General features: G+C 50.4%; 2 protein-coding genes across 3 annotated transcripts in view; both read right to left on the bottom strand.

Moving 5' to 3' along the window:
- The window catches only part of C5H1orf167 (chromosome 5 C1orf167 homolog), a 23272-nt gene extending 8713 nt beyond the window's left edge, over positions 1–14559 (bottom strand). Inside the window, 12 exon segments of the mRNA XM_065937140.1 lie at positions 531–685; positions 770–947; positions 2596–2782; positions 3260–3435; positions 6715–6797; positions 6799–6902; positions 7427–7482; positions 10081–10217; positions 11326–11533; positions 11980–12023; positions 12227–13464; positions 14490–14559. Of these exon segments, the coding sequence (XP_065793212.1) occupies positions 531–685; positions 770–947; positions 2596–2782; positions 3260–3435; positions 6715–6797; positions 6799–6902; positions 7427–7482; positions 10081–10217; positions 11326–11533; positions 11980–12023; positions 12227–13464; positions 14490–14559 (2636 nt within the window).
- Positions 14560–31657: 17098 nt separating this feature from the next.
- On the bottom strand, positions 31658–50636 carry AGTRAP (angiotensin II receptor associated protein). 2 transcript variants are annotated; one of them, XM_065936790.1, is made up of 5 exons: positions 50495–50636; positions 38662–38696; positions 36047–36152; positions 35024–35198; positions 31658–33510 (listed from the first exon to the last, which is right to left on the bottom strand). In XM_065936790.1, the coding sequence occupies exons 1-5, from the start codon at positions 50519–50521 to the stop codon at positions 33407–33409; spliced, it is 447 nt and encodes a 148-aa protein (XP_065792862.1). In that variant the 5' UTR covers positions 50522–50636; the 3' UTR covers positions 31658–33406. The 2 variants fall into 2 exon arrangements, with proteins under 2 accessions (XP_065792862.1, XP_065792861.1); XM_065936789.1 differs by having other exon boundaries at positions 35003–35198.
- Between the last annotated feature and the right edge of the window lie 10312 nt (positions 50637–60948).

The raw sequence follows: 60948 nt of genomic DNA on the forward strand, positions 1-60948 counted from the left end.
GGGGGCTGGAGGGCTTCAACGCTACCCTGAGGGTCATACTGACTGGTAGTCAGGATACAATGGGACCCCAAGCCCCCAATGCCAACTGCTGTGATGAACAATGCTGTGAACTGAGTGTTTACTAATGCCAGGCGCTGTGCTTGCTAGGGGATGTGCGTGCCCCTACCTCATTGAGTCCCACCAGTGCAAGCCCTAGTATGAGCCCCATACAAATGGGGAGACAGAGGCACAGAGAGGTTAAGCAACTTGCCCGAGATCACACAGCTGGTGTGGAGCAGAGCTGAGATGACCACAGCCATGAAACTTCTGGGAGAAATGAATACCCTGCCTCACGTGGTCCCCACCCTCACCCCCACGGTTTGCAGCAGGGCAGGGTAGGAGGGCAGTACCAGAGCCTGGGGAGTGAGGTGGGGCTCTCTGGGATGCAGACCCCAAGGGGATGCAGATGGAAAGGCAAGGATTTCTGGGAAACAGTTAATCCACAGAGGAGGTGGCCAGCATGGCTCCCCTGTCCTGGGAGGGGTCCCTACCGCCTCTGAAGCTTGCTCTGGTGCCACCTCACTGCATCCCGGGACTGCTGGGCCCGTGCCCGCCAGAGCAGAAGGCATTGCCCCTGCTGTCGCCGACCCGCTGCCCACAGAAAGCTCAACTGGAGCATCTCCAGGAGGGCGGGGGCCCTGGAAGCCTGGGGAAGGAGGTGTGGGGTCCTGGGTGCCCTGGTCTCCCACCGTCTCCTCCCCCATCTTCCTCCCCACCCTCTGCCCCTCACCTTGTCCCAGGAGCTTCTCCGGTGTGTACTGTGGCCTGGAGGGGCCTCCCCTCCCAGGGCACCGCCCAGCGGATCTGGGGCTGAGGCGATCCTGGCGCTGCCCGCATCTCGTGCTCTCAGGCGCCAGCCCCTCAGGATGTGCCGCAGTGCCCGCCACTGCATGCCCTCGAAGAAGGAGCTACAGGAGGGGGCAGGGGAGTGCTGGGGTCGCTGGAAGGGCACAGAGCTGGGCACCACCAGACTGGCTGCATACTGGGACCACCCGGGGCTCTAAGAGATACCGATGTCCACTGGGGTCCTCTGCGGCCCCACCCCTGAAGATTCTGCTTTAATGGTCTGGGTGCTGCCTGGGCTTCCCCAAGTCCCAGGGTGACCTTCATGAGCAGCTGAGGCCTAGAGCACGGCTCTACCTGCCATGATCACCTGCTTGATTCTCACCACACTCCCCAGGTGGGGAGTGGGGGCGCATGCAGTTGATGGGGGGTGGAGCCGGGCCCAGGCCCACAGACCCAAGACTCAAGAGCCCACACCAGTATTTCTGCCTCCACTTGGTTACAAAGGTAGGGAAAAGGAGGCGTGAGGAAAGGTCATTTCCTCAAACTTCAAACAGTGGCAGACCTGGGATCCTAGCACTGGTCTCAGGTTACGGGGACCCCGGACATGTTGCTGGGAGATATGGACTGTGCCCTGGTACACAAATGCCAGAGGGTAGCCTGGCAGAGGGAGGTTTGCATTCTGAAGAATCATGGTGAATTGAGTTTCCCTGGAGTTCCAGCATTAAAAGAGACTGAGGGTTCAAGTGGACCAAGTGGGTGTGGGGCTGATGGATGCCAGGTGTATAGCTTTTAAGGACAGAATTCTTAACCCTGCAGCTGCTAGTTTTCATTCTTCCTGACATCCCATTAGTGAAGCTGACCCCTCCTGACCTCCACCAGCCCCCTCACCCATAACCATCAGCCTGGGCCCTGAATCCCAGCATCCTGTCTTGTATAAAAGCATCATTAAGGTCTCACTATAGGGCCTTTCTTGCTAAAGATTCACAGTGTAATTTAGAGCACGGTGCTAAACCCCTCTGAGCCTCAGTCTCTCTAGCTGTGTAATAGGGCGATTGTGTTGTGTGTTGGTTGCTCAGTCATGTCCAACTCGTTTTGACCCCATGGGCTGTAGCCCACCAGGTTCCTCTGTCCATGGGAATCTCCAGGCAAGAGTACTGCAGTGAGTTGCCATTTTCTACTTTAGGGGATCTTCCCAACCCAGGGATCAAATCTGCATCTCCTGCATTGGCAGGCAGATTCTTAACCACTGAGCCACCAGGGAAGCCCCAGTAAGGCAACTGGGGGCAGGGAAAAGTGGCTCGCTTCTATTCATTTAGAGTATCTACCCTGTGCACACAGGCGGTCCAGGTACCTGCAAAATACTGGGAGGCATTGGTGAGGAGACAGACATGGTTTCCCACTTAACCAGGAGATGGGTGAGAGGTGGGTTCAGGTTCTGAGGAGGGAGTTGAGCATTAAACCAACCTCCCATCAGGTTCTGGCCATCCTGGTAGGATTCCATGTCTGTGCCCCTGGCGCGCCGTGCCCACCCTCCCCACCCCCCGCCACCAGCTCTCTGCTCAGTCACTGTCGCAGCGTCCCTGAGCCACCTCCCACAGCCCCACACCCACTGGGCACCGCGGGGTGCCAGGCCCCAGGCTGAGACCACAGGGAGGAGCAGGATGCCCCCTGTTCCTTATGGAATGCTCCATCCTGTGCTGAGCACTGCTCACACGCCCACCCTAGGTTCCCCCCGACCCTACCCCAGGTCACAAGCTTGTGGTCACCTACTCTGCCCGCTGGCGCTGGGACAGCCGTGTCCTCCAGAGCAGCAGCGCCCGCTGGAGGGCCAGCCTCCGGCAGGCTTCCTGCAGGGAGCCCCGGCCTTGCTCCTGGGGCAGCACCCGCGCCGTGGCCATCAGCCTCAGCTCATGCACTGTGGCCCCTTCAGGGACTGAGCTGAAGAGGGTCATGTTCCCTGAGAAGTAGACAAGAGATGAATCAGTGACCTCTCTCTGCACAAAGTCATTGGTGGTCACTGCCTCAGCCCCTTAGGACCTCTCTCCTCATGGGCACTGCCTCCTCCCACCACCTCCAAACCCTCTCCCATCAGGACACCTCAAAGATCCTATTTGGTCTCAGGTGCAGGGGCTGTGCATCCCCCTTAGATTCGAAGCTTCCCAGGAGTAGGGGCTATATACTCCTTCCAGGTGGAGGATGGCACGTGTCTCTTGCCTAGAGGAGCTCATGACAGTGGCCAGGATGGGGCCAACCAAGGCCTGCTGCTCCAGGGACCCTCCCAGGTCTGCCAGGCTGCGCCCTTGAGAAAGCTCCCAGTCTCATCTCCTCCCATCCCGAGAATCCATAAGTCAACCAGGTCAACTGCAGAAGGAGCTGAAGTGGCGCTGTTTGCTGGGTGGGGGAGGGGAAACTCTTTGGCCAGTCGCTCACTCACCTGCCTTCCGCAGACAAAGAGACAGCTGGGCCACCTTCGCTCTGTCTGATGCCTGGAGCTGCTTCACCCGCACCCACTGCTGCAAGCACGTCCTCAGGGTCCCTGCCTGGCGGTTGGCCACGTGGGCCCGGTACCGGGTCCCTCTTTGCACGAAACGCTGCCAGGCCCCAAAGCACCTGGACAGTCAAGAGAAAGTGCTGGTGTTCGTCATAATGACAGCAGCTTCGGCTACCTGCCATGTGCCAGACACACCACTGAGGCCCTGGGCGAGCCACTCACCCTCACTGAGTCTCAGCTTTCTCATCTGTAAAATGGGACTGCTGTAAGGACAATGCGGCATGCCATTTACTCAGGCCATACCAGCATCACTTCTGGGTGCCTGGCAGTTCCTTGCTGCCTCCTACCTGGCCTCCCGCATCCACTGCTGCCCCCACCCCTCTGGTCAGTGTCTACACCATAACCAGAGTAAGATTTTTCTTTCTTTTTTAAAAAATTGTATTTTTATTTTTTGGCCATTCCTCAAGGCTTGTGGGATCTTAGTTCCCCGACCAGGGATCAAACCCATGCCTCCTGCAGTGAAAGTGTGCAGCCCTAACCACTGGACCCCCAGGCAAGCCCCTAGAGAAATATTTTTCAAGTGTTTGTCGCTCTATTGTGTCTGACTCTTTGTGACCCTGATAGACTATAGCCCACCAGGCTCCTCAGTCCATGGGATTTCCCAGGCAAGAATACTGGAGTGGGTAGCCATTCCCTTCTCCAGAAGATCTTCCCGACCCAGGGATGGAACCTGGGTCTTCTGCATTGCAGGCATCTTACTCTCTTGCTAAAATCCTCCAGCAGTAGTCTTCTTGCACTGATGAAAATTTCAACTGCTCCCCACTGCCAACAAGGCCCTCTCTGATGATTTGCCCCCCAAACACCACTGCACCCCTTTCCAACTTCATCTCAGACCACCCTGGCCTCCAACCCTGTACTAACAGGGTTCCAAATTGACTGTCCTTCTTTGAATTTTCCATGTTCTCCTGTCAGAGGCCTTAGAACATGCTGTTCCCTCTGTCTGGCGCTCTAGTCTTCTCTCCCTCTACCAGTCAACCATGCATCCTTCCCATCTCTGCTGAACTCCGGTCAAGTTCAGCTCCCTTTGTTAGATGCTCTCACAGAGAAATTCCCTAGTGGTCCAGTGGTTAAGAATCCACTTGCCAATGCTGGGGACACGGGTTCAATGCCTGGTCTGGGAAGATCCCACATGCCATAGGGCAACTAAGCCCCTGCGCCACCACTACTGAGTCCGTGACCTCTAGACTCAGTGTTCAGCAACAGGAGAAGCCACTGGAGTGAGAAACCTGCACACCGCAACTGGAGTGTAGCCCCCGCTCACCGCAACTAGAGAAAGCCCTTGCAGCAACGAAGACTCATGCAGCCAAAAGAAAGTTGTCACAGAAACCTCTATCACAGGATGCAATCAGCAAAATGCAGACAGTGCGAAACTATCAGACAAGCAACCTGGTTTCTTCAGCAGATAATTGCGAGGAAGAAACAACAAAAAACTCAGAGGGAATGCCATAGACTAAAAAGACTTGGATGATTCCTCAACCAATGACAGCACATGGGCCTTATTTAGATCCTGATTCAAACAAATGATAACAACATATAGTAGAAGTGGAAATTTGAATGGCGACCAACTATTTCTTGGTGTTAAGGAATTATTCATATTTTAGGTGTGATCATGGTACGGTGGTGCACACGTGTTCAGTGGCTTCAGTCCTGTCTGACCCCATGGGCTGTAGCCCACCAGGCTCCTCTGTCCATGGGATTCTCCAGGCAAGAGTACTGGAGTGAGTTGCCATTTCCTCCTCCAGGGGATCTTCCCAACCCAGGGACTGAACCGGTGTCTCTTGTGTCTCCTGCATTGGCAGGAGGGTTCTTCACCATTAGTATGACCTGGGAAGCCCATGGTTTGGTGGTTCTGTTGTTTAAAAGACTCTGTTTTAGAGATGCTGAGGAAATATTTACATATGAAATGATAGGATGCCTGGGGTTTTTGTGGGGGAAGTAGCTAGGGTACAGATGAAACAAGTTTTCTCAGGAGGTGATTTTCTTGATGGATACATTGAAGTTTATTCTGTTTTCCCTACTTTTGTGTAAGATAAAAATGTCCCATAATAAAACAGTTAACAGGGAAAAAAATCTTCATGTAGATCTGTGTTCCATCCCTTCACAACACTTAACTTGGGTGGTATTCATGCACACACACACCCTTTGTGATTGTTAATTTCCTTCCTATCTGTCCCTGTACTGAGTCATAGGTTCCATGGGCTTTAAGCTCTGCTTAAAATTGAGTCCCTGGCTTCCCAGGTGGCTCAGTGGTAAAGAATTCATGGTACATATACACAATGGAATAGTACTCAGCTATAAAAAGGGATGCATTTGAGTCAGTTCTAACAAGGTGCATGAACCTGGAGCCTATTATACAGAGTGAAGTAAGTCAGAAAGAGAAAGTCAAATGCTGTATATTAATGCATATATATGGAATTTAGAAAGACAGTACTGATGATCCTACATGCAGGGCAGCAAAGGAGACACAGATGTAAAGAATAGACTTGTGGACTCAGTGGGAGAAGGCGAGGCTGGAATGATTCAAGAGAATAGCATTGAAACTTGTACATTGTCATATGTAAAACAGATGACCAGGGCAAGTTCAATGCATGAGGCAGGGTACCCAAAGCCGGTGCTCTGGGACAACCTGGAGAGATGGGGTGAGGAGGGAGGTGGGAGGGGGGTTAGAATGAGGGAAACACATGTATACTTGTGGCCGATTCATACTGATGCATGGCAAAAACCATCACAGTATTGTAAAGTAATTATCCTCCAATTAAAAAAAAAAGAATCCACCTGCTAATGCAGGAGACACAGGAGATGTGGTTCGATCCCTGAGTCAGGAAGATCCCCTGGAGGAGGAAACGGCAACCCACTCCAGTATTCTTGCCTGGAAAATCCCATGGACAGAGGAGCCTGATGAGCTGTAGTTCATGGGGTCACAAAGAGTAAGACAGGATTTAGCAACTGCGTACGCATACATAACTAAATTCCAGCCCCTGGGTGGTGTCTGGCAGGTCTTAGTGTCTCAGTAAATGGTGGATGTATTCATTTCTTATTTTCATTGTTCTCTCAACACTAGGAGTCAAGAATTGACTTAAGATCTTGTTTCCTTGGTGGTCCAGTGGTTAAGACTCCACACTCCCATGCAGGGGCCTGGGTTTAATCCCTGATCAGGAAACTAGATCCTACATGCTGCAACTAAAGATCCTGCTTGCCGCAACTAAGACCCAGTGAAGCCATTTATTTATTAAAAAATAAATAAATATTTTTTAAAAAATCGACTTAAAGGGCATTTCACCAGCTGCATCCCACCCTTTGCCTCAGGGAAGGTGGTCCCCATTCTCTCTTCCCCCTACCTGCAGAGACAGGCTCTCCGATGCTGAGGGTCCAGTAGGGCCACCCAGGCTGCACCTGCAGCAGGAGAGAGCCAGGTGTGGGGGGGGCCTTCCTATCCTCTGAGTCCTCAGAGTGGCCTGGGAGGCCTCTCCCTGGACCCCCTTCTCCTGCCTGGCCCATTCCTTCTGATGGCACCACAGGAGGAAGAAGGAGGGACAAGAGAGTGAGTGGAGGGGAGCAACAGGGCCAGGAGGGACCACTAAGTCCTGGGACGCTAGGCTGAGTGGCCTCAGACCAGTCAGTCACTCTCCATCTCTGGGCCTCAGTTTCCCCATGAGTGAGTCATGTCTAATGACTTCCCAGTTCTAATATACAAGCTTCTCTCTGGCCTGTATCCATCTTCCACAGCACACAAATGCAGGATGTGTCCCTCTCATACTGTGTGTCCTTGAGCTGGTCCCTTAATTCCCCTGTGCCTCAGTTCCCCATCAGTAAAGTGGGCACAATGCCTTGCCAAGGTCACCATGAGACTTAAATGAGATCTTGTCTGGGAAGTTGCCAGGGTAGATACTCAGTAAACACTCACTCACTCACTGAGGAGCCCCTGACCCCCCGCCCTGCCCAGTGTGGGGGCGTGGGCCGATCCTGCTGGCTCCGTCTGCCCAGTGTAGGGACTCGGGCCCTGCCCTGCCTCGATCCATCTCCCCGCTTCCCCAGAACCCCGTGTCTCACCAGCCAGCTGGTGCAGAGCCTGCAGGATCAGGACTCGCCTATCTCCTCCATCTGGCCTCGGCCCAGAGCACAATGGGATCGGCTGGGCTCCCGCCTCCTCTCTCAGACTCCCTGGACTGAGAGTGAAGTTGCCCAGAGAGAAACTGATGCCCTCCCCGGCCTAGGGAGGGCACCCAGTCGCAACCCATCCACCCCAGTCCTGAAGGACCATTTGCCGGCAGGAACAAAGGTGCGCTGAGCCACCCCCCTGTTCTATTCCAGACAGTACATTCTGTTCCTGATTATGCAAGTAATTTGGGGGAGGGTTCTGCTCTTTCTGTATTCTGTTTACTACTGTTTGGGTTTTTTACAACCAACATGCATTAAAATAAATACTACTTAAATCTTTTAAACACAACTGTTTAAAAATAAGAATGGGACTTCCCTGATGGTCTGTCCAGTGGTTAAGAATGCACCTGCCCACAGGGCACATGAGTTTAATTCCTGGTCTGGGAAGCTCCCATGAGCCATGAGGCAACTAAGCCTGTGCACCACGACTACTAAGCCTGTGCTCTAGAGCCCGAGAGCCGCAACTACTAAAGCCCATGAGCCTAGAGCCTGCGCTCCACAACAAGAGAAGCCACTACAATCAGAGGCCTGAGCACCACACAAAGTGTAGCCCCCACTCACTGCAACTAGAGGCAGCCAGCAAGCAGCAACAAAGACCCAGCAGAGCCAAAAATAAGTAAATAAAATTTTAAAAATTAAAAAATGAAAATAAGAGCAAAAACAATACATTGTTGGAATGGAAAACTGAGGAACTGAAAATAACCATCTTTAACCTCACTGCTCCAGAAATGACCATTATTTCCATTTTAGCATTTTTGGAGGGATAGGGGGAAATAAGATTTATTTACTTATATTTATTTTTAACAGTGGTAAAATACACATAAAATCTACCATCTTAACCATTTTAAATAAATATTTTAAACACAATAACCATTTTAAGTGAACAGTTCAGTGATGTTAAGTAATTCACATTGTTATGCAACATTTTAATATTTTTCCTTCTGGTCTTTTTTCTATGCACTATTTTTCATTCATAGAAAACAATATCTTGGGTACTGAAGTGAAGTGAAAGTCACTCAGTTGTGTCTGACTCTTTGCAACCCCATGGACTATACAGTCCGTGGAATTCTCCAGGCCAGAATACTGGAGTGGGCAGCCTTTCTCTTCTCCAGGGGATCTTCCCAACCCAGCGATCAAACCCAGGTCTCTCGCATTGCAGGTGGATTCTTTACCAGCTGAGCCACAAGGAAAGCCCAAAAATACTGGAGTGGGTAGCCTATCCCTTCTCCAGCAGATCTTCCCAACCCAGGAATCGAGCCAGGGTCTCCTGTATTGCAGGTGGATTCTTTACCAACTGAGCCATCAGGGAAGCCCATCTTGGGTACTATTTTTTCTTTTGGCCACACAGTTTGTGGAATCCTATTTCCCCAACCAGGGACTGAACCCACGCCCTTAGTGGTGAAAATACAGAGTCCTGCAGCAAATTCTCACTGGCTGGCTACATATAGTGATGTTTGTGTTTCAGTTTGCTATATGATGCAGGGAGCTCAAACCTGGTACTCTGTGACAACCTAGAGGGGTGGGGTGGGGAGGGAGACTCAAGAGGGAAGAGACATATACCTATGGCTGATTCACGTTGACGTAGGGCAGAAACCAACACAATATTGTAAAGCAATTATCCTCCAATTAAAAATAAATAAAAAATTTGTTTTTAAAAAGTGCAGAATCCTAGCCACTGGACTGACAGGGAATTCCTTCTTAGGTACTATTTTGATGGGGGGGAGCTGTGCTGGGGCTTCATTGCTGCACGGGCTCTTTTCTAGTTCTGGCAAGTGGGGACTACTCTCTAGTTGCATTTGAGCGGGCTTCTCATTGCAGTGGCTTCTCTTGTGGAGCACGGGCTCTAGAGCACACAGGCGTCAATGTTGTGGCATATGGGCTCAGTAGTTGTGATTCCCCGGGTTCTAGAGAGGAGGCTCAGTACCTGTGGCACACAGGCTTAGTTGCTCCACAGCAGGTGGGATCTTCCCAGACCAGGGATCGAACCCGTGTCTCCTGCATTGCAGGTGGATTCTTCACCACTGAGCCACCAGGGAAGCCCATTAGGTACTGTTTTTTACCCTCTTTTCTTTTTCCCCCAGCATTAAAAAATACCCATATGCAAATACCCATAAAGCTACTTCTAGGAAAGGATAAGATACATAAGGAGGGAGATGAAACTTTTGAATTAATTGAAATACTTGCAACTATCTTGAATGTTTTTTCAAATCAAGCATGCATTCCTATTATGATTATTATAATAGGAAAGAACACCAATAAAGATATGGAAACAAAACATAAAAAAAGAGTGGGGAGGAATTTTTAAAGTTTTGATAAACATCATATTGAACAGTTGCCAAATGTTTATCACGTGGTTAAATGACAATTTTCTCACTTGATATTGGATAGTTAGGCTGTTTTGAAGTTTTCATAGGTATAAATAACGCCATGATGGACATCCTTTTGCATAAATCCTTGTCCACATTTGAGGGGAAGTGGGGGACAAGGAGGGAAGGCCACAAGCACTGTCCAGGTCACACTGACCAACCTGGGGTGTCCCAGACTACCTGCTTCTCCAGGCGCCATCCACCGCCGGCTTCCTTCCTGAGGGGCCTTGGTCCTGGTCTCCCCCGGAGGACAGGGGTCTTGGCCCAGCCTGGACATGGGGCTGCCCTTGTTTGTGCTGCTGAATCAAGTGTCTCCACTAGGTCAAGAGAGAAGGGGAAGAAGGATGTTGGCCGATGCCTCAAAAGTGCCCTGAGCGGGAAGGGCAGAGACAAAGTCAGACACTGTGGTCTTAACCAATTAGATGCCCCAGCCTCTTTGGGAATGAATGGATGGATGGATGGATGGATGGAGAAATGGAGCCCAAGAGGCAGGGTTTTCCTTGGGAGACAAAACCTGGAACTAGGCCCTCCCAAAGCACTTTTCCTAAGGAGGGACGAACACAGAAATGCCCTCCCAGTCCTGGCTAGCAAACCTCTAGTAAAATCGCTAAGTTGTGTCCGACTCTTTGCTTAATCGCTAAGTTGTGTCCGACTCTTTGGACAGCATGGACTGTAGCCCACCAGGCTCCTCTATCCATGGGATTTCCCAGGCAAAAATACTGGAGTGGGTTGCCATTTCCTTCTCCAAGGGATCTTCCTGACCCAGGGATAGAAACTGCATCTCCTGCATTGGCAGGCAGATTCTTTACTGCTGAGCCACCAGGGAAGCCCCTAGTTTAAAAAAGAAAAACAAAAAGCAACCACTTAAATAGCAGAGGGCTTGCTATGTGCTAGGCAGGATTCTGAGTTCCTTATATTTATTAATTTAACCTCACAAAGGGGCTTCCCTGGTAGCTCAGCTGGTGAATCCACCTCCAATGTAGGAGGCCTGAGTTCCATCCCTGGGTTGGGAAGATCTACTGGAGGAGGGCATGGCAACCCACTCCAGTATTCTTGCCTGGAGAATTCCCATGGACAGAGGGATTGCAAAGAGTCGGACATGACTGAGTGAATAAACACAGCACAACCTCACAACAACTTTGAGAAGTATGTACTATTGTGAGTGCATTTCAGAGCTAAAGAGACTAAGGCGCAGAGAGGTCAAGTAACTTCTCCCAAGATCACACAATGAGAAAATGTGGGGGAAAGGAAAGTGGTGGAAATAGGATTTAAACTTGAGCAGAGTTCAGTCATGTGCCTGGGCTGATGTCTGCCCCCTCTGCTGCTAATCACTCAGGGGGAACAACCTGTGCTCCAAGAGCGCCTCCTCCCCAGACACACAGGTGTTTCATCACCTCTCCATGCCCCAATCTGGAGGTTCCTAACCTTCTGGAAGGTCCGGGCCAGCAGGGCCTGTGTGTGTCGCCCCCACGCCGCCTCCAGCTGGGCCTCCCGGAGCCACAGTGCCCACCGCAGCGCCCGCAGACCCCTGCGTAACAGCTGCCGCCGGCCCAGGGCCACAGCCGCTGCCACTGCCCGCCGCCGATGTGCCCAGCGCCACCATGCTCTGAAACATCTGGACAGCCACTGCCAGCTGGGGACAGACAGGACTGACCAGGGGTGGGCCTGGCCCCCAGCCCCAGGGAGCAGCTGGGGGCTCAGCACCACCCACATTGCCTTTCCAGCACGAAGGGTGATGCTCCATCCACCCTGAGGCAAGAGGGCTGGCTGGACACTGGGAGGACTTTCCTCTACAGAGGGCTAGCCTTGGAAATCCCATAAAAAAAGGGCTCCTGGAGGCAGGGGAATGCCCTGTTTGACTGCCAAGAGTGCAGGGCAGCTTAACAAGTTTCAGATCCCAGGAAGCAGCAGCCCCCACCTTCCTGTCCTTAGGAGCCTGGGAGGTTCCCTCCCCCTTAAATTCTGCAAGGATCTGCCAGCCCGGCCTTATCGCCATCAGGCCCGAATCTGCAGGCAAGTGGGAGAGGAGCTGTTCCCAGAGTGTGGCCTTGGTCCCCACGCCACAGCACATAACCTCACCGGCCTAACTCAGGCTCCAGGTTCACCGTGTTTCTGGCTTTGCTCTTGGAAAATAAAAGAACACAACATGCTCTCAGGCTGAGAAGCAAGCAGGACTAGACACCCCCTTCTAAGCCTGCCTGCCCAAGGCCTCCCTTTTGAGGGAGGGCGACAGGGTAGTGACAGCCAGCTTGGAGTGAGAATTCCTGGGAGGGAGGGCAACCCCCAACCCAGAGTCCCCAAACTCCCAGACCCCTCTGGCCCCTACCTGCAGGGCATTCCTGGAAGCTGGCCTTTCTTTCTCCCTGCTGATCCGCTCCCTTGGGGTCCCATCCCCTCCTTCCCGCCCAGGGAGGATGCCCTGGGCTGAACTGGACGAGGCTGAAGAGCAGAGTCTGGCCTCCCTGCTGTCCACACCTGGAGGGCACAGGGGGTCCCCCCTCTGCCCCCAGCCGTGTGTAGTCCCCGGGGAGCCCTGCTCTCCTTGCCTTAGGGGGCAGGCAGAAAGGACCACCTGCTCAGGGTCAAGGGCATCCCCAGGCAGCATCGCCAGAGTGGTCCCCAGAGATGCATGCTTGCTGCTTGCCTGAGAGTCTGAGAGAACCTCCTGGGGCCCCGGTGTCTCTGGGAAACTGGTAGTTTCCCTGAGGCCTCGGGAGTGTCTCCTCCTCTCATCCCAGGAATCAAGAACAGGCTGGCTGAGCTGGGGGCGGACAGGGAGTGTCTGGTCAGCTCTGGTCCAGGGCTCCTGCCGCACAGGGCCTGGGAATTCCCGGGATACCTGGCACCTGAGCCGCACTGCCTGGCACTCCAGGCGTTGAATGCAGACCAGCAGCTGGTGAATGGCAGCTTGGGATGGGGCCCGAGATGGGCTCTGGGCAGGGACAGCCAGGTCTTTCAGGGTCAGGGGTTCCCCTATGAGCCTGGAGGTCCAGCCCCCCAGGCCACACCGGGATCTGGGGTCTGACCATGTGGGCCCATTGAGTGGGGCCAGCCCAGTAGCAAGCCCGATGTCTGGGCAAGAGGTATCTGTGGCCAGCAGCCAGGACTGCCTCAGATTGGAGGATGGGCGAGCCAGTGGCCCTCGGGGTAGGGGGCTTCCCTGCGGCATCAGGTGAGGCCGGAAGCTCTCCTGAGGCTCTGACCAGAGCTGGGGGCTGGTGAGACGTCCACACTCAGCCGTGTGGGTCTCCCTAGCACACAAGTTACTTTGCTGGATGGCAAAGTCTTGGACTCTCCCTTGGGGTCTCCCAACCAAGGGCTGCAGGTTGTCCTGCTGCCGGAAGCTTGAGTTGGTCAGCCGGCCGGTCATGTCCCTCAGGACGAGGCCCAAGCTGGGGCTGGGGCTGGCCAGGTTGCTCTGGACTCGGCAAGGCTCCTGGCGCAGCGCTGTCCCCAGGCACGGTGTGGCAGCAGGCCCTCCCCTCTCAGCCGGGCCCACATGCACCCACCGGCCACGTCTACTGGCCAGGCAGACACCCAGGCTCTTCCGGAGTCTCCGTGACTCTAAAGAAAGGACAGACAGTTATGCGCTGGGGGAGGACTCTCGTCAGTGCTCCAGAGGGACGGGGGAGGGAGCCACAGAGTCCAGCTGGCCTCTGTGTCAGCTATTGTCCCGGGTGGACTGATGGATGTACCCCAAGCGCAGCGACCTGGCGTCAGTACAGGGACTCAGAGTGGGGAGGGGGCAGTGGCTTGGAGGAGGGCAGCAGGAGGCAGGGAGAGAGGGGGGAGGCTGCTGAGGGGGGTCCCAGGTGAGAGGTGATGGGGCTGGGATGGGGGCAGTAGGAGGGTGGAGAGGAGGCAGATCAGATCTGCTGAGAAGGTGAAGGTGTAAAAGAGGGTGAAGCATCAAGGACGACTCCCTGGTGTCCAGCTTGAGCAGAGGTGCTGGGTGAGAGGGTGGCTCACAGCTGGAGTGAAAGCAAGACCCAACACATTACAGTTAAAAGGGAGCTGCTCTGGGAACCAAGGGCATGAGGCTTAGAGCCCTCCACTTCCCAGCCACCACCGCCCCCAGTCTCCCCAGCCTGCCTCCCTTCTACTGGCCTCTTGGGTGCTGGTGAGATGACTGGGAGGGCCTGGCAGGTAGAGTGGGCCATGAAAGTTTGCAGACAGGAGCTAAAGTTCAGAGAGGTTAAGAGCCTTGCCCTATGGTCACACAGCTAAGAACACAGAGAAACTGACGTGTTAATTGGAATCTGAACTGGTTCTTGGGTTGCTCCCACGCTTGGCTGTACAGCTCTGTGGCCTTCTGGAAGCCCCAGGCACCTGAGCAGAGGTGTTCCCCAGCCCACCACTGCAGAGATCGAGCTCTGGGGCTCCTGTTTCCTCCTTCCTCACCTCACGTCCTGACTTCCTAATCCTCCCTTGGGCCCTGGACTGGAAGACTTTGTCCTGGTCCAGTTGGCCTCAAACAGCAATCTCAGGAATCAACAAGGCCCTGGGCTGTCTGCGAAAGGGGCTCTGGGCTGCTACCCCAGGGGACCCTGCTCCTGCCACCTCTGACCCAGACCCACTGAACCTCTTGCCTGGCCTCAGGGAGGTTGCCGGCCTGGGGGGCACATTCTCCTTGTGGCTGGCATCAGGTCTCAGCTCCATGTGCTCCAGGGCAAAGCCGGGGGGCGGGGGCAGTGATCTTGTTCCACACCACAGCTGGCAGTCCTATTTGATTAGAGGGGCTCAGAGGGGTGAGGACAGGGTGCTCAGTTCCTACCTAGCCATGCCCATCCCTGGTCCCCAACCCCACCCTTCACCAGCATCCCTGGCTGCCCTGAGGTCCAGCCTGGCTGTCCTGTTCAGGGCCCCTTCGAGTGTCCTCTCCCCAGCCCCTACCACACCTTTCCCTTGTCATTTTCTCATGTCTTCCGCACCCACTCCTAACACTGATGACAGGTTCCTGTGGACTGCGCTTCCCCAGCAGCCCTCTCAGGTAGGGGCTCTTTCTTTCAGACCTCCAGGCAGGATGGGGTGCCCCTCTTTGATTCCTGTGGCCACTTCCCAACCATTCGCCCTCCCTCTTCTCTAGAATGCTCTGGCTCTAAGCTCCAGGTGAGCCAGCAAGGAAGTCTTGATTATTTATTTATTGAATGTGTCAGCTTTGGCTCACTGTCACTTTGTCCAACACACACCTAAGTTCTGGGTGGTTTTATCCTCCATATGGATGATCCCTCTAACTCCTGGTCTGCGAGTCCTTGACCTTCTTGCCTCCCACCATCTTGTCCTTCACCCAACCTCAGCCTCTGGTGCCCAGGGTCCCCCCAGACTTTGTCATCCTAAATAACTGCACCCCTCTCTAATTTCTGTTTCAGAGACCACACCCATCTTTCCAGCTCCCTCCTGTGGACCTTGCGTAAGACCTGGTCCTCTATTCTCATCACCCTTCATCCTTTGATCCTTGATGTCTCTCTCCCACCTCCTGCAGCTTAACCATCCAGTGTTCTAACCACCCCTTATGCACACTCCCAGTTCCTCCTCTCTGCCACTCACTCAGAAAAATGACAACACAGGTTAAAGTGACTAAAGGAAACCCTATAGCTGCACTGGTGGCCTTGCTCAGAAAGTACCACCTTCAGTCTCAAGCAGGGCCCCCAAGGCAGCTGGAGAATCAAACTCTAGTCCCCTCCTCCTAACCCTCCCAGATGCTAACTCATACTTTCTCTGATGTCCTCAGGCCTCTGCCACCTCTTCTCCACTCACCCCCTACAGCAGAACTTGTTCCTATTTTACCCATCAAATAGGGACATCAGAAGAGAAATGTTGGCACTTCCTAGCAGTCCAGAGGCTAAGGTGCCATGCTCCCAATGCAGGGGGCCTGGGTTCAGTCCCTGGTCAGGAAATTAGATCCCACCTGAAGGTCCTGATGCTGGGGAAGATTGAAGGCAAAGGAGAATGAGAGGTTGAATTGAGCAAGGATGAGCAGAGGATGAGATGGTTGGATGGCATCACCGACTCAATGGACATGAATTTTGAGTAAACTCCAGGGGACAATGGAGGACAGAGGAACCTGGCATGATGCAATTCATGGGGTCACAAAGCGACAGGCATGACTTAGTGGCTGAACAACAACAAAAGCTGCAACTAAAGATCCCGCGTGCTACAACTAAGACACAGTGCAGCCAACTAATAAATAAACAAAAATAAATATATATATTAAAAAAGAGAGATGCTGTTAAGTGTCCCCACTTGCCCCCTTTGTATCCATAGTCTCTCCCAGCCCCTCCGCCATCCTGTGTGGTCCCCCCACCTGCCTGACCCTCCTCTGTGCTCCATCCTGTCTGCCCTGCCCAAAGCCAACACACGGGGCCACCGCCGGCCTCTGAGGTCTCATTCTGTGACTCAGAAAGAGCACCTTCGGTCCCCATAGCCTCACAGCTGATTCAGCCCCCCACCCCATCAGGACACAGAGCTGGGGGGCAGGACGCAGGCTATGGTGTGTCAGGGCCTTGTCCCCACTCCCTAAGTCACTTCCCCCATCATCAACACTTCCCCTTTCTTGACTGATTCATTCCCATCAGCACTTAAACGGTGGTTATTTTTTTCCATCTTTAAAAACAAAAACACCAAACAACAGCAATATTCTCCTTTTGAGCCTCCAGAAGGACCCAGTCTCCCCTTCTCATCACCCCCAAATCCCCGTTCCTTCCCCACCTTCACCTCTGTTGACCTCACTGCACTTGGGCTCCCCTCACCCCAAAACTCCTTTCCTCTAGGTGACCTCTGAGGTGCTACACCCCTGGCCAGTTCTCAGGCCCCAGCTTGCAGGATCTTAGCTCCCTGTTGTTGTTCAGTCGCTAAGTCATGTCCAACTCTTTGCCCCATGAACTGCGGCATGCCAGGCTTCCCTGTCCATCACCAACTCCCAGAGCTTGCTCAAACTCATGTCTATCAAGTCAGTGATGCCATCCAACCATCTCATCTTCTGTCGTCCCCTTCTCCTCCTGTCTTCAATCTTTCCCAGCATCAGGGTCTTTTCCAATGAGTCAGTTCTTTGCATCAGGTGGTCAAAGTGTTGGAGTTTCAGCTTCAGCATCAGTCCTTCCAATGAATATTCAGGACTGATTTCCTTTAGGATGGACTGGTTGGATCTCCTTGCTGTCCAAGGGACTCTCAGAGTATTTTCCAACACTACAGTTTAAAGGCATCAATTCTTCGGTGCTCTGCCTTTTTTATTGCCCAACTCTCATATCCTTACATGACTACTGAAAAAACATTGCTTTAACTATATGGACCTTTGTTGATAAAGTAATGCCTCTGCTTTTTAATACGCTGTCTAGGTTTGTCATAGCTTCCCTTCCAAGGAGCATCAAACCCAGTGAAATTGCGGAGTTCTAACCACCAGACCGCCAGGGAATTTCCAGCCCTCTGTATTCTGAAGGCAGGACACTGATTATTCGGTCTCCTCAGAGTCCCTGTCTCCCTGACTCCAGGTTGCCCCCTCTCAGTTTCCCTCTCTCCCTCCTGCCTGTTTTTCAGTCTCTTCTGCTGGTTCCTCCTCCTCTCCATGTTCAATCCCAGCCCACACCCCCACTCCCCTGATGCTCACACCCCAGGTGACCTCAGCCTCGGACATTTCTCACCCAGACTCCCATCCCGCTCTTCTTCCCGAAGGACGGCTCCATCAGGACATCCTGACTCCTCACTCCCTCACCTCACATGCAATCTATCAGCTAACCCCATCTGTCCTGCCTTCCAAAGACACCCAGAATCTGCTGCTGCTTCCCACCTCCATTCTCACCTCCCTGGGTCAAGTCACCTCCCTTCTTGCCTCCTAACTGGTCTCCCCTCTTCTGCCCTTGTCCCTATACCCAGAGCCTCCTTCCCATGGAGGGCAGAGTGACCTGTGAACACTGAGATCCAAGTCTGCCCTGACTCAACTCAAAGACTGCCAAAGTTTCCCCAACCCACTCAGTCCTCAACCAAGTCTTCGAAGCCCTACCATAGGGACCTTGTTTATTATGTACAAAGTGACGATGGAACACAGCCCCACTCTCTGGTTATGTTTGTCTATGGCTGCATACGTTTACTCTCTGACCCCTGCCGTAAGCTCTCTGCTTCCCACGCTTAGCTTACCCCACCTCCCCCAACCCCCACACCCTCCCCTTGTTCTCTCTGCTCTGAACACATCAGCTTCCTCCAATGTTCTTCCAAAATGCTGTGCATGTTCCCACCTCAAGGCCTTTGCACTTGCTGTCCCTTCTGCTCAGAACTCTCTCTCCCTCCCACCCTCCCTCATTCTTTCAAATCCTGCTCAGACTTCACAGGGAGTCCTTCCCTGACCACTCCCCCGCCCCTTTCCTACTCCCTCTTTTCACCCTGCCTGATTTTTCTCCATGACTTTTCCCGGCCTAACAGACTGAAGAAATTGCTCTTCTCCCTTCAGTGGACTGAAGCCACCGTCTCTTCTGCTGTATTCACAGCACATAGAATAAACAGTATCTGGCACATAGCAGGGGCCTGTACATTGTGTTAAAGGAGTGACCGGCTGGTACTCAGCATCATGCAGCCTTTAGGATGCTTCCTGTCATTTAATCTGCTCTGCAGCCCTAAGAAGTAGTTCCTTGTTTTAGATGTGAGTTTAAAGCCTGCCCAGCCCAGAGGTTAAAGTAGATCAGCAGCTGCAGAAGGGCTATGTTGGGGGGGGGGGGGGGGAGGGGTTCAACCCCACAGTGCATGCTCCTAACCAGGACCACCTCGACCCTTACCTCTTTTCAAAGGAGAGTTGAGACAGCTCAATCCACAATATCCTTTCCTACCTCCAACTCCCCTGGTCCCATGTCTGGACTCACCTGCCCATCTACCTTCTCCTCACACCCCACCCTGTCGGCCCCCCACCCCGCAGGCACTCCATCCTTGGCCGGTTAAGGTGATCACAGCATCTCTTCTCTTCCCACCAGAATTGTTTTCCTGCCTTCCTGGACCTGCCCTCCCGCGCGTCGGTCTTCCTCTGGTCCACCTTCACCTTCCGTCCGCCTTCACCTTCCGTCCGCCTTCACCTTCCGTCCACCTTCACTGGAGGGGGTCTCAGGCCAGACAGCTAACGACCCAGGTAACGGGGATGTGTGTTGGGAGACGTCAGAGAGCGCGCCTGCCCAGCGTTCAGCGGCTGCCTGTGGAGGGTGCACGCGGCGCCTGCGCGGGAGCCCTGAGCCCGACGACTGGTGTCTGCGCGTGCGCGGGCTCGAGGGCGCTGGAAGGGACGGTCCTCCGCGCTAGGGTACTGGCAAGGTAGGTGGCCTCGTGCAAACTTGTTGCGCAAAGCTTTGTGAAGTGAAGTCGCTCAGTCGTGTCCGACTCTTTGCGACCCCATGGACTGTAGCCTACTACACTCCTCCGGCCGTGGGCTTTTCCAGGCAAGAGTACTGGAGTGGGTTGCCATTTCCTTCCCCAGAGGATCTTCCCAACCCAGGGATCGAACCCGGGTCTCCCGCATGGTAGGCAGACACTTTACCATCTGAGCCACTAGGCCAAAGCCCGGGGTCCCTTCAAAACTGGCTGGAATCTACCCTACCCACTCCCCTCCACGGTGTGTTGGGGCAAGTTCGGCGCAATTTTACTTTTTTCCAGGCATTTTCTCCCTGCCAAACCTCATTTGCCTCTTTCCCCCACCCAGCCCAGCCCTGCTCTTTCCGATTTTCTCCTTTCTAAACACGGAGAGCGTGGAGCGTGGAGTCAGAGGACTTGTGATCAATATTGATTCCGCTGCTGTCTGACCTTAGGCAGAAGTGTCTAACTTTTCTAAACCGCAGGCTCCTCATCTGTGAAAGAGGAGTGATGAGACTTACTCGACTCTCTCACGGTTTTGATGTGAGTTAGCTGTTTAGCAAGGTGAGGCCAAAGAGCCTTTAAATTAAAGCAATTCTTGAAGGAGGATGTGGTTATTACTTCAAGTCCTCTTTTATCTCTAGTAATACTTTTTGCCTTAAAGTCAAATCAGTCTGGTAATTACATTTACCAACTCTATTATTTGCCTGGTTTAACTTTTTCATCCATTTACTTTCAGCCTTCCTGTGTCTGTATATTTTAGGCATGGTTCTTAAAACACAGTGTGGCTGGAATTTTTTTAAAAGTCGTTTACAAATGTATGACTCTATATAAACTATCTAATTTGGTGCTTGCTAATGGTCACATTTCATGCTTTTTTTTTTTTCCTCCTTTCTTGCCTTTTTAATTTATTTTTAAAATTTTATTTATTTATTTGGCTGTGCTAGGTCTTGGTTGCGGCACATGGGATCTTTGATCTTTCTTGAGGTATGCAGAATCTTTGGCTGCGACATTCGAACTCTTAGTTGCAGCATGTGGCCTCTAGTTCCCTGATCAGGATTCGAACCTGGGCCCCCTGCATTGGGAGCAAGGAATCTTAGCCACTGGACCACCAGGGACTCTCCCTTTCTTGTCTTTTTCCTCATATTTTCCCCCACCACTGTTTTGGAAATTACACATTTTTTCTTCTTCAGTGCTTCTCCAAAACATTTAAATATGTGTATTTATTTAACAAAGTCTAAAGTTAATCCAGTATTTACCTTCCCTTCAGACCCCAAATGGACTTGGTAACACTGTACCTAGTCCACTCCTCCTGACATATAGTATTATTGTCTTGAACACTAAACCACATGTTTACTATTAATATTTCCTTCATGGGTGTAAGATCTACCTTATGGAAAAATTTCCTTCTTCCACAAAAAGGTTCTTCAGATGCCTCTGTAGGGAATGTCTCTTGGTGAGCATCTCCACTGGTGTTCCTCTGAATATGTATTTCATTCTGACAGATACCTCACTAGACATCAGCTGACAGTATAATTTTATGAAAGAAAAAATGTTGCTGCCATATCAGTAAACAGGATGCTGCAGTTGTCAAGCTACCACATAAGAGTGGCCCCTGAGGTGCCCCCTGAGGACACTCAGAATGAGAAAGCACAGGATACTGGCCCCAGGTAACTGAGATGCATATCAAAGGAATGACGTCAAGGAGCCCAGACTTTTGCATCTTTGCATACCTAGAAAATTGCTACATGCATCTACCTGAAATGTCTGGTTTTCTTTAATTAACCGTTTGATGTTCTGATTAGCTGGTCTTTGTTGCAAAAACTCCTATATACCTTGGTTACCTCTTTGGAGCTGTTTTCCAGAGCTTTCTGAGAGGCTGTGTCCCTGGCTTAAATCCTAAGTTTTGTCCACCAAATAAAACATAATTTTCCACCTTTAGGCTGTGCATTTTTTTCAGTTGACAATTGTCATTCCTTTTTAGGACAATATCTTTTCTATCTAACTGCTTTTGGGATCTTAATGTTTGTCCTTGATGTTCTGCTGTTTTCATTCATCCATTCATTCCATAATTTTTTTTTTTTTAACTGGCCTCACTGGGTCTTTGTTGCTGTGCACAGGCTTTCTCTAGTTGCAGTGAGCAGGGCTGCTCTCTTGTTGGAGAGCATGGACTCTAGGGCACCAGCTTAGTAGTTATGATACATGGACTTAGTTGCCCTGGCAGCATGTGGGATGTTCCCAGACCAGGGATTAAACCGGTGTCCTTGCATTGCAAGATAGATTCTTAACCACTGGACCACCAGGGAAGCCCCCATTCCATAACTTTTATTATAAAGGACTTACTGGGAGCCAGCACTGTTCTTGGTGCTGAAGATACATCCGTGAGTGAACGAAGTTCCATTATGTTGATAAATGTGGATTTCCTCTTACTAATTCTGTTTGGAGATTGTTTGGCTCTCTGGATCTTGGGTTTGGTGTCTTTCCATTTTGGAAAACTCCCCACTGTTGTTTCTTTGGATGTTACCTGTCTCTCGTACTATCTCCCTCAGAAGCCCTGACGATATTTTTATTAGACCTTCTGACTCTGTCTTTTGTTTAACTTCTGTTTTCTGCCGTGTCCTTCATCTCTAATCTTCAAGGCTACTGATTCTTTTCTCTGGTGAATCTCTTCTATGAATTAACCTATCCATTGAATTTTTAACTTCAGTCACTTTGTTTTTCATAGGTAGAAGTTATATTTCTTTCCAATTTTTTATTTGGCCATGGCATGCAGCATGTCATTCGAGATCTTAGTTCCCCAGCAATGGAACACATGCCCCCTGAATTGGGAGCCCAGAGTCTTAAACACTGGACCATCAGTGAAAGTGTTGGTTGCTCAGTCGTGTCCGAGCAACTCCATGCAGACTTCATGGACTGTAGCCTGCCAGGCTCCTCTGTCCATGGAATTCTCTAGGCAAGAATACTGGAGTGGGTTGCCATTCCCTTCTTCAGGGGATCTTCCTGACCTAGGGATGGAACCCAGGTCTCCCTCACTGCAGGTAGATTCTTTATCATCTAAGCCACCAGAGAAGCCCCTGGACCACCAGAGAAATCCCCTGTTTCTTTCCTTTTAAATTCTATCTGGCAAAATAAATAAATAAATTCTATCTGGCATCCCATTTTGCACAGTCACAATCTGACTCTAAAATCAAGAAGTTTCCATGTGCTCTTGTCTGAGTCTCCTCTTCCTGGGCTGTGTCCCCAGTTGTGGAACAAGGAGGATCCAGGGGCCCAGTTTTCATATTGTGCTCAGAGGCCCTACCTTAGTGTGGCACTGGTGATGAGAGCTTGGGATGTGCTCTGTCAGACCATCTCTATTCCATATACTAGATAAGATTTCTTTTGAACAAAGCGTTTGAAATAAAAGAGACTTTTCAAACTGCTGGGTTAGGGGAGCTCTAAGCTCTCTTCAAGTTCAAATCTATGATTCTGAGTTTAGATCTCTGATATAATGTTTTAGTCACCCAGAGCCAGACATTCCGGAGTGCAAAGTCAAGTGGGCCTTAAGAAGCACTGCTGTTAATAAAGCTAGTGGATTTGATGAAAATTTCAGCAGAACTATTCAAATCCCTAAAGGGGGATGCCATCAAGGTTTTGCATTCACTATGTCAGCAAATCTGGAAGACCCAGCAGTGGCCACAGGACTGGAAAAGGTCAGTCCTCATCCTAATTCCCAAAAAGGGCAGTATCAAAGAATGTGCTAACCATTCAGCAATTGCACTCATCTCCCATGCTAGTAAGGTCATGCTTAAAATCTTGCATGCTAAGCTTCAGCTTTATGCAAACCAGGAACTTCCAAATGTCCAAGCTGGTTTTGAAAAGGAAGAGGAACTACAGGTCAAATTGCTAACATTCACTGGATTATAGAGAAAGCAAGGGAATTTCAGAAAAACATCTATCTCTGTTTCATTAACTACACTAAAGCCTTTGACTGTGTGGACCATGACAAACTGTGGAAAGCTCTTAGAGAGATGGGAATACCAGACCATCTTACCTGTCTCCTGAGAAACCTGTATGCAGGTCAAGAAGCAACAGTTAGAACCCTGTATGGAACAACTGATTGGTTCAAGATCGAGAAAGGAATACAAGAGTGTTGCCTGCTGTCATCCTGTTTGTTTAACCTATATGCTGAGCACATCATGAGAAATACCAGGCTGGATGAGTTACAAGCCGGAATCAAGATAGGTGCCTCTTCTTGGGCTCCAAAATCACTGCAGATGATGACTGCAGCCATGAAATCAGCAGACGATTGCTTCTTGGCAGGAAAGCGATGACAAACCTAGGCAGTGTGTTGAAAAGCAGAGACATCACTCTGCCGGACAAAGGTCCATATAGTCAAGGCTATGATCTTCCCAGTAGTCAATACGGTTGTGAAAGCTGAATCATAAAGAAGGCAGAACGCCAAAGAATTGATGTCTTTGAACTGTGGTGCTGGAGAAGACTCCTGAAAGTCCCTTCAACAGCAAGGAGATCAAACCAGTCATCTGAAGGGAGATCAACCCTGAATATTCACTAGAAGGACTGATGCTGAAGCTGAAGCTCTAGTATTTTGGTCATCTGATGCACAGAGATGACTCACTGGAAGAGTCCCTGATACTGGAAAAGATTGAGGGCAGAACGAGAAGAGGGCATCAGGGGAGAAGATGGCCAGACAGCATCAGCGATGAAATGAACATGGACTTAGGCAAAGTCCATGAGATGGTGTGGGACAGGGAGCCCTGGTGTGCTGCAGCCCATGGGGTTGCAAAGACACCACTGGGTGAGTGAACAACAATAATGTTTTATAAAACCTGTTGACCTGTTTCCTGACAGCTTTTTCAATTTTTTGAAAATTTGTAGAATGCACTCAATAAATGTTTATGGAATTAATAATAAATGGATAGATAAATGGGTGGTCAGACTGGTGATGGGGTTCAGGACATGCTATCCCCAAATATGGCACTTTGGCAGATCGAATATTTTAAACTCTGTTGTTGTTCAGTCACTAAGTCTGCAACCCCATGGACTGCAGCACTCCTCTATCCCTCACTGTCTTCTGGAGTTTGTTCAGATTCATGTCCATTGAGTCAATGATGCTATCAAACTATCTCATCTTCTGTTGCCCCCTTCTCCTTTTGCCTTCAGTCTTTTCCAGCATCAGGTCTTTTCCAGTAGTCAGCTTTTCCCATCAGGAGGCCAAACTATTGGCCCTTCAGCATCAGTCCTTCCAGTAAATATTCAGGGTTGATTTCCTTTCGGATTGACTGGTTTGATCTCCTTGCTGTCCAAGAAACCCTCAAGAGACTTCTCCAGCACCACAATTCAAAAGCATCAATTCTTTGATGCTCAGCCTTCTTTATGGTCCAACTCTCACATCTCTACATAACTTACTGGAAAAACCATAGCTTTGACTAAACAGACCTTTGTCAGCAAAGTGATGTCTCTGCTTCTCAATACGCTGTCTAGGTTTGTAGTAGTTTTTCTTCCAAGGAGCAAGCGTCTTTTAATTTCAAGGGGATTTTAAGCTACAGGAGTTTTTGAGAAAACAGCAGAAGCAGGAAGGTCCCTCTGACCTTTCCCCAACCCTCCTGCCCTTCTTCCCTGAAACAGGTCATGAGACGCCCGTATGCAAGGTACGCTTGCTGTTCCAGGAGAAAAGAAGACATTTATCACCAGAGACAGGGGATTCTGATCAAGAAATCTGTATGAACAAACCCTTATCTGTTAAACCCTTATCAGCTGTTAAACCTTTATCTTTCTAGTTACTTCTTTACTATTTACAACCCCAGGTTCCCAAACCTTTGTCTTGTTAATGCTTCACAGATTTCTTGTTTCTCTTGTCTAAAAGCTTCCTACTCCAGCCACTTCTTTGGGTCTCCATTCTCTTGCATACATAAAAGTTCGAAAAAGCTTATATGCTTTTCTCCTTTTAATCTCTGTCAGTTTAGGAAATTCCCTGGTGGTCCAGTGGTTAGGACTCTGAGCTTTCTTTGCCAAGAGTGTGGGTTCAATTCCTGGTTGGGGAACTAAGGTCCTGCAAGCCAAAAAAAAAAAAATAATAATAATTTCTGTCAGTTTAATTTCAGACCTATCCAGAGGCCCGGGGAGGATTGAGAAAAACTTTCCTTCCTACATTGGTCATCCCTCCCTCTGAAAAATTAATGCACATTTATCTAACTGAGATGTCCTATTTATCTAACTGAGGCTCAGTGAAGTCTAGGGACCATCCAGTCTCTTACAGCCCGTCACAGGCAGCAGTTGGGATTAAAACGAAGACTCACTGGCTCCAGAGCTGGTTTGGAGACTCCGAGGATAGGCCTGTTAGGTAGTTAGAATAGGGAAAAGGAGTCCAAAATGGCGGTGGCTAAAAGACAAGGAAGGGAAAAGCCCGCGAAAATAGAACAGAGGAAGGTCAAAGGAAGGTCCAAGGACCGGAGTGAGAACTTCAGGTAGAATAGCATTTCTGGCCAAGCCCAATTTGCATAGGGCAGGCCCAGGGGGAAGGAAAAAAACATCTAAAAAGAGGAGTCAAAGGGCTCTCTCTTTCTCCCACGCATGCATACCCTCTTTCTCTCTCTACTCCCCACCTCCCCACCACCCCGCATGCTGGCACGCTCCTCCACTCTCTTCTCTTCTTCGAGGATGGATTCTCCTGCTATCTTCTAAATAAAATAGAGCTGTAACACTGATTTGTCTAAGAGCTATAACATGGTCTGTCCAAGACCCAACAGCTGTGACACGCCGACGGCTTTAATGTCCGTCACTCCAAATCTTTGTTGTGACAAGACAAAGAACCGAGGATTATACACTTGCCTGACAGGCCTGATGCAAAGGAAGGATAGTGTTTCCTGCTCTGGTCCAGTTTTGACAATAGGAAAAGACACTGGCCCTCCCAGGGCAGTTTCTCTGGTTCCTAAATCTGGAAGGCTCAGTTTTGTGAAGACAAGAAACAGAGGATTTGTAGACAAGATAGGTGACTTGAGCTCTCGCCAGCAGGGAACCAGAGGCAAGAGGAATTTGCTCCCTGTGGTTGACAGTTTCTAGAATGTCGATAACACTATAGACAAAAAGAGCGGCTCTCAGGCTTCTCTGGTGGTCTAGTGGTTAAGAATCTGCCTGCCAATGCGGGGCACATGGGCTTGGTCTCTAGTTCAGGAAGATCCCACATACTGTGGGGCATCTAAGCCCGTGTGCCACAACTGAGCCTGCGCCCTAGAGTCGGTGCTCAGCAACAAGAGAAGCCACCGCAATGAGAAGTCTGCACACCGCAATGAAGAGTAGCACCGGCTCCCTGCAACTAGATAAAGCCCACGCGCAGCAACGAAGACCCAGTGCAGTCAAAAATAAATAAGTTAAAAATATATAGTCTCTTTTTCTGTTTTGCATATAGGGTTATCATTACCATCTTTCTAAATTCCATATATATGTGTTAGTATACTGTATTGGTCTTTATCTTTCTGGCTTACTTCACTCTGTATGATGGGCTCCAGTTTCATCCATCTCATTAGAACTGATTCAAATGAATTCTTTTTAACGGCTGAGTAATATTCCATGGTGTATATGTACCACAGCTTCCTTATCCATTCATCTGCTGATGGGCATCTAGGTTGCTTCCATGTCCTGGCTATTATAAATAGTGCTGCGATGAACATTGGGGTGGACGTGTCTCTTTCAGATCTGGTTTCCTTGGTGTGTATGCCCAGGAGTGGGATTGCTGGGTCATATGGCAGTTCTATTTCCAGTTTTTTAAGAAATCTCCACACTGTTCTCCATAGCGGCTGTATTAGTTTGCATTCCCACCAACAGTGTAAGAGAGATGTACAGAACAGAATTTCGGACTCTGTGGGAGAAGGCAAGGGTGGGATGTTTTGAGAGAACAGCATCAAAACATGTATATTATCTAGGGTGAAACAGATCACCAGCCCAGGTTGGATGCATGAGACAAATGCTCGGGCCTGGTGCACTGGGAAGACTCAGAGGAATCAGGTGGAGAGGGAGGTGGGAGGGGGGATCAGGATGGGGAATACATGTAAATCCATGGCTGATTCATGTCAATGGATGACAAAAACCACTACAATATTGTAAAGTAATTAGCCTCCAACTAATTAAAAAAAAAAAAAAGCACAAACCAAAATATATATATATATAGTCTCTTTCCAAATCCCTATTCCCTGGGCGGGGAGGGCATGGAATCCAGTGGTTAAGACTCAGCACTTTCACTGTTCCCCTAGTTGGGGAACTAAGATCCCACAAGCTGCAAGGTGCTCAAAAAAAAAAAAAAAAAAGGAGTAGAAAGACCACAGTAGTGAGAATGTCTGGCTTGAAAGCCCCATTACCTCAAGCATGACCCACTGGATACTGGGCTCTGGCCTTGTTGATGCCGAAAACTCAGCCTCTTGGCACCAGGGCCTACTCGAATCTCAGAGAGAGGTTTGGGTGAAATAGAAGAGAACAACTTTATTGCCTTGCAGACAAAGGGAGATACAGCAGACTCCTGCCCCATAAAACTATGTGTCCCCCTTTGACTGGCAAAGCAATAAACCTATTCTTTTCTACTTCACCCAAAACTCTGTCTCCAAGATTCAGTTTGGCCCTGGTGCACAGGGGCCGAGTTTTGGGCATCATTGCCCTGAACCTGGCCTCCTTGCCTCCTCCTGGGGAGTGGTAGCTCCAGCTGATGGAGCCGCAAACCTTGCCATGTTGATCTCCTCTTTTCTCTTTTTCTCCTATATCCAGTCCATGAGTGAAACCTGCTGCTCTGCCTTCAGAACAGACCCCAGAGCTTCCAGGTTTGGAGAGGTAATCTCTGCGGTGTGGTCCTTCCAATGAGTGTTCAGGACTAATTTCTTTTAGGATTGACTGATTTCTTTTAGGATTGACTTGGACTTAAGTGACTCTCAAGAGTCTTCTCCAGCACTGCAGTTCGAAAGCATCAGTTCTTTGGTGCTCAGTCTTCTTCACGGTCCAACCTTCACATTCATACATGACTACTGGAAAAACCATAGCTTTGACTATACAGACCTTTATTGGCAAAGTGATGACCACTACTGATGCTGTTCATGCAGTTTCTTCTCGGCATGAGCCCAGCACTGTCCATCAGTGCTTGAGTGCCTGATGTTTTCCTTGGTGCCTCCAATACCAAGTTGCTGTGGGCGTGAAACCATTCACCTCAGATTGGGACTTGAACCCAGCCAAAACCCACAGTCTTCCAACTAAGATCACACACCTGGTTTCAGGACTTAATGAAGCTCAGGTTCTTTGTCTCTCGGCACAGAAGGCATTCAGCAAGAGGCAAAGTGATAGGCAAGAAGCAAATTTATTAACATAGGATGCTGGTAAGAGATGCAGGTGGGCAGGTGAGGGAGCTCTGCCCCAGGATTAAGTAGACTACAATTTTATTGTCAAAGGAAAAGGGGAGGGGAAAAGACTACCTTCTTCCAGAAGATGTGAGGCTTACATCGTGAGCTTCTCTTTCCTATCAGTCAGGAGAGTGTCCGACCTGAGGTCAAACTAGGGATTGTTCTTTTTGTTCAGTTGTTGTGTCTGACTCTTTTTGACCCCATTAATTACAGCAGGTCAGACTTCCCTGGCCTTCACTATTTCCTGGAGTTTGTTCAAATTCACATCCATTGAGTCTCTGATGCTATCTAACCATCTCATCCTCTGTCATCCCCTTCTCCTCCTGCCTTCAATCTTTCCGGTATCAGAGTCTTTTCCAATGAGTCAGGTCTTCGCATCAGGTAGCCAAAGTATTGGAGCTTCAGCATCAGTCCTTATGAATATTCAGGGTTTATTTCCTTCAGGATTGACTGGTTTGATCTCCTTGCTGTCCAAGGGACTCTCAAGAGTCTTCTCAACCACAGTTTGAAAGTATCAATTCTTAGGCACTCAGCCTTCTTTATGGTCCAACTCTCACATCTGTACATGACTACTGGAAAAATCATAGCTTTGACTATACAGACATTTGGTGGCAGAGTGAAGTCTCTGCTTTTTAATAAGCTGTCTAGGTTTGTCATAGCTTTTCTTCCAAAAGCAAGCATCTTTTAATTTCATGGTTGCAGTGATTTTGGAGCCCAAGAAAATAAAATCTGCCACTGTTTCCATTTTTTCCCCATCTATTGGCCATGAAGTGATGAGACTGGATGCCATGATCTTAAGTTTTTGAATGTTCAGTTTTAAACCAGCTTTTTCACTCTCCTCTTTCATCTTCATTAAGAGACTCTTTAGTTCCTCTTCACTTTCTGCCATTAGAGTAGTATCATCTGTATATCTGAGGTTGTTGATATTTCTCCTGGTAGCCTTCATTCCAGCTTGTGCTTCATTCAGCCAGGCATTTTGCATATAAGTTAAATAAGCGGAGTGACAGTATAGAACCTTGATGTACTCCTTTCCCAATTTTCGAACCAGTCCATTGTTCCATGTCTGGTTCTAGCTGTTGCTTCTTGACCTGCATACAGGTTTTGCAGGAGGCAGGTGGCTTAATATTCCCATCTCTGGAAGAATTTCCCACAGTTTATTGTGATCCACACAGTCAAAGGCTTCAGCATAGTCAACAAAGCAGATGTTTTTCTGAAATTCTCTTGCTTTTTCTGTGATCCAACAGATGTTGGCAATTTGATCTCTGCTTCCTCTGCCTTTTCTAAATCCATTTTGAACATCTGGAAATTCTCAGTTCACATACTGTTGAAGGCTAGCTTGAAGGATTTTGAGCACTTGCTAGCATGTGAAATGAGTGCAATTGTGTGGTAGTTTGAATATTCTTTAGCATTGCCCTTGTTTGGGATTGGAATGAAAACTGACCTTTTGCAGTCCTGTGGCCATTGCTGAGTTTTTCACATTCGCTGGCATATTGAGTGAAGCACTTTCACAGCATCATCTTTCAGGATTTTAAATCGCTTAGCTGGAATTCCATCACCTCCAATAGCTTTGTTTGTAGTGATGCTTCATAAGGCCCACTTGACTTCATACTCCAGGATGTCTGGCTCTAGGCGATTGACCACACCATCATAGTTATCCAGGTCATTAAGACTTTTTCTTTTTTTGGGGGGCGGGGGTACACTTCTTCTGTGTATTCTTGCCATCTCTTCTTAATCTCTTAGGGTTATTATATGAAAAGAAGAGTGGTGACATTTTTTCTTTCACCTAATGGCCTTGGGGCTTCCCAGGTGATGCTAGTGGTAAAGAACCTGCCTGCCAACGCAGGAGAAATAAAAGACGTGTTTGATCCCTGGGTCAGGAAAGATCCCTGGAGGAGGGCACGGCAACCCACTCCAGTATTCTTGCCTGGAGAATCCCATGGACAGAGGAGCCTGGCGGGTTACAGTCCATGGGGTCACAGAGAGTCAGACACGACTAAAGCAACTTACCACACACACACACAATGGCCTGGGGCCATAAGGCATATGGCCTGGGGCCATAAAGGCATATCTCGTGCCTTTATTTATGACTTTATAGTTTAGCAAGGCTGTAATTTCACTACCTTCCAATAGCTTTCTTGAGTGATCATTAACTTACAGTGGTCCCCCAACGTTTCCTAGGTTTTCCTATCTATAGTACCCTACTAGAACTTCTACAGCTACCTGTTGTTGTTTATGTTGTCATGTCCGACTGTTTTGTGACCCCCATGGACTGTAGCTCACCAGGCTCCTCTGTCCATGAGATTTCCCAGGCAAGAATACTGGAGTGGGTTGCCATTTCCCTTTCTAAGGGATCTTTCTGACCTATTCCTGACCTGTTCTATCCCTATCAGGCAGAAGTACTTGAAGAACTCCCCTAGATTGATATAGCTGGTGCCTGGTGCTCTGCTTGGCCTGACCACTTGTCACCACCCCCAGCTCTTTGTCCAACACTGTCCTTCTAGACCATAAATCAGACCATGTCCAATTCTGCCCAAAGCCCTCCAGCAGCTCCCATCTCATTCAAAGTTCTTGAAATGACCTTCTGACTGCTTCATCTGGCCCCTGCTGCCTCCCTGACCTCATTCCTTCTTCCCATTCTCATCTGCTCCTGATATATTCAAGGAGCACATACACTGCCAGCCTCCCACGTGCCAGGAACTGGTATAAACAAGAGAACTGGAGACCTCCCTGGTGGTAGAGCGGGTAGGAATCCACCTGCCAATGGAGGAGACACAGGTTTGACCCCTGGTCCTAGAAGATTCCACATGCCGCAGCTAAGCCCATGCACCACAAGTACCGAAGCCCATGTCCCTACAGCCTGTGCGCTGCAGTTAGAGAAGCCACTGCAGTAAGAAGCTCGCACTGCAACTAGAGTAACCTCCGCTCTCTGCAACTGGAGGAAACCTGCGTGCAGCAACGAAGACCCAGTGCAGCCAAAAATTTTTTTTTAAAAAGGAGGCGGGGCAGAGAATTGGAAACTCTCCCACCCAGGGCCACAATCATGAACTTGAGACAAGTCCTTCTAGTCAATGCTTTTATGTCTTACCACATACACACCCATGAACAATACAAAGTATTTCTATGAGCTTTTAAAATTCACACTAATGCTCTCAGGTTGCATGTGCCATTCTGCAATCGGTATTCGGGGGGACTGCCATTGATAGAAATAGGTCTGGTTTATTCATCTGAACTGCTGAACAGTATTCCTTAGAATGAATGAACCATGGCTTATTTGTCTGCCTTCATCTGACTATGAGACTGTTTCTGGTTTTCTGCAGCTGCAGCGGCTCTGCATTCCTGGGCCCCAGAGCATGAGTCCTTGGAGGCCCTTGTTCCTTTTTTCAGGGCTCAGGCCTCCTGACAGAGGACTCCCAGTGTCTGCTACCCTGAGGGCAGGACCTGAGTTCACCCCTGTAGCCCTAGGCCCATGCCCAGCACTGGCAGGCATTCAGCCTCTTTGGATGGATGGATACGGAAGAATGGGGTGGTGGGGGTTGTGCACCCGGCCTTGACCTCTCTGTGCCAGGGACAAGCAAGCCAGGATGGCCTGACAAAGCCCAGATGCCTGGGGCCTGCTGGTCAATACCCATCCCAATGGGGGTGGGGTAGGGTCCTGGCCATAAAACCCCTGGAACTTTGGACAGGTGTCCCAGTTTACTCTGAGTCCAAGACACTGGGTCTGCCAGGGGGAGGCCACCCCTGGGACTATTGACCAACATCAGCATAGGCTTAGGGAGCAGCCCCACCAAAAACCTTTGCTGTCATTTAGGGAGCCCTCCCGAGGGTCAGGCACTGTACATTTCACCTGTGTTGTCTCTCTCTGGGCAGTTATTAGCCCTCTTCCAGCAGACATGGGGTCCAAAAGTTGAGATGCCCAAGGGCACACAGTCAGTGGCAGAGCAGGACTCAAACCAATACCTGAGTCACTTAATTCAGAGACATGGATGCCTGTTTGACACATTGTCAGTGCCCTTCTCTCCTGGGGCCTCAGCTAGGCTGGAGCTGAGCACCCGCAGGCCCAGCTGGTCACGAGCCCCCGTTTCCTTCTGTCATAAGAAAACAAGCACCTAAGTCCTGGCACCCTGGAGATTCACAGGAGAAATCTTCCTGGGAATGGCAAGTCCAGGCCCCAGCTCTGACAGGAGAGGAAACACGGCTCAAACACACTTGGCTGCAGAATTCCCTGAACTTTAATGCTGTGGCCGCAGCCGGAGGCTGATGGGGGTCTGAGGGGCCGCAGATCCCTCCTGCCTCCAGCCCTGGGGTCCCCAGGCACCAAGTGACCAGGTAGTGAGAAGCCAGGGGTCCTCACCCCTGTGCTCCTGGCAGTGAGCAAGACCCGAGGCTCTCGGAGCTCCTGTGGGAGGGCATGGCCAACCTCAGGAGAGGCCGAGGTGGGGGGCACCAGTGGCCCCGAGAGGCCTGATCCTGCCAGGCTCGGGCACAGCTCGGCTTGGGGCCTGCACAGAGCAGCTAAGGGTGGAGGGGACAAAAGCAACCAGAGTTCCCAGCCTGGGACCAGTGGGCTACCCAGAAGGGAGGAGAGGCCTCGAGGAATTGGGGACAGGTGTGCACAGGGGCTCAGGGCCTCTTAGGGCACTTGACTCAGGCGACCCCTGAGATGGGGAACTGGAGGACAGAAGTTAGTTCTGAGAAAGCAGGGGGCGGTCAGGGGCACCCCCTAGGATGACGTCCAAGGCACAAAGAAGGTGATGAGGCCTCCTCTCTGCCGGCCCCACAGTTTGTCAGACTGGTCCCTGGGCTGGGCTTCAGTATCCTCGGGTCACGTGAGCCTTGCTCTCCGGGTCAGCAGGCACCTCTGAGGAGTCGATCGGCTGGTATGAACTGCGGTCCTCTGAGGGCCCAAGGGAACCTGGGGGTTGGAGGGAGATGGAAGGAAAGAAAAAAATGAAGGGTGAGGACTTAGGACATTCCATGAGGCCAAACCAAGATCCCCCTACTCCCCACCACCCATCTCACCCCATCAAGAAAAGCCAGAGCTGGGCATCTGGACACCCAGGACAGTGACAGTGGCAGCATCCCCAGGCACCAAGCCTTTAGCATGTATCATTTATTCAATCCTCCTGTAACCCTACAGAGCAGGGTATTTTTTTTTGTCCCTACTTTACAGATGAGGAAACTGAGTGTTAAAAAGATAAACCGACTTGCTTAAGATTATAAAGCTTGAAACAGAGGACACTAGGGTTCAAACCTATGCTGCACGACCCCAAAGACAGGGCTCTCAGTCACTATGCCCCAGGGCTTCCCTGGGAGCACGTGCTCAGGAATCTGGCCGAGGGACGGCCAGCCCTGGACCCACGGGCTCCCCTCCAGCTCCTCTCCCAGACAGCGGACATCATCGTACAGCATCCAGAAGGCCCCCTGGGCTGGCACAGCTGCAGAGACCAGACGATGCCAGGCTGGCTGTTGGGTTCTGGGTGCCATACTCCTCACTCCTGTCTTCACTCCCCACATCTGTCCTGTGCTCCTGAACAAGCCCCCAGCGCCCCAGGCCTCTGTATCTTCATCTGTCTAATGAAGGGACTGCACTGGCTCTTCCCTACCCCAGGGCAGGTCCGGGGGCCTGGCGGTTTGCCAAGGGTGGGCAGCCCTGGGCCATTCCCAGCCTCAACCCAGCTGCTCCCCCAGCAGGTCTCAGGCCACTCTTCAAGAGTGAAAGGCAGAAGACCACACCTCTCCCCACTTCTCTCAGAGAGAAAGGACATGAGAACGGGTGTCACTGGGGGCTGGGGAAGGGCTGCAACAAGCAGGGGTCCAGCTCAGAGAGGCTGTGGGAGGGGGCGGGTGGGGCCGGGCTAAGGAAAGGCATGTGCAGCTCAGGGCTGGCTTTAGCCAGGGCTCCCAGGACCGAGGCCAGCACTGCCTCTCCCCTGGTCACCCAGACCCCATAGATGGCAGGAAAGGGGGTTCCAGCGATGGGACTAGAGGGAGCTGAGAGGGGAAGCTGGCCCTGCAGGTGCCTATGGGCCTTGGGCTGCAGGCTGCCCAGAGCTGCCTGGGGCCTTGGATCAGGCCCCCAGCTGCACCCATGTTTAAGCTGAGAGAAGGACATGGCACCATAGCCTGGTGCCAGGGAAAGGTCATACCAGGCAGGGATGGCTGGGGGACCCCTGGGTTCTTCTAGGAAACCAGAAACTTGCACACCTTCCAGCCTGGTGCCCAGAGCCCACACCAGGCCCCACCCTGCCCCTTGAATCCCTGTCTCAGGGGGCAAGGTTGGCTCCCTGGGGCAGGGGCTGGGGGGCGGGCAAGGCAGAGACCGAGGAGAGAGGAGGAGACAGCAGTGCCAGCACCTGAGCTGGTGGGAGGGGAACTGGGGAGCTGGCTGCAGGTGGTGGTCTCACCAACATGGACCAGGAGCTCACCCCCACGCTCTCGGTACATTTGGTAGATGAAGAAGCAGGAGATCGGCTTGAGGATCAGGTTGAGGATGGCCATGCCTGCACTGAAGCGCACCGTGTCCGTGAGGCTGGACCTCGGGTAGAAGATGCCAAGGTAGATAATGTCCAGGAAGATGGTAGCCACCAAGCCACCCAGAAACTGCAAGACAGTCAGGCACAGGGCCGAGGGGTGACCACGGTGTCATTAGGGATGATGAGCGCGCTGCTGTCCTGTCACCCCACCCCCACCATATATACCAGACTGGAAGCTCCATTTGTGCCCTACTGTGTCCTTGGGGTTTGCCGGAAGACAGACCAAGACGGCAGGTGGGACTCTGCAGACTAGATGCCCGACTGGGGACTGCAGGGCTGAGAGCAGGGCTGGGGTCCCGGTCTGGACCCAACTTGCTGGCTCTAACAGAGCCCTCTCCCCCAACTCTTCTCATCCTTGAGGCTATGATGAGGCACAAGATGTGGGCTCAGAATCTTCCAGATGGAAGGTCCTTTGGAATTCACTGGCTCCACCTCCACCACTGAAGAAATCTGTCTCTAACCGTCCTGAGAGGCCCACGCTGGCACTCACAGCCATGGGGTCTGAGCAGGTGTCTGGGGGCTGCCAGTGGGACAGTTTAGCCAAACTGTGTCCACTCTGACCTCACAAAGTGGTGGAGCTCCCTCTTCATGGGGGGCCCTCCCTATTAGGGGGGCCCTCAAGTGAGGTTACTGGTGCATGCCCTACTGCCCTCCAGGAGCGGCCAATCTCATGGGGCACTGGTGGGAGTCCACCCCATGCCCCTTTTGGGGAAAAAATTGAGGAGACTCTCTGAGCCAGGCAGGCAGAGCAGCAGGCCAGGCTAGTGAAGATACATGTGGGCTGGGAACCTGGACTCTAGAAAATGGAAAATTGGGGAAAAAAGAAGGCAGAGAAGACAAGACAGGTGAAGGGGAAGACGGGGCTGGGCCCACGACCACCCTGAAGCCAGTTCCCTGGCTGCTCCCCCAGCTCACCATACTTATGGCGTCGACAGAGTCCCGTTGTGCCACGGCCCACACGCCCAAGGCCAGGATGGGGAAGTTGGTCCAGGGATAGGAGCCCTGGAACACGATGCAGCCCCTGCGGGAGGAGGCACCTGAGTCAAGTCAAGAGGTGCCCCCTAGGTGCCCACCCCTCCCACAGGTCACCTCCTGGGGTGCCAGGTCTCAGGGGCCCCACGAGCAGAGGCTACAGTTTGGCCTCATTCCCGTTTCCACTCCCTTACTTCCCACCCATGCGCCAAAAATGTCATCACGTCCCATCTGCTTCCCAAACGGATCTGGAATCTGGCCATATCCCTTCAGGTCCAAACCATCATCCTCTCCTACTGGGATTGATCGTTCCGCTGTAGCCTCTCCCCATTGGTCCCCTAACTTCCACTCCTGCCCCATCCTGGCCATTCCATAAATGTGCTTGCATGCGTACTAAGTCACTTCAGTTGTTTCTGACTCTTTGTGATCCTGTGGACTGTAGCCCACCAGGGTCCTCTGTCCATGGGATTCTCCAGGCAAGAATAGTGGAGCGGGTTGCCATGCCCCCCTCCAGGGGATCTTCCAGACCCAGGGATCGAACCTGTGTCTCTTACATCTCCTGCATTGGCAGGTAAATTCTTTACCACTAGCGACACTTATTAACTCCTCCATAAACAGCAACCAGTAAGGTAAATCAGGAGATGTCATTTCTCTGCTAAAAGTCCTCCAACACTTTCTTGGAATAAAATTCAGACTCTTGACCATGGTCTACAGGGCCCTGTGGGGTCTGATGACACAGCCCAGCCTATACCTCCTATCCATTGCCTTGCTGTTCCCTCTACCTGAACATTTGGTTGCTTCTTGTCATTTTAGGCTCAGCTCATGTGTTAATTCTGAGACTCCTTCCCTGATTGCCCCACTGTAAGGATCACCTTCTAACACAACACCCACTCTCTTTTATTTTGTAGGGCATCGCTACTAACTAAACTGTTTGTCAATTCAAAGAAAAGAATAGTTAACCCAGAGGTCTTACTAGTATCTGGCACAGTTATGAGTGCTTTAAATGGGTTCATTTATGTGCATATGCATTAACAACCCTTGTAAAGAGGCACTACGGTCATCTTCATTTTACAGATGAGGAGACTGAGGCCCAGAGAAGTCAAGGAACTTGCCCAAGGTCACACAGCTGCTAAGTGGCTGAACTGGGATTTAAACCCAGACAGTCTGACTCAAGAGGCCATGCTCTTACCCACCCGGATGGCCCAAGCACACAGTGGGGTGGTTCATAAATGTAAATGACATTCCCTGAAGTGTACCATGTGGAAAACGTGTGCAAAGCACTTAAGTGCAGAGAGCACCGTGGGGCTTACTTGGAATTAGTCATCTCATTTTTTGGTTTTAAGAAAGCAAGTGCTGGGGGCCCAGCCTGGACTCATTAACTCAGAATCTCAGGGAGTGTGCCTGAGAAATCTGAATTTTCACTCTGCTCCCCAAGGCCATAACCATGATGATCACTGCTCCTGTTATTCACACCCATGAACACATGCACTGCACTTCCACGTCTGCAAAATGCACACGTGAGCTCAATGTTCCCAGTCTTGGTCGGGCAGAAAAATCTCCCCAGAAACTCAACAGGTAAAGCAGATAAAGCAGAGGGTAATGATGAAAATCACCCTGCGGTCCCCGGGCCTCCCTTGTGCAGGCCCCTGGGCAATGACTGCTGAGCAGAGCAAGGCCATGCTTCTCCCTCACAGCTCCTGAGGGCCGTGCATCCTTGCACCCATTTTACAGATGGAAACCAAGGAACTGAGAAGTGAAGTCACTTGATCAAGGTGACCCGGCTGGAACGTGGCAGGGCCAAGGACATGACCAGGGTCAGTCTAAATCCTGAGTCTGCTGTCTCTGGGCAGGGGGTATGAAATGAGAGTGAGGGTCCCTCCCTAAGTGAGTGACCTCACCCTTGAACTCAGGTTCATCCCGTGTCTGCTTGCTGAGCTGCTGAGTTAGCCTCCAGAAAGCACCCTCAATAAAGGTCAGCAATTATTATGGTTTCAGAAATTAAGTGTTTTCACCTTCAGATGACTTAACAGGATAAGTGGGAGGGTCAGTAATACTCTCACAGTATAGGTGAGAAAATGACTCGGGGGTTTGAGTGGCTTACCCAAGGTCACAGACACATAGAGCTCCACTGGACATCCACCCCGGCAAGGTATGAGAGGCCAGCCTCTAGGCTTCGGCACCTCACAGCCCCAGACGCAAAGGCCCTGGGGGAGGAACCAGAGGGATGCCAGGCCCCAAAGGGCTTGGGCAGTGTCTGGAGGAAGGTCTGAGCTGTCAGTACTGCCCCCCGGGCTGCCGTCTTCCTGAGGATGAGGGCTCGAAGCTCCTAGGGTCAGTGATGGCAAAGGCCTCTGGGTACCACCTGCCCCTCCAACATCCTTGGGACATAGGAGCTTGCTGCTGATGATCTTGACAGAGGAGCTACTTAGTCTTGGAATGGGCCGGGAGACATGGACAAGGCTCCAGGAAGACATGTGGACAGGACCCCAGAGAGACATGTGGACCCAGATCTTGGGAGACCAGGGGGACACAGAACTGGATACCCACAGTCAACTCACCAGGTTGTCAGCAGCCAGTGAACCAGGAGGATCGCCTGTGGCACAAAAAAAGAGGGGGTGGGGTAAAGAAGAGAACTGTGACTGTGACCGCCATAGTGGTAGGATGAGTGGGCAGGAAAGCTTCTGCAATCAAAAAACACCAGAAGCCCCGGCCTAGGACCTAAGAGGGCTTCAGCAATGTCTGCTCAGACACCAGCAAGAGAGTGGCCCCCAACAGTGGTAGAAAAAGAGGAAGAGCACAGATCAGGTCAGAAGACACTGCCAGGTCACCCCTCCCCAGTTCCTCAGGGCAGCTGACACCCTTACCCCTTCCTACTTCCAAGGAGGCTCCTTTGGGGAACCTGGGAATCTGTTCTGAAACCAGAGGAGGCCTCGATGGCCGGGAGGGGCTCAAATGAAGCTGATTTCAGTACACCGGAGCTGGGGTGCCGTGTGGGGCTGAGCAGATGTCCAGTGCATCCAAGGAATGGGAGAGCATCCCGGGGGTAGGAGACCAGAGGGGAAAGGTAGGCCTGAAGGGCCTCGGCAAGGAGAGTGGACTTCATCTCTAGGGCACTGAAGGAAGTCACCAGGAGCTTTTCTGCAGGAAGGTAACATGTTAGGATTTATAGTAAGAGTCCATGCACTGTCCCACCCTTTTTAATGCCACATATGTCCTTCAGAGACAGGCCTCTTTACTGGAACTGGTCTCTATTCCTGGAAATCAAGAGAGTCCTGATTGCAAAGCAAGTAAAGAAGGAAGTATTAGACTTTCTTGGTGGTTCAGTGGCTAAAACTGTGCTCCCAAAGCAGCGGGTCCAGGGTTTGATACCTGGTGGGGGGAACTAGATCCCATATGCTGCAACTAAAGATCTCTCTCTGTTAGTAAATATTTATTCATTTGTTTGTTTAGCTATGTCAGGTCTTACCTGCAGCACGTGGGATCTTCATTGTGTTATGCAGGCTCTCTAGTTGTGGCTCGAGGGCTTAGTTGCTTACTCTGCATGTGGGGTCTTAGTTCCTGGATCAGGGATCGAACACACGTCCCGTGCATTGCCAGGTGGATTCTTAAACCACTGGACTGCCAGGAAGTCCCAAATAAATAATTTTTAAAAAGAAGGAAGGAAGGAAGGAAGGAGCAGATGGATGCTATGGGGAAGGCAGGGGGAAGAAGTGAAGAACTCGGAGCTGGTGCTAAATGGGACTTAGGGACCAGCCAGGCACAGGGGAGGGAGAGTGGGGTGTTCCAGGGTGGAATCCCAGAAGCACAGGCAAGGACACAACACCTAGAGCCCTGAGGAGGGGGAGGGCCGGGATGGGGTTGAGGTCGGGGGTGGTGGCGAGACGGCAGGAGTGGGGTCCAGTGGTGGACGAGGACCTTAAAGGGAGTTTGCTCCAGGCACTGAGAGTTCAAGGATGCCAACAGCCTGAGGCAGCAGTGGCATGCCAGCCCCAGAGAGCAAGGGTGGACCCAGAAAGGACTGCAGTGAAAGGCCCAGGTTTCTGGTCTTGTGCTCAGGGGGCTGGGGGGTATTAAGGAGAGGATGCCACCTGCAGCAAGGAACTCTGGCTGCATTTCTAGAAGAATTACTATTGGACTTCCTTGGCGGTCCAGTGGTTAAGAATCCACCTGCCAATGTAGTGGACACGGGTTCAACCCCTGGTCTGGGAAGATCCCACATGCTACAGGGCAACTAGGCGCTGTGTGCCACATCTACTGAGCCTGCACACCTAGAGCCTGTGTAACAAGAGAAGCCACGGCAACGAGAAACCGGAGCGTGGTAACTAGAGAGTATCCCCAGCTCACCACAAGTAGAGAAAGCCTGCATGCAGCAATGAAGACTCAGTATAGCCAAAAAAAATTATTATTATTTATTGCACATCTGCAATGTGCCAGGCCCTGGGCCCAATGTCTCACATGACCTTCTCTGGGCCTCTGAAGCAGATACTAGAATCATTCCCATTTTACAGTCAAGAAAACTAGACTCAGAGGCAAATTAAGTTGATCATGACTTCACTGATGGCAAAACTGTAATTAAATGTTAAGTCCGACTCCAGAACTAGGGCTCCTAGCCTTCGTGCTAGAGAGAGAAGTTCTTTGGGCTTGGACAGACATGGATGTTTTCCACATGGTGCGGGGTTGTGGGGGATGACCAGATGACATCCAGGGCAGATGGCCAGGATACCCCACCTTGCCCCCAGTGCTCCGTGAAGTGAACCAAGTCCAGACTGTGTTCCCCAACCCCTAAAGAACTCCTCTTCCAGCTACAGAGGACTAGAACAGCTCTTTAAGGACTAACACACCTGACTTTACAGAGGTCTCTAGATGCTGAAAAAGCTGAGCCTACATGACTGAGAGTTGGACCATAAATAAGGCTGAATGCTGAAGATTGATGCTTTTGAACTGTGGTGCTGGAGAAGACTCTTTGAGAGTCCCCTGAACTACAAGGAGATCAAATCAGTCAATCTTAAAGGAAATCAAACCTGAATATTCACTGGATGGATTGATGCCGAAGCTGAAGCTACAATACTTTGGCCACATGATGTGAAGAACTCCTTAGAAAATACCCTGATGCTGGGAAAGATTGAAGGCAGGAGGAGAAGACAAAGGGTGAGATGGTTGGATGGCGTCACTGACTTATGGACATGAGTTTGAGCAAACTCCAGGAGTTGGTGAAGGACAGGGAAGCCTGGCATGCTGCAGTCCACGGGGTTGAAAAGAGTTGGACACAACTGAGCGACTGAACAAGAACAACATGACAGAAGGCGAGCTCTGGAAGGAATCTTGGTCACCACCTACCTTTATTAATTAGTGCTTCCTTATGTGTCAGGCACCAAGATAAGATTTTTCTGCCTGTGAACATGTTTCATCCTTACAATCCTCTGAAGCACCATTTCCCCAGTTTTACAGTTGAGAAAACCAAGGCTCAACGGTAAGTAATCTGCACCAGGTCACAGAGCAGAGCCAGGATTCAATCCCGACTTAGCCAGGTGTTGTTCCACCCAGGGCCTGAGTGGATGTGTCCTCCTATTACAAAGATGCGGAAACCAAGGGAGAGTAGAAATAGTCTTCTGAGGTTTTTCCCAGGGACTGAGGAGTGAGTGGACTTCCCTGGTAGTTCAGTTGGTAAAGAATCTGCCTGCAATGCAGGAGACCCTGGTTCGATTCCTGGGTTGGGAAGATCTCCTGGAAAAGGGATAGGCTACCCACTTCAGTGCAAAGAAACAGAGGAATACAATAGAATAGGAAAGACTAGAGATCTCTTCAAGAAAACTAGAGGTACCAAGGAAACATTTCATGCAAAGATAGGTATAATAAAGGACAGAAATGGTATGGATCTAACAGAAGCAGAAGATATTAAGAAGAGGTGACAAGAATACTCAGAACTACACACAAAAAGATCATAATGACCCAGAAAACCACAATGGTGTGATCACTCACCTAGAGCCAGACATCCAGGAGTGCGTAGTCAAGTGGGCCTTAGGAAGCATCACTATAAACAATGCTAGTGGAGGTGATAGAATTCCAGCTGAGCTATTTAAAATCCTAAAAGATGATGCTGTGAAAGTGCTGCACTCAATATGCCAGCAAATGTGGAAAATTCAGCAATGGCCACAGGACTGGAAAAGGTCAGTTTTCATTCCAATCCCAAAGAAAGGTATTGCCAAAGAATGTTCAAACTATTGCACAATTGCACTCATTTCACACACTAGCAAAGTAATGCTCAAAATTCTCCAGGCTAGGCTTCAACAGTATGTGAACTGAGAACTTCCAGATGTTCAAAATGGATTTAGAAAAGGGAGAGGAACCAGAGATCAAGTTGCCAACATCTGTTGGATCACAGAAAAAGCAAGATAATTCCAGAAAAACATCTACTTTTGCTTCATTGACTACACTAAATCCTTTGACTGTGTGGACCACAACAAACTGGAAAATTCTTAATGATGGGCATACCAGACAACTTTATCTGCCTCCTGAGAAATCTGTATGCAGGTCAAGAAGCAACAGTTAGAATAGGACATGGAACAATTTACTGGTTCCAAATTGGGAAAGGAGTATGTATGTCCAGGTTGTAAATCGTCACCCTGCTTATTTAACTCATATGCAACGTACATCATGCGAAATGCCGGGCTGAAGCACAAGCTGGAATCAAGGATGCAGGAAGTGCATCAATAATCTCAGATATGCAGATGACACCACCCTCATGGCAGAAAGCAATTAAGGTGAAAGAGAAGAGTGAAAAATCTGGCTTAAAACTCAACATCCAAAGAACAAAGATCATGGCATCCAGTCCCATCACTTCATAGCAAATAGATGGGGAAACAATGGAAACAGTGACAGACTTTATTTTCTTGGGCTCCAAAATCACTGCAGATGGTGACTGCAGCCATGAAATTAAAAGACACTTGCTCCTTGGAAGAAAATCTATGCAAACCTAGACAGCATGTAAAAAAGCAGAGACGTCACTTTTTTGGACAAAGGTCCACATAGTCAAAGCTATGGCTTCTCCGGTAGTCATGTATGGATGTCAGAGTTGCACCATAAAGAAAGTTGAGCGCCAAAGAACTGATGCTTTTGAATTGTTGCATTGGAAAAGACTCTTGAGAGTCCCTTGGACTGCAAGGAGGTCAAACCAGTCAATCCTAAAAGAAATCAGTCCTGAATATTAATTGGAATGATTGGTGCTGAAGCTGAAAGAAAGTGAAAGTCAAAATTGCTCAATCGTTTCCAACTCTTTGTGACCCCATGGACTATACAATCCATGGAATTCTCCAGGCCAAAATACTGGAGTGGGTAGCCGTTCCCTTCTCCAGGTGATCTTCCTAACCCAGAAATGGAACTCAGGTCTCCTGCATTGCAGGCAGGTTCTTTAGCAGTTGAATGACCAGAGAAGCCCAAGCTGAAGCTGAAGCTTCAATACTTTGACCATCTGACACGAAGACAGCACCATGGAACCTTCTGGAGACTGAAAAGAGGCCCATGTAGCTGGAGTGGAAGAGGCGAGTAGAGGAGGGACAGGAAGCTGGGTGGGGGTGGGGGGCAGGGCTGAGCCTGGGAGGTGTGGGATCTTCTGATCTTTATCTTGAGAGCAAACCACAGGCCCCTCTGACGGAAGTCCTGCCCACAGAGGGGACGGGGACCTGCCACACGCCGCCAGCCACATGGTCCTGGTGTTGGGTTTTCAACTACAAGACACCAAGGAAGGCGTCACAGTCGTATCACTTCTCCCCTCCCCAACATCAACACTGAGTCCTTCCCTCCCTCAACTTCTACTTCAGAAATGGTCTTCATTCCCAAGTGCTCTGGTTCCCACCTCTAGACTGCGCAAGCAGCAGGTCTTTAATAAAGGGATGCTCCTGGCCTGCTGCTGCTGCGAAGTCGCTTCAGTTGTGTCTGACTCCGTGCAACCCTGTAGACGGCAGCCCACCAGGCTCCCCTGTCCCTGGGATTCTCCAGGCAAGAACACTGGATGGGTTGTCATTTCCTTCGCCAATGCATGAAAGTGAAAAGTGAAAGTGAAGACGCTCAGTCGTGTCCGATTCTTAGCGACCCCATGGACTGAAGGCTACCAGGCTCCTCCGTCCATGGGATTTTCCAGGCCTGGCCTACAGAGCCCAGAAAAGGAAAGGCAGCGACACACAGGAAAGCCTGTGAGGAAACCACTCTATAACCTGTGGGGTAAAGTATTTCCTCGAGTCGGAAAAGCCTGTAATATGGAGCAAGAACCTGGCTAAGCCCCCAGACTAGGCCCTCTCTTTGGGAAAGAAAACAGTACGACCTGGAAATCCTGCAGGCCTTTAGCAGACACACCTCCCTTCAGTGCGACATCACTTTTGTTTGCTCAATATTTAGGAAACTTAGCACCAGTGGAGCATGCCTCTTTAGCCAGGGGAAAAGAAACTCATGAAGACTAAGCCTCCTCTGCCAATTTCCCCATCTTTGTAATGGGAGGGCACACCCACTCGGGCCCAGAGGGGTTGAATGTGCAGGAAAGCTCCAACAAAAAACCCATCCAAGAATCTAAAAAAGAGTGAATATAGGTATATGTTTAACTGATTCACTCTGCTATACACCTGACACTAACACAACATTGTAAATCAACTATACTTCAGTAACTGCAGCCATGAAACTAAAAGATGCTTGTTCCTTGGAAGGAAAGCTATGACCAACCTAGACAGTGTATGAAAAAGCAGAGACATCGTTTTGCCACCAAAGGTCCGTATAGTCAAAGCTATGGTTTTTCTAGTAGTCATGTATGGATGTGAGAGTTGGACCATAAAAGCTGAGTGCTGAAGAATTGAGGCTTTTGAATTGTGGTGTTGGAGAAGACTCTTGAGAGTCCCTTGGACTGCAAGGAGATCATACCAGTCAATCCTAAAGGAAATCAACCCTGAATATTCATTGGGAGGACTGATGCTGAAGCTGAAGCTACATACTTTGGCCAGGTGAAGAGCCGACTCATTGGAAAATGCCCTGATGCTGGGGAAGATTGAAGGCAAAAAGAGAAGAGGGTGGCAGAGGATGAGATGGTAAATAGCATCACCGACTCAATGGGCATGAATCTTAGCAAATTCCAGGAGACAGCGAAGGACAGGGGAGCCTGGCGTGCTGTAGTCCGTAGGGTCACAAAGAGACATGACTTAGTGATTAAACAACACATTTCAACAGAAATTAAAAAAGAAAAAGAAACCCAGCCAAACCAGCCCTGCCGTCTCCCACAGCCCTTATCTCAGCACAAAAGAACTGTCTTCTGGCTCTGGGGGAGGTTTCTGGTCACCAAGAGAACACTGGGGAGTCTCAGGTACGGCCACAGAGATGGGGGAGAGAGGGGCCTCAGCACGTGCCCCGGTGGCCTGACTGCTCCTGTGCCCTGACTGCTCCCGGATGGGCAAGAGGAGAGAGACTTGACCTCCAGGACTCTTCATATAGCGCCTGGCTCAGCGGGGCCGCCTGGCCCTTTCCCAGGCCAGTATTCGATGTGTCAGAAGAGCAGGGGAGAGAGAGACCGGCCATGGCAGCAGGGGCTTGTAAGATGCTGGACAGGGGGAAGGAGACCTGAGTTCTGGTCCAGGGGCCACCTCCTTTTGTGTTGGAGCCCTGGGTTCCTCCCCGGTGACACAGAGGCAGCATCTATCACTCTTGTGTCCCACAGGGGCGCCTCAACCAGAAAGAGACAGGCATCTGACAGTCACTGGATGTTTCCACGAAATAACTGTAAGCACCTCCCTGGGGGCTCAGTGGTAAAGAATCCGCCTGCCAATGCAGGAGATGCAAGTTCGATCCCTGGGTCAGGAAGATCCCCTGGAGAAGGAAGTGGCAACCTGCTCTGGTATTCTTGCCTGGAGAATCCCATGGAGAGAGGAGCGTGGTGGGCTACAGTCCATAGGGTCACAAAGAGTTGGACATGACTGAGAGACTGAACAACCACCACCACAACCTCTGCGGACAGTCATCCTGAAACCACGTCACCTACAGCAACCCCTGCTACTGATGCAGATGTGCCTGCCTCATATCTACACTGCCCTGAACACCTGGCCCATGTCATCCTTGTGACTGTCTGGGGTAGAGTTTTAACCTTTATATTTCACTTATGAAGACACTGAGGCTGTGAGAGACTCATTGGCCCAAACAGTTATGAATGACAAGAGAGCCCAGATGCAAATCGCAGAATCAGTTTCTTGGGTCTGAGTTTCTCTGCGAATAAAAACATGATGTGGGTTTCCCTAGTGGCTCAATGGTAAAGAATCCACCTGCTGATGCAGGAGATACCGGTTCAATCCTTGATCCGGGAAGATCCCACATGCTGCAGGGCAACCGAGCTCATGGGCCACAAACGACTGAGCCCATGTGCTGCAACTACTGAAGCCTGTGTACCCTGGAGCCCATGCTCTGCAACAAGAGAAGCCACTGCCGTGAGAAGCCCATGCTCCGCAACTAGAGACTGGGCCCCGCTCACTGCAACTAGAGCAAACCTGCACAGCAACAAAGACACAGTACAGCCAAAAATAAACACATAAAATAAAGATTAAAATAAGAAAACAACAAACTGTGAAGTTACACCACTTCCTGAACCACTGGATCCTCCTCTTATCATCCTAGAAGGTAGGGTCTTTTTTTATGCTCTTTTTATGGTGAGGAAACCTTAACAGAGAGGTTAAGAAACCTATTTCAGGTCACACAGCTGGTAAGCAGCAAAGCCTGGCCTTGGAGGGAGATCTGATTGGCCCCAAAGCCTGTGTTCTACCCACTGTACTACAGTGCTAGGATCTGGAAGAGCAAGGGAAGGGTCGATGGAAACGAGTATGTTTGACCAGGAGAAAGGAAGGCTAAGGGGAAACCGAGGGGTCCTCGGACCAGGATTCAGACCCTTCATTTGTCACTGGAGGGCCCATGGCAGTGGGGCTGGCACTGCCTAGCCAGATGGTTGACAGACTTGAGGTCACCATAAAGAATTTGTTTTTTTTCTTTGGCCACACCATATGGCTTGCAGGATCTTAGTTCCCTGAGCAGGGATTGTACCTGGGCCCCAAGCTGTGAAACCACAGAGTTCAAGCCCCTGGACCACCAGGGAATCGCCCTCCACACAGATTAATATACAGAATATATTTTTCCTGGGAATTTCCTGACGGGGCAGTGGTTAGGACTCTGTGCTTTCACTGCCAAGGGTGCAGGTTCAATCCATGGTCAAGGAACTAAGATCCCACTAGCTGTGTGGTGTGGCCAAAACAAAATAAATAAACGAAGAAAACCCAGAATATATTTCTTAGTCCTGTGCAAACATTCAGCGGCCTATTGAATGAGGCAGCAAGATCCCCAAGGATCCCCAAGGGCTGAGCCCAGGCGGCAGTAGTCAGGGCTGCCAGAGAGGGGAGGGAGAGGCAGGCAGTGGTTGAGCGTGTGGCTGCTGGAGCCAAGTATGTGGATCAGACCCCAGCTCCATGACTGAGAGCTATGTGACTCTGGGCCATCACCTGAGCTCTCACAACTGCCGCTTGCTCTTCTAAAGTGGGGACAATAATGCTCCATAGGGGTGTTGTGTGGCTATGGAGAGGTGGAGGGGTGTGTGAAACATTCAACACACTGCCTGCTAGGCAGTCAGCCTCTGGGACATGGCTGTGCACGTGCAATTGTGTCCAACTCTTTGTGACCCCACGGGCTGCAATCTGCCAGGTTCCTCTGTCCATGGAATTCTCCAGGCAAGAAATACTGGAGTGGGTTGCCACTTCCTAATCCAGGGGATCTTCCCCACCCAGGGATTGAACCCATGTTTCCTGCATTGCAGGTGGTTTCTTTACCACTGCACCACCCGGGAAGCCCCGAGACAAGGCCGTCCTCATGACTATTGTGCAGTCAGGTTCTGGAATTCTTAACCCTCGTGCTATACTACCCCGCTGCACCCTCCTCCCAAGGGCCTTTTCTCACAAGCCCTCATGAACCCAAGTCTAGAATTTTCTAAACTCTCACAACGACGTTCCTTCAGCTCAGGACTTGCCTCATGTGTAGTGTTGGGTTAGGAACTACCCAGAGGGCCCGGGGCAGCTGCTTCTGTTCACCTGCCCACTCTGGCTAGGCCAGGCACGAGCAGGCACTGAGCCAATGCCCCAGGAATGTGTGAAAGAGGGCACGGGTAGTGCAGGGTCAGGGGAGTTGGGCATTTTCTGAGCTCCCAAGGGGCTCTGATCTCAGAATATCCCACTTAGATTCCCGTGGGAGGCCAGAAAAAACAACAACAAAAACAGAACCCCCAGTTAATCTTTAATTTCAGATAATGAATAATTTTCTAGACTGTTCCAAATATTGCCTGTGATATAAGATCTGCTGGAGAAGGGATAGGCTACCCACTCCAGTATTCTGGGGCTTCCCTGGTGGTTCAGATGGTAAAGAATCCGCCTGTAATGTAGGAGACTTGGGTTCGATCCCTGGGTTGGGAAGATCCCCTGCAGAAGGGAAAGGCTACCCACTCCAGTATTCTGGCCTGGCGAATTCCAAGGACTGTACAGTCCCTGGGGTCACAAAGAGTTGGACATGACTGAATGACTTTCACTTTTCATACTTAGATTAAAAAATTTATTCACTGTTGATCTGAAATTCAAACTCAACTGGATGTCCTCAATGTTACCTGGCAACCCTAGCTGTTCACGACCTCTCAGCACTTACTTGTCTCTGACTGGTAGCAGCTAAGACCCTTGGAGATATGGTGTTTTATTTCCTAAGTCAAAGAAAGGACCAGCTGTTTCACTGTGGGCACTGAAAGCCAGCAGAGCTCACATCTGTGGTCACATGTGGCCTGTGAGGCCCATAAAGTTTCTCCAAAAAAAAAAAAAAGGCCACAAAACAGACTAAGCCCTCCCACTGGGCATAAACTGTCAAAGCTGAAGTCGGCCCTAACCAATGGTGGCCAGGAAAGGACACAGTTTTGAAGTCTGACCCTGATGGGTTCAAATTCTGACTCTGCCACTTAATCTCTGTGGGGCCTTGACAAGTTACCTATCTGGTCTGAGCTGTAGTTGGCTCAACTACAAAAATCTCAGAAGGTTGATGTGACTAAATAAATAACCTGGCATACCACAGACACCCCAAGAATGAAGGCTCACTCCCTTGTCAGTTCCTGCCCCTCTGTCCCTTTCCTCCTTCCCCCTTAATAATTATTTTAGGCAAATCTCTAATCAGAGAAAAGGTAGTCGGCATTAACCGCACACGGCCTGGAACAGAGTGAATGTTGATACCAACGAACCTCAGTTGCCCTCGTGTAAATTTCTTCCCTGCTAAACCTTCAATTCAAGCCCTTTCCCTTGTCACAGCCATCTCTCCCCCTGCAGCGGTTGACTGAAAGCCTCGGAGAGGTCTGCTGAAGCAAGTATTCAATATTAAGGAAATGTGCCCACGTGAAGTCACAGCACAGACCATGTCTAATAACCCAAATATGGATGATGTATTGTTCTGTAGTCATCTATCTCTTAGATTACTTTAGTTCCAGACACCATGGGTACATAATGCTTTGTCAAGGGTGAGTAGGAGGGTACTCCTGCATGCAATCTCAAAGGAAACCGTACCCAGGCCCCAAATGGCAGGTCTGGCCCAAGGTTAACACCTTTCTGACCAAAGCTAAGGGCGTCAGCCTCTCAATGGCAAACCCAGCCAAGAAGCACTGGGCTGGGGGAGGGCGGGGAGAAAAAGAAGAACAGCCTTTGGCATTCTTACAGCTCAGGAAATGAAGACACCCCAGCAAGCTACAGGGTTTTCCTAAATGTGCAAAGTTGGGGGGTTCTGCTTTTGAGTAAATTCTATTGGTGTCTGTGTTGCTGAAGAAATAAAGACGTTGAATCCATCAACTCTGAAAAACCATCTGTCTGGGATCATCTGATTTCCTTAACTTGATCTTCCCAACAAAAGAGGCGGTAAGGGCAATGCTGGGTGTCCAGGTGAAAGCTTTACCCCTCTCGGTGGAGGGGAAATGTCCTGCCTCCAAGTCCAGCCTCGGGCTCTCCGTGAGTCCCCCCCTCCCCGCCACGCCTTCCTCTTTCTCCAGAGAAATTCTGGGCGCGCAGGCCAAAGCGAGCCTCAGGGGCTCGGCGCTCCCAGCTGAACCGGTCTGACTCCAGGAAGAGACGGCCGCTTCCCTCCTCCAGCTCCCTCTCGGTCTTTCCTGCTGGCCTTCTGGATCCGTTTCCCTGGTATGATCTACCCGCCCACCTCCTTCCACCTGGGCTCTGTTCGTTCTCTTTCTCCCTACCACTCCACTTTTCCCAGATTCTCGGTCCTCTCACCTCTAAACTCCTACTTGAAAAGCGCAAATGCCCAGCACGCTCCGGGAGACCCGCCCCGCGCCACCCCCGCCCCGCCCATCGCCACCTTCAGGTTCACGGCTGGCAGCTCCATCGCGACCCAGCCGGACAGCACCTGCGCCACAACCGCGGGGGCTCCTGGTCTCCGAACTCGGGAAACAAACTTGGCCGGCCCCGCCCCGCCGGCTGCCCGCTGCTAGCGCTCCAACCCCAGCCGGGCTGGGGGCCACGTGAATAGGTCATGTGACGACTGCCCGGTTGCTAGGAGACGGCGTCGGGCCGCTCGAGCCTTACCGGCGCCACCGCCCAGGTAGTTACGGGGCGGGGGGCGGCTGGAGAGTATCTAGATTTGTGTCGCAAAGGGCGCAATAGCTCGCCGAGTGAAAATCCCAGCAGGTGGGCTGACGGGACCACCTGCAGCCAGGAGAACTTGGGGGAACCTCCAAGTACAAACTGCAGATGTGGCAACAGCTGGTGTCTAATCCCTGAGGGCACAGTGTCTCCTCCGTCCTTCCCCAGTGAAAGTGAAGAATCTCATAGAATCCCTGTGAGGATGAATGAACTAATTCATGTTTGGAGAAAAAAAATGATTCTGACACTTCCTTTAAAGGTAAGGAAGACTTATTCAAGACTGTTGGGATCCCCTTGGGTCCCTCTAAGTGCTTATTCTTATTTCCAGGAGGGGAGAGACCACGTGGAAAGCTGAAAGACTGCCTGGGTGGGTCCTAAGATCCTATCAAGACACAGACTTTCTCCAGATATGAAGAACGGAGTTTTCCAGGTGGGTGTGAGGTCTTCTGCAGGGCCGCGGGGTCAACTGGCCTATTTGAATGTTCCTTTTGGAGACACAGCTGTCCAGCCCCCTGAGCAGAATAGCACATCTGCCAGAGTAACGGAGAGCTGGTAAGCTTCAGAGAGAGGCCGGACAGATGGCTACACTGGGCACGATTGCTTGGGATTCAGAGCCCAGAGGTCTAGCTGGACCAGAGAAATGAGTTTGAGTCCTAACTTTGTCCACTTACTGGTTCTACTTAAGCAAGTCACTTTGCCTCTCTGTGCTTCAGTTTTCTGATTTGTAAAATGAGGGAAATAATATCTTCCTTGAAGGATAGTTATTTTGAATTTGTTAATAAGGATTTGTTAATATATAAAAACATTTAGAACATTGCCTGGCAGACAGCACTCGATCAGGACTTGCTACTGTTTTGATATTCATTATTAGTTAATTATCATTAATTATTGTTACTGGCATAGTACTTAGAAAAGAGGAATTCCTCAATAGCTATTGGCTATTATAACATTATTATTATATTGTTTGCTTCTAAGAGATGTCTCCTATAAACCTAGATCCTAGAGGTGTTTAATCCAAGCATGTAGATATGTAATAAAACTGATCACCTCGTAAGGAGAAAATGCAAAACAAACAATTCCTGGGATTAGAGCTGACATTTATTAAGGACAGTTTTGTGGCAGACAATTTGAAAAGTGCTCATAATAAATATTCATAACAACCGCTATGGTGTGGGTGCCATTCTTGTCCTGATTTACCATAAGATCACTGAGGTTAAGAGGAGTTAAGGGGCTTGCCCAAAGGCATATCCCTAGCTGGTATGAAGCTGGGCTGGGGACCAAGGAGGTCTGAATTCAGGACTGTGACATGTAGCCACTCAGCTCCGCTGCCCACATCACGGGAAAATACAGCCCGGGCTGAGATGCGAAGATGGAGTGAGGCAAGGAGGGGAAGACAGATTGGAGCCAGATGAGGCACAAGGCTGGATCTCTGGAATGTCCCTGCAGTGGCACTGCCTTCATCTGACCAGCTGAGGCCAGAGGCACTCTGGGGCAAGGCGGAGGTGGGGCAGACCCAGCAGGGGTGGGGAGGGAGCCCAGAGGGACAAAGGAAAGTGAAACTGTTCTCAAAGGAGCCAGAGTTCCTGCCAGGACCCACTCTGACTATGGAAGGACAAGTGGACCTTCACAAAGCACAGGTTTTGGGGCCATATTTTTTAGGGAGTACACTTCTGGAAGTCAAGTTTAAATTTTTCATGTCCCTGACCAATTCTGTCTGTCTCAGCTGAGTTTTATCCTCAGTACCTTCAGGATGAAAAGGAAATGACATGGCACAAGAAGGTGAATGTACTTGACATTGTGTGTGTGTGTTAGTTGCTCAGTCATGTCTGACTCTTTGCGACCTCATTGTAGCCTCTGTCCATGGGATTCTCCAGGCAGGAATACTGGGGTGGATTGCCATTCCCTTCTCCAGAGGATCTTCCTGATCTAGGGATCAAACTTGTGTTTCCTGCATTGCAGGCATTCTTTACCATGAGTCATCAGGGAAGCCTGTACTTTACATTACTGGAACTGTACACTTAAAAATGGTTAGGATGGTAAACTTTATTTCTTTTTACCACAATTGTAAACAAAACAAAACCCAAAAAAACTGACATGCAGAATAAATGCATTCATTTATTCATTAAGGGAATAGTTACTGAACGCCTACTTGGGTGACTGTCTTAGAATGGAATGGCTGGACCACATGGCGTGTGTATACTTAAGCTGTTAAGAAATTGTCAAACTGTTTTCAAAGATGGTAGTAACCATCCTACTTTTTTTCCTTTGTAGCACTTATCAGTACTTAAAGGTCCATTTACTTGTCCATTTACTTGTTGACATGTTTATTGTCTGTCTCCCCGCACCCTCCGCAATCTAGACTGCAAGCCCTGGGAGGCTCTTGCAACCTCCACACTTGCCTGGCACATGGTCGGTGTTCAGGGAATACAGCAGCTAAACCAGTGTGGTAGCACCACTTCCATCATGGGCACGGGGGAAAACCTGCCACCCACTTGTCCTCGGAATAATCCAGATTCTGTCAGGAAGCCACTCAGTGCTGCTGGTTATGCAAATGCCCAATGAAGCAGTCACAGCCATTTCTTACACATGGTCACTTGTGTCCTTTAATGGTATTATTTGGATCCCTGCTCTGCCTCCTGGCAGAGTGGTCTTAAACCTCAGGGTGATGCATGCTTGACATAGCTTCTGGCACTTGGTAGGTGCTCAATAAGCAAGTCACTGCTGACTGCTATGAAAAAACCACAGCATATTCTGGCATCTCTCAGCATCTCCTGGCTCCTGATACATGCCTGTTGAATTGAAGCCCCAGGGAAAGGCCCCTTGGACTGGGAGACGCTTATACCTCTTTCCCACTAACAAAGCCTTGGAGATGGACCTCAGTGTTTCAGCATGCTGCCGCCTCCCCAGCCTTTACTGTCCCCCTGCCCCGCCCCCGCCCAGTGCTACTTATCTGTATCTGTGCGACCTTGGGTTAGTTGCTTAATCTCTCTGAATTTCTTTCTGCATCTCAAAAATGGAGAGAGCGATAAACAGGCCTTGGGTGGGGGGAGGCACTGAATATAAAAAGGCTTTGAAATTATTTTTAACTGTCTTCTGGGCCACAGTGTACTGGACACTCAACAGTTCTGCTGTGATCCGGCCACTTCCTTCCGCAAGTGGGTGACATCAACAGAAAGAAACAAAACAGAGAAAGTAACCAAGATATTGTCTGAAAGTCACACCACCTGTGAGAGAGCAGGCCCTCCCCAGGGAGCTCATCAGGGAAGGGGCCGAAAGGCAGAGCCGTGGCCCCTGGGTGCTACCAGGATTCATGCTGCATTCGGATTCAATCTGGAGACCTCTGCCCCAGTGCTTCTTCTCAGCTTGACCCAAACACACCAGCTCTGTGTTTCTTGGCCTAAGGTCTGGCAGGGTAGGGGAAGGCCGAGGTGTTTCGTTGGTCACGAGGCAGGAGATAGATGGGCCCCCAGCTGAACAGTTTCTTCCCTGTGAACAGAAACTTCATAATAACAGTTTGTGCATGTGTGCTAAGTTGCTTCAGTCATGTCTGATTCTCTGAAACCCTATGAACTATAGACAGCCAGGTTCCTCTGTCCGTAGGACTCTCCAGGCAAGAATACCCCAGGCAAGAGTGGGTTGCCGTGCCCTTCCCCAGGGGATCTTCCCGATCTAGGGATCGAACCCCTGTCTCCTGCGGCTCCTGACTTGCAGGTGGATTCTTTACTTCTGAGCCACAGGGGACACCGTTACAATAGCAGAAACTCCCTACAAGGAAGATAATGGAGGAGGCTGGGCCCTGCCAGATAAGAGATAAAAGACCACATCGTCCTCATACTTGAAGTTAAGGAGACCTCCCCAACTACACATGTGCAGAAAGGCTCCTTGGAGGTCAAAAAAGGAGGGGGCATCACCTCATAGTAAGTGATGTCTACCTACCTACGGTCATCTGCACTAGAATCCATCTTGGCCAAGAGATGCACATGCACATGTGGGAGGACCCTGAACTAAACCAGTGCAGCCTTAGAACCAGGTAAAGCATGATTGGTCAAAGGAAACCTGGAAGAAATGCCCCATAAAAGTGATTCAAACTACCACGAGGACACTCTCCCTCTGAGCCCGCCCTTGTGTATATCCACACATACTGTACTGTTTTTCCTCCTAATAAATACTTTGTTTCACTATTTTCTGTCTTTGTGGGAATTCTTTTCTGCAAAGCCGAAGGGCCAGGGCTATGTCACTGACCACTGGTTTTGTTGTTGTTCAGTCCAACTCTTTGACACCCGTGGACTGCAGCATGCCTATCCTTCACTGTCTCCTAGAGTTTGCTCAGATTATGTCCATTGAGTTGATGATGCCATCCAACCATCTTATCCTCTGTTGCTCCCTTCTCCTCCTGCCCTCAATCTTTCCCAGCATCAGGATCTTTTTTAGTGGTTAGGATTGAGACCTGACCTCAATCTCTGGCTGGGAACCAAAGTCCCGCTTCAAGCTGCTGCAGGCTGAGGCCACTCAAGATCAGGCAGGGTTGTTCTTTGTATCTGAGGATGTGATCTATTTCTTTCTGAGCAAAGACAGTGGGGGATGGGCAGTAGAAGTGATGAAACTTGAGTGGAACCTTGTAGGGTTGGAGTCAGGATGGCTTTCTTGAGCTCCCAGATCCTTTGGCCTGGTCTCTGGTTGATACCAAGTTTCTGAAAGTATCAAAGGTCATGGTGACTTGTCAATAAGATCATCTGTGTTCATGGCATCACTCACTCAGAGCCGGGCAAGGGATGGTTCCTGGAGAAGCACATGCCCCGGAGGTTGGGGGAGCATGTTAGGGTGGGTGACTCTGCTCCTCTCCTCCTGGGTTTTCTGAAGGAGCCTGGACATTGCCAGGAGGTGTGAGAGCCTCCTCTCCAGGGAGGCATCTGTTTGTATCACTAGTCAGAAGAAAGGGAGACCGATTCTTTTTTTTATTATTAAATTCGTTTATATAAACATAGATGAACATTTTTCATTAATAGAGACATTTTATCAATTTTATTCATACACACACACACACATATATATATAAATAGGTACAAATGTGAGGAGTTTTATTATAATAATGCCCTTCATTTTGGGAGACTGATTCTGAAACAATTATCCCAATGGCACAGAATTGAGACTTATGGCAGCATCCATCACTAACTTTTATAGGCCCCAGTCAGTCTCCTTGAATACTCCTTCATGAGCCCTAAAATGCATCCAATAATTCCTAATGTTCCAGTTGCTTTGCCAGCTCCTCGGGGCCCTATGAAAATCACTGCTGGGTGAGCCCCATCCTGGGACAGCCTCACTGAACTCTTAGCAATATTTCCTCATGCCTCCAGACATCCAAGTGCTCAAGTCAGCTATCAGAGAACCCATCACAACGCCCTACGGACCCCATGGTGAGTGTGGAGAAGGCAGAAAGGAAACTGCCTGGGCCCTGCTGTGTCCCTGTGGTCATGTGAGATGTCAGCCAGAAAGAAAGCAATGTAACTGGCTGTTGCCCAAGACAGGTCCAGCCCCTCAGCTGCACTCTAACTCTCAGTCTTATGGTATTTTCTTCATTCCCCTCATCTATTCTCCAGCCACCCTCTTTATTTTTATTGAAGTATAGTTGATTTACAACGTTGTATTAATTTCTGCTGAACATCAAAGTGATTCAATTGTATATATACAATATATGTGGACTTCCCCATTGGCTCAGTGGTAAAGAGTCTGCCCACCAATGCAAGAGACATAGGTTTGATCCCTGAGTCGGGAAGATCCCTTGGAGAAGGAAATGGCAACCCACTCCAGTTTTCTTGCCTAGAGAATCCCATAGACAGAAGAGCATGGTGGCCTACATGGCTACATGGTCCATGTGGTTGCAAAAGAGATGGCCATGATTTAGCAACTAAACAACAACAGTATGTATCTATACATTCTTTATCATATTCTTTTCCATTATGGTTTATTACAGGATATTGAAAAAAGTTCCCTGTGCTATACAGCAGGACCTTGTTGCTTATCCATTGTGTGTGTGTGTGTGTGTGTGTGTGTGTGTGTGTGTGTATAGTGATTTGCATCTGCTAATCCCCGAGACTGAAGGCAAAAGGAGAAGGAGGCAGCAGATGAGATAGTTAGATAGCATCACTGACTCAATGGACATGAATCTGAGCAAACTCTGGGAGATGGTGAAGGACACGGAAGCTGGGCATGCTACAGTCCATGGGGTTGCAAAGAGTTGGATGCGACTTAACAACTGTGAGATCACATGTGCTCTCTCTCTCTCTCTCTCACACACACACACACACACACACACACACACACACATGCATACACCTGGTGACATAAAGAGGATTGCTGGATTGGGAGTTTGAGATTGTTGTTGTTGTTGTCTGTCTCTTTTGTGACCACATGGACTGTAGCCCACCAGGCTCTTCTGTCCGTGGAATTCTCCAGGCAAGAATACTGGAGTGGGTTGCCATTTCCTTCTCCAAGGGATCTTCCTGACCCAGAGATTGAACCTATGCCTCCTGCATTGGCAGGCAGATTGATCTCACAGGCCCTTCACTAAACATGCCGACTGCCTCCCACCTCCACTGCCTGTCCCAGCTCTGTCCTGAGTTCAGGCTGCTGCTTCCTTTTCTCTGTGTGACCTCCCATCTCTCCACGTGGATGGGGTTGGAGTCCAAGGAGGCATGTGAGAGCTCTGGCTGCTCCTCAGTGATTGCTCAGAAACACAAACAAGGTCAGTTATGCTGCTGAGCCCTGCGGCGCCCGGGATGCCTATCTGAGGTTGGGTTTATCTTGGTGTTTGCTTTCACCCACTGCTGCCTGCTCACTGGTTCTCAGTCTCTGCTGCAGGCTCCACGAGGTCTCAGCTCACATGCTGGGGGTCACTAAGGAGCTAGTGGAGAGATAAGAAAAGAATGAGGAAGCAGTGGTGGGACTGGGCAGGGTGCCTCCAAGGATTCCACCAGTTGGAAAGCCCCTGGGAGGAATCTCGACCCCTTTTCTCTCTGAGGAACCCTCCGGGAGGCGGCCTAAAGGTGAGTGGGTGACCTTCGGCCTAGGCAGCCCAGGGCTGGGACCTGTAGGCAGAGCTCTTGTCCCACCCCCCACCCCCGCTGGCCCCGACAGCAGTCTTGATGGCCCCCGGGTGAGCTCACAGTCCTGTGATCTGCCAAGTGGATGGGCCTGAGGGTGAGAATCGGTGACTGACTCCTGGTAGGTGCTCAGTGAACTTGTGGCCTTTGAGAGGAACATGAGGCTGGTGGACATAATCAGGTTTTATTTTGTTTTTTGGTCGCACTGCACAGCATATGGGATCTTAGTTCCCTGACCAGGGACCATACTCTCTGCTTCGGTAGCACAGACTCTTTCTTCCTTTTTTCCCTTTAATTGGAGGATAACTGCTTTATAATGTTGTGTTGTTTCTGCTGCACAACTTGAATCAGCCATATATATATTTATCTCCTCCCTCCTGAGCCTGCCTCCCACCCACCCCATCCCACCCTTCTTGGTGGTCACGTAGCTCCAGACTGGGCTCCCTGTGCTGTCTAGCAGGGGAGTGTGGAGTCTTCATGACTAGAATGAGTGAGTGAAGTCGCTCAGTCATGTCCGACACTTTGCGAACCCCGTGGACTGTAGCCTACCAGGATCCTCAGTCCATGAGATTTTCCAGGCAAGAGTACTGGAGTGGGTTGCCAATTCCTTCTCCAGGAGCTCTTCCTGACCCAGGGATCGAACCGGGTCTCCCACAGTGTAGGCAGATGCTTTACCGTCTGAGCTACCAGGGAAGCCCCAATGACTAGAATGCCAGGGAATTATTACCCACAGTTAGGTTTTAGACTCAGAGACACTTGGTAGTTGGCCCTAGCTCTGCCGCTAAGTAACTACATTACTTTGGACAAGTGGCCTTTGTTTCTTGGTGCCTTAGTTCTCCTGCTCTGCAAAATGGGCTCTAACAACTTCCAGCTACACCAGAGGGTATGTGCCTCATGCAGTGGACTCGGCTCAGTAAACAGAGGTCAGGGCAGTGTTCAGATGAATGCGTTTCCTCACTAACCCTGGATTTCATTATGTGCAGGGAGCTGACACAAGGTCAAGGGTGGGAACACAGTGGGACATTTTGGGGCCACAATGTGCAGAATTGACTACCCAGCCCTACTGCACTGACCAATCACCAGTGTGGAAGCAGCCCAGTTGTCCTGAGGCTGGCCTCCCAACACAAACAGGTGGGTTTCAGGATACAGCTTTGGGTGTGGGGGTGCGATGAAAGGAAGGGGTGCCCCTGTTAGCCACTTGCCTATGTGGGTCCACTCACAGCACCCTTGCACCCTATCCACTCCAGGTGGAATTTCAGGTCCAGACACTCCCCTGGACACACCAAAGCACCCATGCCCACATACATGACAGATGGTAACTGCTGCTGCTGCCACCTGATGCTAAAGCTGGCAAACGGAGCAAGGAGGCCTAGAGCTTCATGGTACTTCACAGATGATGCTACCACACACCCAAGTGTTGTGATCTGGATCTGGAGTTCGGGAGCCCAGCTCCAGGAGCTCCCCCCGCCTCTGCCCCTGTGATTACATTTTTGTGTCAACTTGGCTAGGCTGTTGTACCCAAAGATTTAATCACACATCACTCCAGGTGCTGTTGTGAAGGCACTTTGCAGATGTGGCCAACATCAACAAGCAGCTGACTTCATGTAACGGAGAGGACCTGCCGGAATGTGGGTGGGCCTCACCCGATCAGGTGAAGGCCTTGAGAGCCAAAGCTGAGGTCTTGGGGAACAAGAAACATGGTCTCAAGCCTGCAACATTGAGCCCTGCCTGAGTTTCCCACCTGCTGGCTGGCCCTGCAAATTTCAGACTTGATGACTCCTACAATAGCGTGGGCCAATTCCTTAAAATAAATCTCTTTATATAAATACATATATAAAGAAGAAGTAAATACATAGACACTTAAAGATACATAAATACAAATGCTCAGTTGGTTCTGTTTCTCTGGAGAACCCCAAGACACTGCCAATCCAGCCACCTGATCCCCTGAGGGCTGCATGCACGCTGCCAGCACAGAGCATTCAAGTCCCCATGGCCTCAGGTTCAGCTGATCTTGACCCTTCACTTCAGACTGCTCAGACCTTCCTTAGCAGAAATGGGTTTGAATTGACATTCCACAACAAAGGGGGATTTTAGAAGCCCAGCATGCCTTTCTATAACCATTGACCCCGGGGTCAGCAGTAACAACTAGGGCCTGGCTACAGATCAAGGGCAGATCCAGCCTGCTGCCCTTTGGTGTCAATAAAGTTTTATTGGAACCCAACCATGTTCATGCATTTGTGCTCATCTATTTCTGTGTTGTCTCTGGAGGCTTTTATACTACAATGGCTGAGTTGAGCAGTTGCTTATATGAAGGGGGACCTCCTGGGCTTGATTCCTGGGATCCACTCTCAGTGGGGGATTTGCCTGCTATCTGGGGCCTTAGCAGGGAAAAACGTGAGTTCTCAGGAAGGTTTGGTGCAATAGTTCTCAGGACTTGGGGTGGTGTGAGGGGGTATTTATCAACATGCAGATTCCCAAGCCCACCCCTAGAGATTGAGTCAGGGGCCTGGGTAGGCTCAGAACCGTGGGTCTGCCCCTCAGAACATCCTGACACTGGCACCCCAGGCCTGTGTTACAGAAACCCTGGATTAGGGGTACTTCCCTGTCCAAGCTGCAGGAACCAGGCCCTCAGTAGTGCCTGGGCAGAGAAATCCCCACAAGGACCCTAGGCCTTTAGGGGCTTCCCACACCTGTGGTTACTCTGGCTCCCAGGAGGGTCTGGACCCGCCCTTGGCTTTAGGACACAGAGCCACTGAGAGCCATAACATAGCCTTGCCCTGATCGGCTAGGCTCAGAGGGGGTCTGGTCTGCACATCTGGGCGGTGCTGGCTGGAGCTGCCACTAAGGTAACAGATGTCCTTCCTGGTGCTAAGACAGTCCACCCCCAGCCAGCTCACGCCCTTTCCCAAGTCGGCATCTGAGCCTGCCCAGGCCTGGCCTAAGGTGGTGGGGCTTTGTTTTCCTCATTCTGCCCAAGCGGGCACCTGCTTTTCTTAGCACTCTCTGCCTGCAATGTGCCTGCCAGCCTTGTATATGGCCAGCCCTGTAATCTCTTTGGGACCTTAGCTGC

Source organism: Muntiacus reevesi, chromosome 5, assembly GCF_963930625.1.
Source record: "Muntiacus reevesi chromosome 5, mMunRee1.1, whole genome shotgun sequence".
Taxonomy (NCBI): Eukaryota; Metazoa; Chordata; class Mammalia; order Artiodactyla; family Cervidae; genus Muntiacus; species Muntiacus reevesi.

Bases quoted from the DNA above. Each gene is read 5' to 3' on its own strand.
- AGTRAP (XM_065936789.1), bottom strand. From the start codon at position 50,521: ATGGAGCTGCCAGCCGTGAACCTGAAG. The intron at 35,199-36,046 runs GTGAGCTGGGGG...ACTGTCTTGCAG, and splicing joins CTGTCGACGCCATAAGTATG to TTTCTGGGTGGCTTGGTGGC. The intron at 33,511-35,002 runs GTGAGACCACCA...TCCAACCCCCAG, and splicing joins TGAGCTCCTGGTCCATGTTG to GTTCCCTTGGGCCCTCAGAG.